This window comes from Elgaria multicarinata, chromosome 8 (genome assembly GCF_023053635.1).
Source record: "Elgaria multicarinata webbii isolate HBS135686 ecotype San Diego chromosome 8, rElgMul1.1.pri, whole genome shotgun sequence".
Lineage (NCBI taxonomy): Eukaryota > Metazoa > Chordata > Lepidosauria > Squamata > Anguidae > Elgaria > Elgaria multicarinata.
In genome coordinates this window covers 112,363,556-112,435,644 of record NC_086178.1, presented here as the reverse complement: position 1 = coordinate 112,435,644, position 72,089 = coordinate 112,363,556, and the positions used below count along the sequence as shown (strand labels likewise).

Below are 72,089 nucleotides of genomic sequence, written 5' to 3'. Positions count from 1 at the left end.
TGACCATATTTTGGAAACCAAAAAGGAGGACAACATGGTCGGCCCCCAAGGGGGGGTGTCCAGCACCAAGGGGGCGTGCCCACCCGAACATAGCCTTGGTCACATGTCTGATTTTACAGCACACATTTAAGACAAATTTGTTCTATATAGCGTCTTAATGTTAAAATCACTGAAATAAAAAACAAGTGAGAGATTCAATGTATCTGAAATTAACTTCACTCACTCCTACTTTTGTAGGTTTTGCTGTACTTTGAAGCTTTTGCTATGCTTTGTGTGATACAGTCTCCCCTTCCCTCAAATATCTTTTCTGACTGTGTCTTCACTCATTGCAAGCTGCTGTTGATGTTAATAGGGTTTGCTACTGGCTGGCCGGATGGCTGGCTTTTTTTAATTTCAATTTTTGAAAAAAGCTTGTGTATAATTGTCACAAGTTTCTCTACTCTAACATTAGGGTGGGTGTTGTGGCAGTTTACCTAAAGACTGGAGATCCCCTTAATGCCAAGGGCTGAAACTGCTCAATATGCAAAACCCCAAAGAGGAGGTTTGACAACCTGAGTTCGAAGGATATGGCTCCAGCAGTTTTAAAACACAATAATTTTAAAACTTTGAACTTTTAAAAAAATCCTTAAAAAACAATGGATGAACAGATCTGATTCAAACCTGGCATGGCTAAATCTCTCCTTAAGAGCTATCATGGTGCCAACTTTCAGCCCTTTATCTTTTAAAAATGTCATTTTTAAAAAATAATTTTAAAACCTCAATTTTTTTAAAAAAATCCTAAAACTCAATGGATAGACAGATCTGTTTCAAACTTGGCATAGCTAAAGTCCTTGTTAAGAGCAATCACAGTGCCAAGTTTCATCTCTTTATCTTTAAAAATAATATATTTTTTTAAAAAAATTAAATCCTCAAATTTTAAAAAATTCCTAAAAATCAATGGATAGACAGATCTGTTTCAAATTTGGTATGGCTAAAGCTCTACCTAAATCCTATCATGGTGCAAAGTTTCATCTCTTTAGCTTTAAAAATGTCGATTTTAAAAATAATAATTTTAAAACCTCAATTTTTAAAAAAATTCTAAAAAATCAATGGATGAACGGATCTGTTTCAAATTTGGTATGACTAAAGCCCTTCCTAAGAGCTACCATTGTGCCAAGTTTCATGTCTTTATCTTAAAAAATGACAGCGTTATAAGCATTTTAGTTAATTCCCATTAGAGCTGCTCTTTGGAAAAATCCGGATTTCCCTCCCCCTCCTGGATTTGTCATCAAAAACCCGGACAAATCCGGGCAAATCCAGTCATATGGTCGCCCTAGCGATGACCTTAGCACTGATACATAGGGAGGGAGTGGGCCGAATAGGTTGGTACAGCCACTGGCATGAGTTGCAGAAACACTAGACTTGGGCCCTGATAATGAGCCCAAACTCAACAACATGGAATCTCCCAAGCCAAAGACCCTGCCCCCCTAAGCCAGGAACCCCAGGGACAGCAATGTCTAAGCTGGATTTCCCCAATGGGCCAACATCTTCACCATCACAGGCCTTGTACTCCTCACTCACCAACAGCAGGCGACACACCTAGTGGGAAAGAGCAGAGAAGTGATGGATGGTAGACATCTAGTAAGACAACTACCTCTTTAAAGTTCTAAAGTCCAGAAGAATGGGGCAGAGCCTGGGAAAGCTGTTCAGGTCCAGGGAGTATAAGTATATAAGGACCTAGTTGGAGCTAGGAACTTGTTGGAACAGGTTGTCTGCTTTCAGTAATTTCTTCATCGTACTGAAAGCCTCTGATTATCCTTATTCTCCAGGCCAGGTTTCCTAACATTGGATGGAACACACACTGCCCCTGCCTGTATAATGACTCCCATTCCCATCAGCCCCAAACTGTTCACTGGATCTGCTTGCTCCCAACACTTCTGTGGGCTCAGTCCCACCAGGAAGATATAAATACTAGAAATCAATAAATAAGTTTAGACATGGGTTTACACTGGAGTGAGAACTAGGGTTTTAAAATGATCAGGACAGTCAGTAAAATATAAGTATCTGCCATGAGGGATTGAAGTTGCACCCAGTGAGCACTTCAGCATTTTTCAGACACAGCCTGTGTGGCCCAAACATATCCCGTCACAATTGCAAGGACCAGAAATTGCTTTAAGGGGGAAAAGGGGTAATATTTTCAAGAATCCATGCTGTGCCAGATTCTGTATTGAATTCTGCATGCACAAAATGAAAGAAGATAAATTGTTGTTTAGGTCTTCTCAGCAATTAATTATACAACAAAAAATAATTCCACACAATATGTACGATACTGCCATCATTTATGCATATTTTTTTAAAAAAATCCTTTTATTTGCAGCAACGGCAGACAAACCAAGAAAGGGCAAGAAAGAAAGGAAAAAAATCATATCTTGAAACATTATCAATATACATCATTAATTCTTCTCTGTCCTCTGGTTCATTTCCTTCTGCTTTTAAACATGCTACAGTCTCTCCCATTCTCAAAAAACCCACTCTTGATCGACTATCTCTGTCTAACTACCGACCTGTCTCTCTGTTGCCTCTTGTCTCAAAGATCCTGGAACGTGTGGTCTACTCTCGTTGTCTTGACTTTCTCTCTAGTAACTCTGCTCTGGATCCCTTTCAATCTGGATTCCGTCCTTTGCATTCCACTGAAACAGCCCTTACCGAGATCACCAATGATCTTCTTACTGCCAAGTCTAAAGGCCATTATTCCGTTCTTATTCTCCTTGATCTAACTGCAGCCTTTGACACGGTTGATCACGATCTTCTCTTAGATTCCCTCCATGACCTTGGACTCTGTGGCTCTGTCTACAACTGGTTCACCTCCTATCTAGAGGGTCGCTCTTTCAGCGTGTCGGCTAACGGCTCCTCGTCCTCCTCTTTTCCCCTTTCAGTAGGGGTTCCGCAAGGCTCGGTGCTTGGCCCGTTGTTGTTTTCTTTATACATGCTGCCCTTGGGTAAGCTTATTCAATCTCATGGCCTCCAATATCACCTGTATGCCGATGATACACAATTATATCTCTCATCTCCGGAACTTTCTCCTGATGTTCACGATCGTATCTCGGCATGCCTTTCTGATATCTCAGCCTGGCTGCTTCATCGTCGTTTGAAACTTAATATGGCAAAACCCGAACTGCTTGTTTTTCCTCCTAAACCTTCCCCTCTCCTCTCATTCTCTCTTACTGTCAACGATGTCACGCTTACTCCGGTCAAGGAAGCTCGTAGTCTTGGCTTTATATTTGATTCCTCGCTCTCCTTTATTCCTCATATCGAGGCAGTAGCTAAATCCTGTCGTTTCTTCCTGTATAATATTGCCAGGATCTGACCATTTTTGTCTGTCTCTTCTGCCAAGACTCTTGTTCACGCACTGGTTATCTCTCGGTTGGACTACTGCAACCTTCTTCTCTCTGGCCTTCCTTCGTCTCACATCAGTCCGCTGGTCTCTGTCCACCACTCTGCCGCTAAGATCATCTTCTTGGCCCGCCGCTCTGACCATGTCACTCCACTTTTGAAATCTCTTCATTGGCTTCCAATTCACTCCAGAATCCAATACAAACTTCTCCTGTTGACCTTCAAAGCTTTTCACGGCCTAGCTCCTGCCTATCTCTCCTCTCTCATCTCACACTATTGCCCCGCTCGTGCTCTCCGCTCCTCTGATGCCATGCTTCTCGCCTGCCCAAGGACCTCTACTTCCCTTACTCGGCTTCGTCCTTTTTCTTCTGCTGCCCCTTACGCCTGGAACGCTCTTCCAGAACACTTGAGAACTACAAACTCAATCACAGCTTTCAAAACTCAGCTAAAAACCTTTCTGTTCCCTATAGCTTTTAAATATTGAGTTTGTTCTGACTCTATACTGTTTAGCTTCAGCCTACCCAGTGCCTGTTTACACTTCCCTGTGCCTGTTTGCATTCTCTTTCCCTCCTTATTGTTTACTACAACTTTATTAGATTGTAAGCCTATGCGGCAGGGTCTTGCTATTTACTGTGTAATCTGTACAGCACCATGTACATTGATGGTGCTATATAAATAAATAAATAATAATAATAATAATAATAATAATAATAATATAGGGAAAAGAAAAAAAGGGGGAGGGAAAGGTGAGGGAGGATTAATATTACCATTTAAGATATATTCATTAATATAAGCTGTCTATATATCTAAATAAGTATCCATATGACTTTGGTGGTTGCAGGAGATACACTCAAATATAGTAAGAGCAGATCTTGAATGACTGGTGGGGGGTGTTTTTCCTTCCCAAGCTTGGAGTATAAGTCTCTTTGCAACTGTAAAGGCTATGAGTATTCACTTTTGCTGCCCATCTGTTAATCTCCATATCACAGTGATGTGTCATCAGTTATGCATAAAGAAGTCCCATTTATTTAAATGAGCAGGGGGATTTTGATGCATAACTAGCACTGTATCCAACCAAGTTATAGAATTAAGCATTCCTTGGAAGCAGTATTTATTAGGAATGTGCTCCGCTTCTAATCGGACCGGCGAATTAGAAGCGGAGCGGGGTGCTTCGCCTCCCCTTAAGGCGGAGGCGAAGAGGATTGGGGGGCTGGCGGAGCGTGGCGAAGAGGATCGAGGTGAAGGCGGATCCTTTGCCTCGATCCGGAGCTCCGCCGGAAAGGTAAGTGGGGTTTACCGGGCCCTGCCGCTGTCGCCCATGCGGCGACAGCGGCAGGGCCCGGTAAACCCCCCCTCCTCTCCCTTACCTGCCTCTGTCCGCGGTCCCTCGGCTTCTTCAATTGAGCCCGCGGTTCAACCAGGAAGTCTAGGCCGCACTTGCGGCCCAGACTTCCTGGTTGAACCGCGGGCTCAATTGAAGAAGCTGACGGACCGCGGACAGAGGCAGGTAAGGCCCCCCTCCCCCTTGGTCCCTTACCGGGCTCTGCTGCCGTCACTGCACGGGCGGCGACGGCGGCAGGGCCCGGTAACCCCCCCTCCCTCCTCTCCCGGCCTTACCTGGCACCACTCCCCTCCACTGCGGAGCTCCGATTCAGAGCCGGATCTCCGCGGCGAAGAGGAGCGGAGTATGGGCGGAGCGGCACGGAGCGGGCCAATCCGAAATTTTCGGATCGGCCCGCGGGGCGGAGCGGGGGGTCCGTGCACACCCCTAGTATTTATTTGGCTGCAGTAACTATGTTGGAGGATTCTTTCATGGCTGTTAAGATATACTGAGCTGTTCTGCAAAGGTATACTTACTGATCTCCTAAGAAAAGATTAGGCCATACTTCATCAGCATGATTACAGGAAGGGCTCCCAGAATTCAAGAGCTGTTCTATGTCTTTAATAGAGGTGGTTTCTGCTGTGGATGTTCCAGAGCCTTCGGGGTCTTTGGAGACTGATACACAGTCTTCAGCCATCATCATTAAAGCAGCAACTCTGCCCTCTGAAACCTGAGAAAGAGAACCAGGTTGGCTTGTTTACTGTGATCCGTGAGCCTGTCCAGCTGTCATTTTGCATTCATTTGTAATGACAGATACTGGAAAACAGCAAAGCATGTAGTCACTTAAACCAAAGGTTGTAAAAGGACTGTGTTAGTAGCACTCCCTAAAGGAAAACAGCTTTTCAGTGATAGCCATTCACTAAGAAAGTCAAAAAGGGATTAAATGGGAAAATAATTTCTAGCAAGAAAATATCTCCTGCTCACATGTCATCTAATCTCTTGAGCAGGTCCTTAATCTCAATCAAGAACCCTTTATTTACATGGACACTGTAGCGTCCATGTAATTAAAGGTGATGCGTAGATTCTGTATTCCACCATTATAAAGCAGTAATTGGGTGGTGGGTCATTCTAACGTTCATAAAATTGAAAATGTTTCACCAATCTTGCTGAAATTTACATGTGCTAGAAAGAAATGTTGGTTTTACATATCCTGAAAATTTCAAGAAGATTGGTGAAAGATTGAGGGAAGGATGGCAGTTTAAATACAAAAGGGAAAAAACCTCTCTGAATCCAAATGACTCTGATAACAACATAGGTTGGCGAGGATATGTGCTCATGCAATTCGGGGAATTGAGACCCTTACCCATCAATCCAGTGGTGGGGTTTTCTTCCTCATTCCTTCTAGTTGGTGGAATGGCTTTTCTTTTTTAAAAATTCCCTTTGGTTGATTTTTAATGAATATTTCTTTGCCCCATTAGAGTGAATACAGAGGCCTGCGTCACCCATAGTGTGACACATGCTCAGTAGCGTCGCTCTCCCCCTCCCTCCTGCCTCAGCTAGATGTATTCTGAAACTAAAATGGCCACCTGGCTCCTCTAGTAGTCATTTCCTTAGTGAAATCATCATTCCTTCTGATGGTTGGGTTTTGCTTTAACCACTAACCAGCCTGGTTTCAGACCCTGCCAGAAGAAAGCTATGGAATTGAATGGGATTGAAATTTAGTTCATAAGCAGCCCGGGCTTCCTGAGAAACAGACTCAGTCTGGTTCTTGCCTCCCTTTTGAGAGAAGATTTATCTTTTCTCTTTTGGAACATGTTTTCATTTGGCTTTTTGAGAGTATTTTGGGCTCTCTTTTCCCAAGGCCAGTTTGCTTTTTTGCTCACCAGTGAAGCTGGGTAGAGATCTCTTTCAGCCTTCCTCTGGATCTATGATCACCTGGTCTTCAGATCTCTCCTTGGAATAGGGAGCTATACATTCCTTTTAATCCCCCTGCACCCATACACACACACTGCTTCCTTCCTTTTTTCGAAGAGTTTGGTCCATACATAAATTTGAAAGCTTCAAACACTTCATTGAATTAGTTTGGGCTGGTGTAAGTTTTTAAGTACAATTTTGAAACCTTTCAAAGTGCTTCTGGGCCGACAACATTGGTTTTGGCCTACTCACACTGTTTTAGCTTTAGAAACAGTTAAACTGTAGTGTGTTTTGCATAGTTTACACATGCAATTTCTTTCTAATCATTGTAGTCTAGACTAGCTCTTGATGTGTTTTTGGAGGCAGGCAAAACCCTTTTTGTTCCGGCAGGCCTTTGGCAAATAATCTGGACCTCTGTCTTTACCTTGGACTTTTAAATAGTTATATATTTTAGAAGTTTTAAATGCTTTAATATTGAAATGTATTTAATTATGGTTTTAACTTTTGTATATTTCTATTTATAGGTATAGCTGTAAAAGTTTTTATTTTGTAAGGCCACCTTGAGGCCCAGCATTTGGCAAAAGGCAGGATACTCCTCCTCCTCCTACAACTACTACTACTACTAATAATAATGTTTCACATTTTACTTCTGTATTTGATGTTCGTTTGCACTTACTTTTCTTTATAAACCATTCATATTTATTTATTTATTACATTTCTATACCGCCCAATAGCCGGAGCTCTCTTAATCTTAAGACTTTTTGAGTGGCATGTTTTCACTGGTTTAACAAGTTAAAAGGGGTATTCACTGTTTCCCTGCTTATGTTACAAAATCTATTTTCAACTTCAAGGCTAACAGAGTTGGGGGGAAATCCTCAATCTCTTTGCAATCAGAGGCACTGAGTAAGGGACCCCTGGAGATAATTTAGACTAACCCCAACAACATAACACTATTCCCCCTTCTGAAGAGGTCTGGATCACAGACTATTAAAGACAAACAAAGTAGCAGACTATAATAACAGTTCTTATGTGGCTATTTGCTTTATGAGGCAGGTGCTCCTATGGGCTACCAAACGGAGGGACTAACAGGCCATAAAATTGCCTGGCTGGGTCTGCCAGAAATCCGGCCTCAATGCTCCTGGAAGGTCCATATTCTACAGCACGTACTCTTAGATGAACTTGATGGAATCCTACCCTCCAACCCCTGGGTTTAATTTACTGGCCTTCTCTGGCTGGGCCTTGCAGGAAACTATTGGAACAGACAAAGCAGACATTCATAGCACACATAGAGTGCTGAGGCTGGCAAATCTAAAAGCAAGTAAGTTGCTTTTCAAGAACCAAGGAAATTCAATGGGTCTTACTTTGAGTAAATATCTAGGGATGGAAATGCAGCCTGTGCAAGAATTCAGCCATACAAATTGGAAACAGACCAGTTCATGCCTTCATTTTAGGATTTTTTAAAAGTTTGACTTTTAAAAACCCTAAAAATCAAGGCATGAACCGATCTATTTCCAAATTGGCATACCTAAAGCCCTATTTAAGAGCTACCATGCTGCCAAGTTTCATCTTTTTATCTTTAGTTTCATTTTTTAAAAAACTTGTATTGCTCAAGATCCTAGACCCCAAAGAGATTTCTGTTGTAACTTTAAAAAATTCCTAAAAATCTAGGCATGAACAGATCTGATTGAAACTTGCCATGGTTTTATCCCTCCTTAAAAACTACCATGCTGCCAAGTTTCATCTCTTTATCTTTAAAAAATGAGGGAGATGGAAGCATTTTGGTTAATTAATTAATTAATTAATTTGAAAAGTGAGTTCAACACATAACACTAGCTTTGATTTTATTTCGGATGTCAACATGGTATAACATCCTGGCTGACTCTGGTTTGGTTGTCAACTATATAATATCTGGTCATCCATTCCACAAAGCCATGAAATTCATTAAACAAAAAAACCTATGGTTTACAAAACAATGTTAAGGCTGTTCAGTTTTCAATCAAGCACCAAAAAGCAGGGAAATTGGGAGTTAAGGCTCACAAGCCTTAATGCCACATCCTCCCTAAGGAGGCAGAAAGTGGGAGAAAGTGTAATGATGGGAGTTGTAGTCTAACACCTTTGGAGGGCACCAGGTTGGGGAAGGGCTGCTCTAAACAAAAAAAAAGAGAGGTAGATGGCCCTAAGTTGTTCGTCATCAGTTTTCCACAACCCCACAGTCACCTCTGCATATCATATTCTCCATCCTGTCCTCATGGTTTATCTACTTTGGGAGAATGAGAATTTCACTTGCACTTTCCACCTCCTTAACTCCCAATTTCCCTGTTTTTTGGTGCTTGGTTGAAAACTGCAGAGCCTTAACATTGTTTTTTTTAACTGTAGTTTTTTTGTTTAATGAATTCTGTTAAGATTGCCATGGACTAACCTTTCCCCTATATGTTTGTTCTCACAAAAAAATTCTAGAGTAAGGAAAATGTCACATTTTTATTCATTTGATTTATTTATAACATTATTTCAGATTGTGAGTCACAGAAAGTAACATTTTATTCCAGAGAGTAGAACTTTAAAGGGGCAGTATCCAGTATCTGGGATACTGGACAATTAAGTCTTAACATATGGACCTAGAGATTCCGATGGCATGATAATAGTAAGCCAGTGAGTGGATTGTGAGGTCACTGGACATCACCCATCCTCTTAGCTGCCTTACTCGTTTTAAGCATCATGTGCTGCAAACACCTCTATATAATGGGTTTCATTTCCCCCCTGTTCCCAGTTCTACTGTTCATCAGTGAATTGATCCAACTGGAAAGGTAAAATGCAGAAACAGTTCCAGGTTTTAGGGCAGGTTGAGGGGGAAAGATTTCAGAAGGGTGCATGGTTTCAGCAAGGTCCAAAGGCGTCGTTCACTTCTGGATACAGTCAAGGTAAAATTGCAAGAAAGAAATGTGTTCTAAGAGTGTCTGTTGCTCTGTGTGTGTGTGTGTGTGTATCCGAATAACTATACCAATGTTATCAATACAAAACTCCCCTTTTAACTGTATTTACTTGCGTGTTTTTAAACAGAGATTTATTTATTTTTGTCTTTAGCATTCAGTTTTTAAAAGAACATTGTGGATTTCATTGGGTAGAATGTAAAGTACCCAAACAAACCTACATATTACATGGGACTTCAGCCTAAAAATCATGAACACAGCAATATAATTAATACATTTTACTCTCTTTATTGTCCTCAAAGAAAATAATCTGTATAAAGAGAAACCATTTGTTGCTCCTCTTTCGAGGAAGGAAATGAAAAGGGACGCCCACTTTCTATTCCCTTCACTAGTTTTGGACCTTGACTTTGCTGCGATGTTGCACTTGTTATCACAGTCTTGTTTACTGTGACAATGCTCATGTAACTCTTTGCCTAATTAATCTTACTCATCAGAAATCATGCTTTTCTAGACAGCAATGAACCATGTTCCAAGGACCTTTCAGAGTTTTAGACCTGGGATACATCTCTAATTTCAACTTGCAAAATGGGGCCTACTTTTAGCTTTGTACCATGTATACTTGCACAATACTTCGATTCTTTTTGTTCACCGTGTATGTCCTTTCCTCCTTCACATGTTTCTCTAGGGCAGGGGAGTCACAGTGCTTTCAAGTCCAAGGGTCAAATTCAATTTGCTGAAGCTCTTGGGGGCCACATTCCAGTGGCAGGAGGGGTCAAAGGCAGGGTGAAAATACCCCAAAATATTAGTGTATTTTAGCTTAAAGCTCTTACTGCCAGTAACTAAGCCTTAGGAGAGGCACTTTTTAGAATGGGGTGGAGGTGGGGGAGGCCGCCCAAAAGCTGGGAAAAGGAGGGAGAAACGAATTCTCAGGATGCTGAACTTTTGATTGTAGATTGTAAAGCCCAACAAGTTTCAGCCTGTACCGTTTCAAGGCCTTCTTCAGGGGTTTGTAGGAAGATGTCTGCAAAGATCTTCTTAACAACAAAATGTCTTTCTCTGATTGTTCTCTGATTGTGAATCTGTTTCTCTGATTCACAATCAGAGGCCTTGAAAAGGTACAGGCCAAAACACGTTGGGCTTTAAAATCTACAATAAAAAGTTCAGCTGAGAATTTGTTTCTCCCTTCTTTTTCACTTCATTGGATGTTCTTCTACCCCTGCTTTTGCCCAAAAGCTGGGAAACCACCAAAGGATTGGCAACAAGGAGAAAGGGGGCATGGCTATTTGGGGAGCTCTGAAGGGCCAGATTGGAAGCCCAGGTGGGCTGGATTTGACCCACAGACCTGATGTTCAACACGTCTGCTCTAGGGCAAGCAGATGTAAAGGAAGACAGGGTATTTAACAGCTGTGTAGAACACTGCTCAAATTAGATGTGGAGCAAGAGGGGCCCCAGCCCCATTTACCTATTCTGTTTGTTTGGTTGGTTGGTTTATGAGTCACCCTATAGCCAATGCTCTCAGTGTGACTTACATAATAAAACCAACTATGAAGCTTTTGGAGGACTATGAAGGACATTTATATGGTTAAAATACAATGGCATGAGGAGGGCTGGTGGATTTCATTAGCCACACACCCGTTCACATCACTCAGGGAATGGTGTAGAAGATGGAAATTTCATGGGTGCAGCCTGTGAAATACAGGGGTGAGAAAAGCTGTAGTGGATGAAATTCCTTCTTCTGTACAATTATTGATACTAAAGGACCTCTTTGTCCTTTTGTTTCATGCTCTCTGTGTCTAAATCCTTCAATCTTCCCTGTAAGGCAAAATAGAGACAATGATTTAGCAGGAACAGGCACTGTCCCTGGTAAATAGGGACAGTTGGAATGTTTGTTGCTTTTGGCAACATGGACAGCTATTAAAATCTGAACAAAAGTTGCTACTACTGCGTAACAGTCAGTGAGACATTTTCTTTATCATTTAGTGAGTCATGTAGTGGCAAAGTTCACAGCTTCATGACTCATTGAAAAAGATAGGAGTGGAAAAAGATAGGAGTGTCGTCAGGAGCTAACCCTTTTCAGCATGTCACTTCTTTGCTGAGGGAACTGCACTGGCTGCCAGTTGGCTACTGGGCCAGGTTTAAGGTATTAGTGTACAAAGCCCTAAACAACTTGGGGCCAGGATTCCTGAGAGAGCACCTTTTCCCTTACCAACCTGCCCACTGACTGACGTCATTAGAGGGCATGCTCCTGGTGGTTCCACATGGACCTATGGAGTCCACCAGGAGAAGAGCCTTTAGTGTGGTGGCCTCTTCTCTTTGGAACTCCCTGCCCCTGGAGGTCAGGCGGATGCCAACACTGTGCTGCTTCTGGTGCCTTCTGAAAACATCTGTTTTCCAGGAAGCATTCCTCAACTGACCAGCCACCATTTTTATTGGTATTCTGTTTTAAATTGAACAATTTTAATATGCTGTTTTAATCTTATCTTTTTACTCTTTTATTCCTATGTTCATGGCTCCGGAATCTATTTTAAAATTACCCCAAGTTAATATTCAAGAAGCTAAGATTAGGAAGAAAAGCAGTGGTATATAAATCTATATAAATAAAAATGTAAATGTTCGTTCGAAACAGACGTTATATCTCCGAAAGTTCTTCACCGATTGCTTTGAAATTTTGACACAACGTTGCATTCGAATACGCGAGCGTTGTTATGTAACTATGTTCTATATGGGGACAAAAGTTTGTCTTAAAATCGAAGAAATAGGCCTCAAAACCAGTCCAGCTGATCATTGTGACATCGCCAACCAGTAGGCCAATCCACTGCCTCTGCCTTCTCTCTTATTTGCATGTTCTCTCACAATTGGCTGAGTGAATATAGATGTCACAACTGTGACAGTTACACGTTCTGAAGAAAGGTAACTGCCAGGAGTTTCCGCTAACCTCCTCACCGTAAAAACATCCTTTTTTAAAAACCAAACAATTTGCTTTACTTCATCCAAATAATGCCTCACAGAAGATCACACTTAGGTCGTCGTACTCGCAGAGCGGAAGCACTGCGACGAGAAATTGCAAATCAGACTCAGGAAGAACGGGCATCAGCAAATGAGAAAAAAAGAAAAAGAATGCCTCAAATATGTGCCAAGGAACCAGGCAAGCAACGTTCAGCCAGACTTGAGGATGCACGATTGCGAGCACGGCAATTGCGTTCTACAGCTTCAGATCTGCTTTGTTCTCAACAGAATGAACGCGACAGGCTGAGAGTGGCTGAAAGACGTCAACGAGAAACAGCACATCAGTGTCAAACACGACTCCGTGGTAAACAATCACATGATTACAATCGCCTTGCATTCCGGTACAACCCAGTTGATGATTATAGTTTGAGGCGGCATGTTCTCATCGGCACTATGACTGAAGTGTGTCCTTATTGCAAGGCTCTTAAATTTAATGGAGAAACAAAAGGAATGTGTTGCGCTGCTGGAAAAATTAAACTGCCTCAACTTGGAGAACCACCAGAGCCATTACAAACTTTGCTTGCCGGATATACCGCAGAATCAAAGCATTTCCTATCTAACATCAGGAAATACAACTCATGCTTCCAAATGACGTCGTTCGGCGCAGAAATCATCACAGCTCCATTTATGCCAACTTTCAAAGTCAAAGGACAAATTTATCATAAAGCCGGCTCCTTCCTTCCGTTTCAAGATAACATAAATTCCTACAAATGTATTTCATTGGTGATGGCAATGATGAATTGAATGCACACTGCGGAATTTATACCGGCATAAAAAGGTCCATTGTTTCAAAACTGCAACAGCTACTTCACGAAAAAAACAATTTAGTACATTTGTTCAAAACAGCAATTGACATGATGCTATCTGATACACACAAGATTGTTATTCATGCTGACAAAACGCCTGCTGGAGAACATGTGCGAAGATTCAATGCTCCAACTATAGACGAAGTGGCAATTGTTATAGTCAGAGATCAATCTTGACAGGACCTTTCAAAGGTGAAGATGTCCTCATTCCTCGCATTCCTATGATTCCAACAGATATGCCATTTCAATTTAAGAGATTGCAATTCCCAATTCGATTAGCATTTGCAACCACCATCAACAAAGCTCAGGGCCAATCTTTAGAATTGTGCAGTTTAGATCTAGACACAGATTGCTTCTCACATGGACAATTATATGTTGCGTGTTCTAGAGCCGGCAAACCAGACAATCTCTATATCTACACAGACAATGGAACAACTAAAAATATTGTATATCCACAAGCATTGTGAAATTAAACATATTAGAAACATCCGCTTTGTCTTTTCTTTCTTTTAAATTTAACCAGACTGAGCCACAGCAACGCGTGGCAGGGTACAGCTAGTATTGTAATAAATAAATAGGTGTACAATTGAAAGATATCATTTCCATACAAGAATTTGAAATAATAGATAGCACCATAGAAGTACATAGTGACCCTTTTACCAACATATCACTCATGTGGGGTGAAAGCTACTTTCCTGTCAAAGTTGATTGAGTTGATGTTAATAGTGTCACATGAAAAGTGCACAGATCTACTGTGCACTTGGCATTATTACTGCATGTGTGATTATTGTTGCATAAACATAAAAACCACATAGTAATTTTTGTGATCATTTGGTTGGCCTAATAAAGGCATTGTACTGATATGCATTTTTGCATTTTTCTTATGGTCATCAAAGCTATCTTCTGGGTTTTTTTGTGGCTTGGAGAATACTTAATTTAGCTTTTCTACAGCAAGATCGTACACTTGAAGAAAAAGATTTTACACCATCGGTAGTTTGAATTTCATCCCCTCCAACTACTAGGTAAAGCTATCCAATTAGGCTTCAAGTGTTTGTTTGTTTTTACCTACTACAGGATCTAAAATTATCTTCAGCTTGGTTAATATAAAGACTGCTTAGTTTCTGTTTGATCCACTAGTGAAAGGGGGCAGTACGCTTTGCTCATGATGGAAACACATCTGAGTAATAGTAGGTGTTTATATATCCGTCATTTTTCCCTTTCTGGTTCCCAGCAACCCTAGGGGCAGATTCACATCCAGCCTGGTAACCATCATATGACCAGCACAGCCTAAGAGCTCCATCACATCTAGGTCGAAATGCATGGCTCCTGTCCCTTCTCTGTTGTTGCTCCAACATTGCTTCCTGAAAACAGGAAGTAATTAGGCTCATTCAGTCCGGTAGGAGAGAGCAGCAACTGGACTTTTTCTGGGTTTTTTTGCTGCGCAACGAAGGCCAAAAGGGGTGGAAGACATGTGACAGGCAGACGTCATGTGAGCAATTTGTGAGTGCCCAGGAACGAGTGTGCAGGAAAACGCTTGTCGGATGGAGCCTTATTTCAATGTCTGCAGACCACTTCTCTTCCATTTCATTGTCAGTTTTTTTCTCCCCACACTGCTTTTCTTAACACCTTGCCTAATGAAAAGATCTAAAGTCTTGAAAACTTGTACATTTTTTATATAGAAATGTTGTAAAATAATAAATAAATTGAGCTAATAAAGGTATTATACCAATATGGATGTGGGCATTTTTCTTACAGTCAACACAGCTACCTTTGTTTTTTATAGTTATAGTTAAAAATCTAATTTTGTGTCAGCCATAGTTTATTTCTCATTTTTGAATGTTAAAGTTGCAAGATAATGTATACTTACCTAGTATCGACTCCTGGAGAACAGTCAACTAAGAGATGATATGATAGCTATCTTCAAATTTGTCTTCTGAAGCTCCAGAGTTGAAAGTTTCAAATTATAAGAAAGGGGATTTTGACAAAACATTAAAAAGCACTTCCTGAGGGCATGAGCTGTGAAGAGTGTGGAACTGTGTCCCTGTGAAGGCAGTGGATTACTGCATCAGCAGTGGGTTGGCCTACATGCCTTCTTTATGAGCAAATGGCACTGAACTCTAGAAAACCTGCATATGATTAATTGGGCTGCTTGTAAGACAGATGGGTGAACCTATGAAGGAGTTAAACACAGGCGGAGTTCGGACGACACGCAAATCAACTGGGTGGGTGGGTAATAGGAACAAAATGGGAAACAAGCGTTGTCGTTTGAACTCAGCCACAATTTCATTAGCAGATGGGTACGTGGGTATGGTCACTGGTACACCTAGGGGTGACCACATTACAACAGTTTTAAAATCTCTTCACTTGCTGACAATTAGTTTCCGAGCGAAGTACCATATTTCGATTCTAAGACACACTTCCCCCCCATATAAACATCTCTAAAAATGGGGTGTGTCTTAGAATTGCAGGTGCATGTATTGTTTCTTAGAATCAAAGCTTTTTTTCTGTTGGTGGTACCGTAATTAGTGTGCGTCTTAGAATCAAAGAAATATGGTATAAAGTGTTGGTTATTACCTTTAAAGCCCTACATGGTTTGGGTCCAGGCTACCTGCGGGATCGCCTTCTCCTGTACAATCTGCCCTGCACACTCAGGTCCTCTGGGAAGAATCCACTTCAGCTAGCAAAAACTAGATTAACAACTGTTACCCAGAGGACCTTTTCTTCCGCTGCTCCCAGACTGTGGAATGGCCTGCCGGAGGAGACTCGTCAATTTAACAGTCTACTAGCATTCCAGAGAACTATAAAGGCTAATCTCTTCCGGCAGGCCTATCCAGTAGAATTTAAGATGTTTTTAGAATGTTTTTTAGGATGTTTTAACAATGTATATTATGTTTTAATTCAGTTTTAAGTATTTTACTATTTACTGTTGTTCCCTGCCTCGATCAAAATGGAGAGGTGGTTATGAAATTATTATTGTTGTTGTTGTTATTATTATTATTATTTCTGAAGTGAAGCCGCCTTATTGCCAACGCATTGTTTTTCTTCCTAATCTTAGCTTCTTGAATATTAACTTGGGGGCAATTTTAAATGCGTAGACTGTTAGCATGCGCAAAGGGTCTTTTCCTCAGATTTCCTTCTCTTTGTCAAAGGGCGTCAAGTCCTTAACTTCTGTGCAGTGGTCATTTATTTTATTTTATTTTATTTATTTACATTTATATACCGCCCCATAGCCGAAGCTCTGTGGGCAGTTTACAAAAGTCAAGATTTGGCCAGGAAGCCAGTTTCTAAAATAAGACATCCCTAAAGTCGCGCCCTCCAAATGTTCTGAACAACAATTCCCATCAACCAGTATGCCCACTATTGTCAGCGATGATATCGGCCAGCATCACCTTGGAGACACAAGGGTGGGCAAGGATCTGATTTATTTCCTGTAAGCACATCTGCACATGAACCCTTAAAGGAAATGTTCCTGAACCCAAGGAACGTGTATCAGTTATGTTAACAGCAATCCTAGTTGCTCTGCACCCACACAACCGCCCAGGCGCCTTCCCACTTGGCAAGAACGTGGCCAAGCTCCCCTGGGCGTGCCGGCGGGCGCGCCTTTCTCTCCTGGCAGCCTGTGGCGAGGAGAAGCCGGCGGCGGCTTGGGCGCAGCGCGCGCAAACTTTACGCGCAGGAAACTGCGCTGAGCTCAAGGGCTGCTGCTTGAGTCCGGACTACTGGCCAGGGCTAACAGGGCAGCCTTGCCACTAGCCCTCCTCCTCCTCGCCCCTTCTCCCCGCGCCCCACCCTAGGAAATTGAGAACACGCAGCGAAGGAGGGAGATGGGCGGGGCTCCGGGCCCCTCTGGAGGCTTTGGGGCGGCGGCGCCCCTCCCGGCCTCCTTTCGCGGAAGCGGTGTGGGGTTTGTGCTCCGCCCCTTCCGTCACGTAGGGAGGGCTGGTTCGGTGGCTGGCTTGCCTGGCTGGGGCGACCTGTCGGCGCTGGCTGCTGCTGCTGCGGCTGCCCGGGTGATGGGGAAGGCTCGCCGGCGCGGGGGACGAAGCCCCATGGCTCGGACTCCCTCTGCCAACACGTAGCGGGGCCCCCGCGCTGTCAGGTGAGGACGGGGGCTTGGCCTGGGGGGCTGCCTGCCCGCCCCTTTGGTCGGTTGTGGGGAGTTAAAGCTTCTCCTCACGTGGGGAGTGGGGGCAAAACCGGGGCTGGCTGGCGTTGGGGAGCATCGCCGAGATGCTGCAGCCGCCCTGACGTCTCCCGAGGCTTCCTACCTTGGGAGTAGCGGTTCCTACCTTGGGAGAAGAGCTGGGGGTGGCGACCTTTGCCCTGCGCATGAACCTCTTAGGGGCACCTGGCTGGGGCTGAGTTCGGACGACACGCTAATCAACTGGGGTGGTGGTGGTTATGGGAACAGAATGGGAAACAACCCTTGATTGTCATCCGAACTCAGCCAAGGTGTAGTTGGAAACAGAGATGTAAGCGAGATGTCTCTCCAGGCTGATGCAGCGGGGCAGCTCATTTAAGGCACAGCTGTAAGGAGACGCAAAAAAAAAAGTGTTCCTTAACAAACAACCATATAATACCAAACAAAAAGTTAAGGATACAATAGAACAATAATGTTTAATGTACAAAAATAATATGAAGGTTAACAATAGTATTGCTTTAAAAGTGCAACCTCATATTGCACAAGAACAAATATCTATCAGACACAATGCGAAGTAAAAAAAGCCAAACGTGTTTCAACACAAGGTCTTCATCAGTGGCCAATGCTAAAATACAATATACAGAAAAGACATGTTATATAGTGTACGAGCAGGAGCAAAAGGACTAAACACAGGTTACTAATTCTTGTTTGGAATTTAGACAAAAGGGTGTGAGTATCAGAGCAGTTAACATACCGTGCTGCTGTATGCTCCCTGGAGACTTAATTGGGCTGACTTTATAATTCCCACAGTTATGTGGTAGAAGATGTCACTCCCATTTGAAAATAATACAGGGCCTCCTAAGGAAAATGATAGAATATTTACACAGTGATACATATGGCAGTCCCATGTTTAATGGAAAATCCATTGTAGGTCTCACTCTAGAGCAGTACATCAAAAAGTTTACTTACAGCCCAGGCGGTTTTAAGAGGCTGTAAGTAAACTGTATTATTTTCAAATGGGAGTGATACCTTCTACCATGTAATTTTGGGAATTATAAAGTCAGCCCAAGTAAATCTCCGGGGTATGTTACATGTAACATACCCTGGTATGTTAACTGCTCTCTCTGATACTCACACCCTTTTGTCTAAATTCCAAACAACAATTAGTAACCTGTGTTTAGTCCTTTTGCCCCTGCTTGTACACTATATAACATGTGTTTTCTGTATGTTATATTTTAGCATTGGCCACTGATGAAGACCTTGTGTTGAAACACGTTTGGCCTTTTTTACTTCACATTGTGTCTGATAGATATTTGTTCTTGTGCAATATGAGGTTGCATTTTTAAAGCAATACTATTGTTAACCTTTATTTTATTTTTGTACATTAAACATTATTGTTCTAGTGTGTGTGTGTGTGTGTGTATATAAAATATCCTTAACTTTTTGTTTGGTATTATACAACTGTAAGGAATACATCTTTAAATACCAGCCATAATAGAATGAAAGGTGTCTCTATAGACTAGACTCTATAGTCTAGGTCTGATGACCAGCTGCTGTGCATCGAGGAGATTGTGGTTGCCAACTTCATGCCCTGTTTATGAGCTGCTTCAGGGGCTGTTGGGAATAGAATGCTCCACCCAGTAGGCCTTTTGATCTTGTCTTTGTTCCTGTGACATACTTTGAAGAAAGCCTAAACCTGTTTCTCCCTCTCTTGCCAGTTTATACCCACCCAATGGGACTCATGTGTGTGAAGTGTACCTGGCAATAGAGTTACAACTTAAAAAAAAATCTGGCCCTGCTTCTGTACCTTTTAATGGAGTCTCCATGTAGAGTGGCAGTCTTTCTGGATACTGGTTTCTGGGAACACAGAGCAGGAAAAGGCCATTATTGAGCTCTGCTTGTGAGTGGCACAGTGATTGCCTGTCACTGGCCATGGGATACTGGATCTTTGATCTGAACCTGTTGTGGTATTTGAGGGTGTGGATGAGGCAGGTCTTCAATGGGGTGTGTCTAATTCCCCTGAGGAAAGCATTATACTCACAATATTTTCTAGATACATAGCTCTTGTGTACATGTTACATTCTTGCATCAAGGATCACTGCCTGAGCTGCTTTCTTCCACTCGACCTCAACCTGCTACGAATGGCGAAAAGCTTGTCTGCCTATTGTATACTGTGCTGGTTTACTCTGCAACAGCCTGTCCTGCACCGGCATTTTGCAGTGGGATGGGTTAAGGCCAAATCACATGCTATGTTAAATTCATAGTTCAGCATTGTGTTACTATCTTTTAAATGGGAAGTAGCTGCTTTTGGGGTAATCGGAATTTGAGCTGCATTGCACAGGGAGGGGAGCTAACACTTTCTTTCCTTGCCATGGTCCTGTTGACAATCTCCCACCTGCTATTTGGCATGGGAGTCAATATTATCTCTTATGCGAATACTGCCATAAGCTTTTAAGAAATTCTAAAATCATTTCATGCTGTGTTCTTAGACTACTGTTTGCAGGGGTGCAAGAGGGCTTTTTTTTTGTTTTTGTTTTAAGAGATGCCAGGAAGGAAGCCAACAAGGGAATCCTGCCATCTGCTTTGGACGGAAGTATTTTTGTGTGTTCAGACAAATTCTAACTAATATGGGTGAAATGGGGTTGTGAAGTAACTGTTTTGGAAGTTGACATATAAAATTTCTGGAAGCTTTGGACATTTTTTGCGGGGGGGGGGGGGAAATGGAAATATAGATTCATAGAGTAGACAAGGCCATCGAGTCCAACCCCCTGCTCATTGCAGGAATCTACCTTAAAGCATACCCGGACAAAAAAAGTATGTAAATACTTTTGTATCCAATCTGACTGTACGTTATTACTTTAAGAACAACCTACCTTTGTGTGGGTGAAATGACTGGCAGAGAGGCTTTAGGATCCTGGCCTCTCCCCCCTCCCTTTCCACGCTTCCCGAGTTCTTCTGAAGCTGGTGATGTGATCTCAGAAGAGCAGCCACTGTAGCACTTTCTACGGGAGGAAGCAGGGAACGGACTGATCTTGAATTCTCCCTCCCGGGGTCATGGCAGTGTCTACAGCCTCAGGAAGGGGGGATCCACCACATGCTTGGCTATATGGGACACTTTCCTAGCGACCATAGTATTGCTCCGTAAGGGTTTCTTGATTTTTGCCAGTTGGGAAAAATAGGCAAAAATAAAATAGGGCACTGAGTCTTATTGAACTTGGTGGCTCTTACTTCTGTCTTTAAATTTTGGTGAAACTTGGTGGAACACTGTTGTCTTTAAATTTTGGATGTAAGAGTTTTGCAGCAGCATAATTGGCTGTGACAATATCTTAAATAATGCTTTCACTCATCATTCTGAAAGAGAAAATATTGCAAAAGAGTGTTGTTTTTCTCAATTTCCTCCCAAAATTCTTTTTTTTTTCCCCTTATGGAAAAGAGGGAATAGAGGCGAAGTCTTTCTCCTCCACCTCCTGAATTGTTCCCCCCACCCCAACCCTCCACATCTGTAACCTGTAAGTTTTTGGTCTGAGGTTTGGGCTAGTAGAAGTCAAAGTGCACGATGGTCACATCCCACCCCTCACATGTGACTTAATGGGTGTCACACATGCTACATCATTTTTTGTTTGTTTTATATTTACTAGTGGTCAGTAAATGTTTCGTAGCAGTACTGGTAGATGCTTTTCAAAGAGCTTTGTTAGTTTCCCAGGCATGTTTACTTTTATGTGCTAGGGCAGTGGTTCCCAAAGTGGGCGGTACTGCCCCCCTGGGGGCGGTGGGATTGCATAGGGGGGGGCGTGAAGAGGCAAGGGGGTGGCAGGGGGCGTGCTAGGTGGTCTTTTCCGAGAAGTGCCTCTCCAGAAGGTCTTAACACCCAGGGACATTTTTATGGGAGAAGATAGTTTGGTCCCAAGCCATATAGGGGAAGAATCCACACATGTATTAATACCATTTAAAAAGAGTCCTTTTAACGGTGAATTGAAATGTTTCAAAAGCACCAAAAAGCTAATGAAGAGACATACCCTGCTTGGTGTGCCGCACCACGCTGGCTGCAAAACAGAGGCATTCGCTCTCTTTTCCCTCCCTCCATCGGCAAGCCTGCTGCGGGTGTTTCAGATTTTGAATAAATATTCAATTAATTTTTACTGTTTTGAATTTTATTGTTATTATCTTTCTTAGTGGGTTGTTGAAAACTGCTATTCTGAATAATGATTTTATAGTGTAGGGTAGGGGGCGCTGGGCATGAGTTTGTGGAACCAAGGGGGCGGTGACCTGAAAAAGTTTGGGAACCATTGTGCTAGGGAATATTCATTTCAAATGGGGGTGGGGGCAATGCAGAAGCCTCTTCTGAGCATAGTATGTGAGTAGGTTCATACCTGAAAAAATGCAGTTCCAAGCTATGTAAGGCTCTAAGTTGAAACCAACACGTTGAATCAGGCTTGGAAATTTAAGGGCATCCAGTGCAAGTGGGCCAGAATCAAATGCCTGAAAAGTCAGCACATATTTTTCATAGAAATATTTCAAAGAAGGTGGCACAAGCTTTGGAACACTTGGTTGATGAATTTCTGTACTTACATTTTGCATTTCAACTAATTCAGAACTGTTGTTTGTTGAGTTAAAGTTTATTCTTTGTGTCATATTTGTTTTCAACATGCTGCATGCCAACTATAGCTAAAATTAAGTGTGTTAGAGGAGAAAGAATTGGGCCAGTACACACCACAATATGATATGGGCCACCCCAAATCATATACCCGCATGTCCCAAAGATTGTCCTCTATACAATCACATTGAACTGCATTCTGATCAACAACCCAAGGCTTATTATGGGGTGCAAAGACCCACTTCATTAGTCTTTTCTACATCTATTGTTGGCTTATCTAGTTGGAGGGGCAGGCAACCTGGTGCTCTCCAGATGTGTTGAACTACAATGACGTCATCCCTGATATTGTCCATGCTGGCTGGGATTAATAGGAGTTGTAGTCCAAAAACCTGGAGGGCATCAGGTTGCCTACCCCTGCTGTAGTGTGTGTCTGTGTGCATGTGTGTTTTGGCTGATCAGCTGATTCAGCATGGGAATTATTCAGTAGGGCTGTAGGGCACTGATTATTAAGGCAGAAATCAGGCTTGGCACTTATTTGTCCTTTCTTTATAGAGTGAGGAAATGCATTGAGGATATAGTACTTTATCACTGTTACATTTTTGTAATGCTTAGTTTATAGTTTGCTACTTCATTTGTGTTTGTATCTAAGACAATTATTTCCCCAATAATTGAAACAAACTTAGATTATTAGAATAGAATAGAATAGAATAGAATAGAATAGAATAGCAGAGTTGGAAGGGGCCTACAAGGCCATCGAGTCCAACCCCCTGCTCAATGCAGGAATCCACCCTAAAGCATCCCTGACAGATGGTTGTCCAGCTGCCTCTTGAATGCCTCTAGTGTGGGAGAGCCCACAACCTCCCTAGGTAGCTGATTCCATTGTCGCACTGCTCTAACAGTCAGGAAGTTTTTCCTGATATCCAGCCGGAATCTGGCTTCCTTTAACTTGAGCCCGTTATTCCGTGTCCTGCACTCTGGGAGGATCGAGAAGAGATCCTGGCCCTCCTCTGTGTGACAACCTTTTAAGTATTTGAAGAGTGCTATCATGTCTCCCCTCAATCTTCTCTTCTCCAGGCTAAACATGCCCAGTTCTTTCAGTCTCTCTTCATAGGGCTTTGTTTCTAGACCTCTGATCATCCTGGTTGCCCTCTTCTGAACACGCTCCAGCTTGTCTGCGTCCTTCTTGAATTGTGGAGCCCAGAACTGGACTTACTACAAGAGCCTTCAGTCCTGTGCTCAATGTGCACTGAATTGTGTATCTTTGTAGTGTTAAATGTTTGACCAGTTTCTGCCTGAAGTAACTGAACAAGTTTCCTTTCCTATTCCTGCCAATGAATCCTAAGCAAAACATATGTAACCCACATGTGGGAAATATCTTTTGGGGTGTGGTGGGTGGGTAGTGGTAATTTTACGAATTTTAAATTGGTAGTGAGTTGCATGAAATGTGCACATATTCTATGACACACATGTATATGCATGTGGACATGCATGTTTTCATACACACACACACACACACACACACAAAACATTTATTGTTATGGGCATCTTATGCACTGGCTTATGCCTTGATCTGTTTCTTAATCCTTTGATTTGCTTGCAGGTTTTTTTACATGTTAATCTTTATAAATCATGGTCCTACATTAAGGTAAAAGCATGAAGATAAGTGTGCTACCCAGAGTTGTCATATCAGGCTCTTCAAGCTGTTGTGAAGAGTTGTTTGAAAGACATATCAGATTGGATATCTCCATAATTAAATATAAAAGAATAGTCTGTGAACAATACTATCTAGCTTACTGAACAAGACACACTTTTAACTGACTTCTAAGATTTTTAATACAGCTTTCATGTTCCCTCTAACCTACCATTGTTTGCTTATATCCATTATATTTAAAAATGTTTCCTGCCTCGTAACACCCACTGTTAATAAAACAGTTAAAAATCCAGGCAAGTAATACATCCAAAACAGCAATCAAGTGCTCAGCCCAACTGACCTTGGCTCTCAAACACTGAATAAGCTCTTGCATCTCTTTCCAAAAGCCTTCAGGGAGGTCCTTTATAGTACAATTTTATGACATCTACTGGAAAATAAATTCCATGAAGTTAGTGGACTGACACTCATGTACATGTGTATAGGATTGCAGCCTTAGTTATTGTTTTCTGGAAGGCATTCTGGTGAGCAATCCTAATCTTTCTTGAGATTAACTTGCCTCCAAACAGTGATGAAATACAGAGCTGAACACCATGTGTAGATATTAATTAGTAGTAGAACATATGGGGAGAGACAATCTCATAGGTATGTAGTAGGTCCCAAGCTACAAAGACCTGTAAAGATTAAAACCAGCACCTTGAGTTGCGTCTGAAACTAACCAGCACAGTTTTCACAGAATTGGACAGCTTTTGGTTATTTTTTTATTTATTAATTACATTTCTATACCGCCCAATAGCCGGAGCTCTCTGGGTGGTTCACAAAAATTTAAAACATTCAAAGTATAAAACAACAGTATAAAACCATAATATAAAATACAATATAAAAGCTCAACCAGATAAAAACAGCAGCAATTCAAAATTACAAATTTAAAACACCAAGTTAAAATGTATTTATAGACTGTTAAAATGCTGGGAGAATAAAAAGGTCTTCACCTGGCGTCTAAAAGCATATAATGTAGGTGCCAAGCGAACCTCCTTAGGGAGCTCATTCCACAGCCGGGGTGCCACAGCAGAGAAGGCCCTCCTCTTGGTAGCCACCTTCCTCACTTCCTTTGGCAGGGGCTCACGGAGAAGGACCCCTGAGGATGACCTTAGGGTCCAGGCAGGTACATACGGGAGGAGGCGTTCCTTCAGATAGCCTGGCCCCAAGCCGTTTAGGGCTTTAAATGTTAATACCAGCACTTTGAATTGGGCCCAGACCTGGATTGGCAGCCAATGAAGCTGGAAAAGGACTGGCGTAATGTGGTCTCGTCAGCCAGTCCCTGTTAGTAAGCGTGCTGCCCTGTTTTGTACCAGTTGAAGTTTCCGGACCGTTTTCAAAGGCAGCCCCACGTATAACGCATTGCGGTAATCCAAACGAGAGGTTATCAGAGCATGGATAACTGTAGCTAAGCTATTATTGAGGGAAGCAATGCAGTATGGTCACACGTCCTGCACTTTACTGCTTACTTGCACTGCCAATTGCTATGTCACCTGAACCTGGTGTGATGGGGGTGGTTCCTTACCCACCCCACAATCCCTACTGCAAGCCATGGGTTGTAGCGTGGGTAAGAAGCCACCCCTGCTGTGTGCCAAGTTTGGGCAACATGGCAACCTGCAATGCAGCGTGGGTAATAAGGAAAATGTCGGTCAGGCGAGGGCGGGGGAAACAACCCATACTGCACTGCTTCCCCCGCTGATCATCCAAACCCTGTCTTAGAGTCATATGCTCCTACACCCTTCCAGAGACAGGTAGCGGTGATGCTGGCTGCAGTTGCTACCTGTACATTCCAGGTGCGCCATCGGGTCTCGGAATGCTCCAGGCTACAAACCTGTTCCAGTGTGCTAATAGCAAATGCCGTTCGCTATCCTACAGCATTTGGCCTCCCCACAGTATCACCTCATCTGGGTTCAACTTCATCTACACAATTCCTTCTACAAAATCTATACACGTTTTGTTCTCTATATATGGTACTGAGATGTAATTCTGGGTTTTTTGGTGGAACCCTATTTATTCATTTATTTATTTATTATTGCATTTATATCCCGCCTTTTTTCCTGCAGGGAACCCAAGGCGGCATACATAATCTTCCTCCCCTCCACTTTATCCTCACAACAACAACCCTATGAGGTAGGTTGGCTGAGAATCTGTGACTGGCCCAAAGTCACCCAGTGGGTTTCCATGGCCGAGTGGGGACTAGAACCCGGATCTCCCGACTCACAGTCTGACACTGTTGCCACTACACCACACTGGCCATGCAACATCATTGCAAGCCAGTTGCCCAGACACCTCCTCTCATCTCGCTGTGTGTCCACCCTTCTCGTCTTGCTTTTGGAGATTTTCTCTTGCCATGTCCACTATCCAGATCCTTTCCCTGCCTGCATTGCATATCCCTGCAGATGGAAAGCTATAGTTTCTTAACGGAGGATTGTTAAATCTGTTAGTGATGAATAGGCTATGCATGTCTTCCTGGGGTACAGTTGCCTCATTACAGTATGTCAGGCATAGGCAATCTGGTGCCAGCCAGCATGGCAAATGGTCAGAATAGTGCATAACAGATACAATTACTTTGAGAATAATTAGGTTATAATATTGGACCCCTCTGTGCAACATCTACAGCAGGAGGAGGCAATCTAGTGCTCTCCAGATATTTTGACTACAGTTTCCATAATTTCTGACGATTTGGGGTGTTGATTATTATTTCCATCGCAGACGTTGGTTATTTCCATAGTTCTGTTTTCTTCTGTCTTTAGTTATACATATGTGTAACTATGTGCATGCCAAATATGTATATTAGCGAATCGTCTATTCGTTCTTTGCTGTAGTCTGTTAGACTGTCTGGTAGAACTTGATTTGCATGCTGATTGTTGTTCAACAGGATGGCAGGAATTCCAGGAAAAGTTTTGGAACAAAGCATCCATGTAGCCTGGGTTTGCATTACAAGTATGCACTCACCACAGGATTTAGTTTGGATCCCAGTTCAGGAAAAAAGCTCAATTTGGCCAGGACTGATTCGGAAGCCAAATGCTTCCACTGATGTCCAATGACAAATCCTGAATTGGAAATCCAGGTATTTGTATGTCGCATTGACTATTATTGGAAAAAAACACAAATGACTGTAACTTTTTTCCTTTTGTCATAATTGGATGAACTGTGTAGGCTTAATAGCTCCTTATGTGGGGATTATGCCTGCCAAATAGGTGCAGGGATTTTTGTGCTTCCTGCCTTTAAGGTTTTTTGTGTTTTTTTTTAAAAGGGAGCTGCCAATAACTTTTTTATTTCTTGGCAGAGTTGGATGAAATTTGCAGGGATAGTTGTGCCTTCTGAAGGAATCAAGCCTGTCAAGTTTGAGATGTGTGGGGAGGGGTTGGCCAAGAGCAGCCTTTATTTTTTCTGAGTTTCCTCCATGGATTTTTTTGGCAATTTGTATGCAAATAGTATATGTCGTAGAGGTGTCTCCAGGCAATAAACTTGCAAAAGTTCTGATAGACTAGGGGAAGGAAAGAAAGGAACCTCTCGTGCAAGCACTTGAGTCATTGCTGACTCCTAGAGGGACGCCTGCTTTCGCTGATGTTTTCTTGGCAGGCCTTATAGCGGGGTGATTTGCCATTGCCTTCCCCAGTCGCGGTTACCTTTTCCCCAGCTAACCGGCTACTCATTTTACCAACCTCGGAAGGCTGAGTCAACCTGAGCCGGCTGCCTGAGAACCAGCTTCCACTGGGATCGAACTCAGGCCATGGGGAGAGTTTTGGCTGCAGTAATTGCCGCTTTCCACTCTGCGTCACACGAGGCTCTTTTCCACACGACGCCCCACTAGGGAGTTAGAATAAATGAAAACCACTTTAAAGCTTTTTTGTTTTCTACTTCGTTGGTACCAAAATCACAGAGACCTGGTTTGCATGATCACCGTAGCCCATCATAGCTTATTAGCCACAGTAGAACTGATCCACTGTAGTGGGTGTAGTGCCTGTGGGTGCCAAGTTGCCAGTCCAAGCCCCCACGGTTATGGCTTCCCATGTCATCCAAATCTAGTGAGGGTGTCTTGTTGACGGGTGGGTAACAAACCACCCAACAACCCTATAACAGGCCATGGTTTCTGGGTGGTTTCTTAACCACCCCAACAAGCCAACCTCACAGAGTTCAGGTGATATGAGAAGCCATTTCTGGCAAAGGTAATTATGCAAATCAACCAGCATGTGATTGGAACATACAGGGTGGTTAACAAGCCACAGTAGCTTGTTAACCACCCTATGATCATGCAAACCAAGTCAGAGAGTGCAATAAGACAGAGATTTGGAGCATACAGAGACAGAAGGACTTGAATATCCAACACTTTCCAATCAGTCACTCTCCCAGGTCCCAGAAGACTTCACCAAAACTCTTTTAACATTCCTGCTCTTGGGAGAGAGAGAGCTAGCAAACAGCACTTAACAGTGGATCAGTTCTGCAATATATTACTTCAGCATCCCTCCCCGACAGCTCTGAGATTGGAGAGCCTTGGTAAAACCACTGGCTCAGTTCACACAACACTTTTCTCTATGCAGTGTGAAAACTCCACTCAACGTTGGAGTTTTTAGGAGGTACTCACTACACAACATGTTCCAACTCCACCGTTGTGTGAATGTGGGCTCCCTTGGAGTAGAGTAAAACTCAACGCAGTGATTGATTGACAGTTCCTCTGCCCTCTCTCTTCCCCCAGTGCTTCCGATGATATCCCATCAGTTATTGCTGTGAAAAAACAATCTCGTCAGTTCTCCTAGTGAAGCACTTTCTCCTTTGGCCACTCTAGCCAGGGAACTCTCTAGCCAGTTCGGAAACTCCACTCAGTGCAGCAGGAAACTCTACTGAGCCCTCCAGACAACACTTAATGCAACAGGAACTCTACTCGTCGTAGCGTGAATATTCAGGGGTGGAGTTTTCCCTCCAGACAACACATTTCTCAACTGTGGTGTAACAACTCCACTGTGGAGTTCTAAAACCACTGTTGAGAAATGTGTTGTCTGAACTGAGCCACTGTGATTAGAAGCTAGAGTTGCCAATCTTAAAATTATAGCATCTCTTCTCTCAGCCCTGGTGTTATCCTTAAATAGCGAGCTTGTTGAGAAATGTGTCAGTTTTTGGAGACACACTGTCCTGAATCGCTAACAAATCGTCGCATGTTCAAATTTGGATTTAGTCCACTTTGGAGGAGCCATGCTTCAATTCGGACTTCTCCTGAATCAGCTTGATTTTGTTCTGAATCAGACCCCTAATTTCCATTGTCAACCAGTTCTTGATGGGGTTACACTCCCCCTGAAAGACTGTGTTCGCAGCTTGGGGTGCTTCTGGATCCATCGCTCCAAATGACAGCCCAGATAGATGCGACGGCCAGGAGTGCCTACTATCAGCTTGAGCTGATACGCCAGCAGCATCCTTTCCTAGAGTTGGAAGACCGCAGGCAAGAAAAACAGTAGTGCACGTGCTGGGAACTTCGAGGCTCAACTTCTACAGTGCACTCTGCAGTGCCCTCTCCTGTGTGCCTAGTAACGAAAATTCAACTAGTTCAAAATATGGCAGCCAGGCTGGTCACCAGTACACCTAGGGGTGGCCATATTACACCAATTTTATAATCACTTCACTGACTGCCAATTAGTTTCCGGGGAAAGTATAAAGAGTTGGGTATTACCTTTAAAGCCCTACATGGTTTGGGTCCAGGCTACCTGCGGGATCACCTTCTCCCACACAATCCGCCGCACACACTCAGGTCCTCTGGGAAGAATTTACTTCAGTCAGTGAAAACTAGGCTGACAACCATTACCCAGAGGACCTTCTCTTCTGCTGCTCCCAGACTGTGGAATTATTATTATTATTATTATTATTATTATTTTAAAAATCCCAAATAGAAGAGGAACCTCCCACTCATCCCTCACAGGAATCCAACTATTGTCACTTATGACTCAATGTTTTCCCCATATTGTGCTGTCATAAAATCAATTTTGGAACCTTTCCCAGGTCTGGGCTTCTGAGTGTCTATGGCATATTTGGTACCCTTATAATTAGCAGCCTTTCTGTCAAATGTGACAGTTGCCAGATACTGACCAAACGTGAGAGATTCTGTCTCCTGTACTGAAATTCTAAGAAGAGTTTTTCTTTCTTACAAATCAAGACTGGACAGAATTCCTTTTTGGAACAGTTTGCAATTATCTCTGTTTCTGTGCTGCAAGACCTTAGCTCCTGTCTGAGGGACTGTGGATCAGATATCTTTAAGAAGCTAAAACTCAAAATGGTTAAAGTAATAAACATTTGCATCCTGTGCTCATTTAGCGCGCATGTAATTTTTTGGCTCCTCTTTTTCTTCCTGTGCTGCTCTTTTGCTTCGTCTAAAGATTATTGTTGGTAAAGTGGACAAATTGATTGCTTGAAATGAGGATAAATGGATTGCTTAAAGTGGCAGGCTAGGACGCTTAATCACTAGGAAATTTACGTGGCTAGGCACTATGGCCTGCTATTTCACATAGCAAATTTGAGTGAGAAACTATTTCTTGTGGTGTCTGTCCAGATATTTAAAGGAGAGTTGGTACCGCTTTAATGAGGCTTACCTGTGCAGAACCCAGAAATGGAGCCTTATTGTAATGTACCTGCTTACAATGCAGGCCTTAGGCAAATTATGTGAAGTCAATTTTTTAAATGTTCATTTTCTGTAGAACAGTAAGAAATCTTGTTTAAATTTATCTTGTTAAAGTTTTGTTAAAATCCTTTTAACAAAATTAAAATTTTTAAATTAACAAAATTGAAATTTTGTTAAAAATGTTAACAAGAAATCTTGTTAAAATTTATTTAACTTCTAAATCTGCTTTGAGTATGTGTTCATGTAGAAAAGTGGGGCATAAATTTAAAGCTAATCCCTGGTGTAGAGCTACTGGCAAAAAAAATTGTCTGGAAGTTAACTGAGAAAGCATTATCTCTTCTTTCATTTCACCCTCCTATTTCTTTATCATTTGGAACTCACTGTGGACTTACTCCCAAGTACAAGACTGCCATAGATGACCTTTGATGTATTGGTGAATGCTTCATCAGCACTGCTTGTATCTTACATCATGTGTAGTTTGAAGGATGTTACTCCTTTTTCCTGCAGTGCAAAGTAAAGACTCTGTCTTACAGCTCTTTTAGAGGCATTCTAGCTGAACACTTTGGGTGCAGCAGCATGTACTGGATTAATTCTTCAAACAACTGATTTCTAAATTTATCAAAGGTCTGGAGAGTAATCTTCTGGTGAGTATGTATTCTGCTTTTCTCTGATCCTTTTGTGTGTGTATCTACTGAAGAAAAGATTGGATTTTCCCCCCAGTGAATTTCCTGTCTGTGTGACCAGGCAAGAAAATGTTGAAACACTATTTGCAGTTTCAAAAGGCAGATGTTTGGTAAAGTGATTTTTGAAACGACTAGATTTCTGTTCTTGGTTTGCTTTCAGAATTTTTTTCAGTTGAAAAGGAAGGTGTAACGTTTATACTTCACTTTTCCATAATTTAGGTTTTCATAATGGCTTACACTGATAGATCTTCCACCCTTTCCTGTGCCTGGTGTCTACTAGTTGTCTTGGTCTCCGTGGTGAGACAAAGAGTAAGCACTCCCAGGAAACACCTACTTTCTGCCAGACCAAATGCAAATAACAATATTGAGTTCAGGAGCAAATAACAATGTTCAGTTCAGGAGGTCAGGGCTGTTCCACAAAGTTCCACACAGTTGGCTTGATGGCATTTGGAATCCTTGCATATTTCTGAATGCAGACCTTGCTTGTTAAGTCCCTTGTAACTAAAAATGAATACTGCGGCCACCAGGTTCAGCAGCATACTTGCTTCCTTTGCTTATATTTTAGCCTTGTGTACTCAAGATGGCATACCTTTGAGAATATGCTAAGGCTGGTGGGAGAACCGAAGTGTACTGGAAGGTCCCTGCCCTTGGGAGGATGAGGGGGGCGGTATGAGCATCTCTCTCCTCTGTTGGTAGTGCAGAGCCATGGGGTAGAGGTTGTTTGGGTGGGAATGGCTTAAAAAGGGGGTTAGGTAAATTCCTGGAGGAGAAGGCTATCAATGGCTACTAGTCCTGCTAGCTATATGCTACATCCAGTAGCAGAGGCAGTATGCCTACGAACACCAGTTACTGGGGAACATGGGTGGGAGGGTGCTGTTGCACTCATGTCCTGTTTGTGGGTTTCTGGTCAACAGCTGATTGGCCACTATGTGAGCAGAAAGCTGGGCTAGATGAACCCTTGGTCTGAACCCCATGCATGCTCTGATCCCCATGGCTCATCTTACATTCTTTTGAGTCTGTTTGGGAAGCCAGAACAGTAGGCGCAACAGAAGGTCAGTTTGACCAATAGTTCCCATGCCCAGAAGGAACCCCCAGGTAGAGATCTTATCCCTCTCTCATTGTGGGGAAGCTGGGTGAAGACTCTCTGTGTTTTTAATGTACTTGCCTCATGTGGTCCACTTTTCAGTGAAGTCAAGTATTGGAATGAGCTGGGTTTAACAACTGAGTGGCGTATCAACCATTTGCTTATGACAAGTAAAAAATTAGGAACCTAGAAAGCTGCCTTATGCCAAGTCAGACTGTTGGTCCAACTAGCCTAGCTGTGGGTCACCAGGGTTTCAGACAGGAATTTTTCCAGCCCTACCAAGAGATGCCATGTCTTGAACCTGGGGCCTTCCACATGCAAACCACGTGCTCTGCCACTGAGCTAGGGTCTCTCCTGAGACTCCCAGACAAGGAAAGATTCTTTAAATTAAATTGACAAAAGATGTATTTCTATACTTCTTTGTAAAGCTGCAGAAAATTGGCATTTGGCTACAATAGCAATATCATTTTTTGATAGGGTAACCTGCCTTGTGGACTGTGGGACGCTGTGGCCGTCATATATCTTGACTTCAGCAAAGCTTTTGACAAAGTACCACATGACATTCTGATTAACAAACTAGCTAAAAGTGGGCTAGATGGAACAACTATTAGGTGGATCCACAGCTGGCTACAGAATCGGACTCAAAGAGTACTTATCAATGGAACCTTCTCAAACTGGGGAGAGGCAACGAGTGGGGTGCCGCAGGGCTCAGTCCTGGGCCCAGTGCTCTCCAGAATTTTTATTAATGATTTGACCGAGGAGGTGCAGGGAACGCTGATCAAATTTGCAGATGACACAAAAGTGGGTGGGATAGCTAATACCCTGGAAGACAGAAACAAACTTCAAAGTGATCTTGATAGGCTGGAGTGCTGGGCTGAAAACAACAGAATGAAATTTAATAGGGATAAATGCCAAGTTCTACATTTAGGGAATAGAAACCAAATGCACAGTTACAAGATGGGGGACACTTGGCTTAGCAATACTACAAACGAGAAGGAACTTGGAATTGTTGTAGATCACAAGCTGAATATGAGCCAACAGTGCGATATGGCTGCAAGAAAGGCAAATGCTATTTTGGGCTGCATTAATAGAAGTATAGCTTCCAAATCACGTGAGGTACTGGTTCCTCTCTATTCGGCCCTGGTTAGGCCTCATCTAGAGTATTGCGTCCAGTTCTGGGCTCCACAATTCAAGAAGGACGCAGACAAGCTGGAGCGTGTTCAGAAGAGGGCAACCAGTATGATCAGAGGTCTAGAAACAAAGCCCTATGAAGAGAGACTGAAAGAACTGGGCATGTTTAGCCTGGAGAAGAGAAGATTGAGGGGAGACATGATAGCACTCTTCAAATACTTGAAAGGTTGTCACACAGAGGAGGGCCAGGATCTCTTCTCGATCCTCCCAGAGTGCAGGACATGGAATAACGGGCTCAAGTTAAAGGAAGCCAGATTCCGGCTGGACATCAGGAAAAACTTCCTAACTGTTAGAGCAGTGTGACGGTGGAATCAGTTACCACGGAGGTTGTGGGCTCTCCCACACTAAAGGCATTCAAGAGGCAGCTGGACAACCATCTGTCAGGGATGCTTTAGGGTGGATTCCTGCATTGAGCAGGGGGTTGGACTCGATGGCCTTGTAGGCCCCTTCCAACTCTGCTATTTTATGATTCTATGAAATTTTGGGTTTCTGCCAAGTATGCAGAGATTTTCTTGTGTGGTGTTAGTTCTGCATAAGGATTGGCATGGACCATTTGGCATTGCTATTACAGGGTATGATAACATCTTTTTTTTAATGTTCTAGAGCCTTTTAGATAATGGTGGTGGTTTAAATAAAACATGTACACATTTTAATATCTTTTAATCACAAAGATGAAGGCGTCTTATGTTTATTTATTATTTATTTATTTAAAACATTTATATCCCGCCCTATGTCATTAAGAACTCAGGGTGGCATACAGATAAAAGCATACAATATAAAACAGTAAATATACACAGCTAAAAACAAATTAAACCATGAACTAAGTTAAAACAATATATAATTTAAAAGCAGTAAAACAGTTAAAACAATGTTTTAACTGTTGAATTTTTTGAGCCAGTTCATCCACTTTACACGTATATAGAAAAAGTGAATTGAAGCGACATTATTATTATTATTATTATTATTATTATTATTATTATTATTATTTATTGCATTTTTATACCATCCAATAGCCGAAGCTTCCTGGGCATTTCACAAAAACTAAAACAATTCAAAGTATAAAACAAACAGTATAAAAACATGATATAAAATACACATTAAAACGGATTAAAACATACCATACATGATTAAAACATCCTAAAAACATTCTAAAATTCCACTGGGTAGGCCTGCCAGAATAGATCAGTCTTTATTGCTTTTTTAAATTCTAAAAGACTGTCAAGTTGACGAATCTCCGGCAGGCCATTCCACAGTCTGGGAGCAGCGAAAGAAAAGGTCCTCTGGGTAACAGTTGTTAATCTAGTTTTTGCTAGCTGAAGTGGATTCTTCCCAGAGGACCTGAGTGTGTGGGGCGGATTGTACGGGAGAAGGCGATCCCGCAGGTAGCCTGGACCCAAACCATGTAGGGCTTTAAAGGTAATAACCAACACTTTGGAATGCTAGTTTGCCAATATGGGGCAGAGAGGTACAGGGGAGAGGATTTTTTTTCTTGGGTGGTTGGTTTGATTTTCTTTTCTTTTTAGGGCTGTTAAATAGATGGCCAAATATGGAATGTATGGTCATGTGCTGTTCTGTCCGTCTATGGAGGGCGGTTCATGTATTTGTTTGCTATAGCTCTAATATCTAACTATCATGCAGTTGTACGTGTAGGACATGTATCACTCTCCTAAGTATAGTGGCCTTGATCCAATGAAGTGATAGTACTGCAGAAGGCTCCTTTCACCTGTTTCTAATACGGTTAGTCCTTCCTAGGTAGACAGTACTGGTCACCGTTTGGGCAGAAGGAAAGCAAAAGGTCCTAGTCTGGTGTTCGTTTACTTCACGTATGTGAGGTAGTGTGTGTCAGTAGTATACCAGGCATTAATGCATACACTAAGTGATGTTACATATGCACTACTTCGGAATTGAGGTCATTGTTGATTCTTCTTGGTGGTCTCCGGGCATCACACATATCGGGTTTGTGCCTTTGCAGAGTCTTCATTTCTGGAAACTTCTATAGATGAGGGGTTTTAAGCGGGAACCCTTCCCCACCACCACCTACGGCGCATGTTCTAAAGTTTTCCCACCTATTCCCTCAGTTGTCTTTGTCTGCCATTTTGACAACCTCATTTGGGAGTTTCTTGCATAATTCTGACAGAAAATTTTTAATCAAGGTATCTTCTTCCTTCTTCCTTCCTTCCTTCCTTCCTTCCTTGTTATTTCTCTTCTATTTGTTTTATTTACTTTGCTTTGGTTTTTGCAATCTCTCAATCGCCCAAAGGTGTGCGTGGCTCTCAGGGCCCCTTTCAGAAAGCATACAAAGATTCAAGACAAATCATAGAATCATAGAATCATAGAATAGCAGAGTTGGAAGGGGCCTACAAGGCCATCGAGTCCAACCCCCTGCTCAATGCAGGAATCCACCCTAAAGCATCCCTGACAGATGGTTGTCCAGCTGCCTCTTGAATGCCTCTAGTGTGGGAGAGCCCACAACCTCCCTAGGTAGCTGATTCCACAGCGCATTTAACTATGCGCTGTGTGAAGAAGTACTTCCTTCCATAAAAGGAAGTACTTCTTCACACAGCGCATAGTTAAATTATGGGATTAACTACCACCAAATGTAGTGATGGCCACCAATTTGGGTGGCTTTAAAAGAAAGGGGGTTGGATAAATTCCTGGAGGCGAAGGCGATCAATGGCTACTAGCCCTGATTCATATGTGCTGTACCACTTGCTGGGGAACATGAATGGGAGGGTACTGTTGCACCTTGTCCTGGTTTGTTGGTCCCTAGTTGACAGCTTGTTTGCCGCTGTGTGAATAGAGTATTGGTCTAGATGGACTCTTTGTCTGACCCAACATGGCTGTTCTTATGTGGTAATAAATTGCCACCATCGGAGAACCACTCCCTTTGTCTCCTCTGTTCAGGAGAGGGCACGTCATGGAGTCCTGACAGTTTTGTCAGGCCTTCTCCTAGCAAACATGATGTATCTGAATGGACAGACATAAAGCCATTCTGTGTAGCAGACCTCTCCAAGCAGTGGATCAGCTAATGTAGTAGCTTCAGTCAGTTCTTCCCAATACTAATACGGGAAAAGGATCCCGTGAAACAGCTATGTTAGGGGTGAGCAGTCAGCCAGATCAGCCTTCTACACTGGGCAGATCTCTCACGCTTTCATAAGCAAAAAAAAGTTGACAAAAAAGGCTAAGGCTGCAAAGCACTCCACGCCATCCTCTGCAGATGATAAAAAGAAAAAGAGGAGAAAGTCTGTTAATAGATCTGAGACACGGGAAGGAGGGATAGCCCAAGGCAGCCCCGAAACCCAACTCCTCACCAGTTGCCTCCAAGGCTGATAAGCCAATAGCAGTAAGCTCCTCAGGATCGGAACCCCCCCCCCCAATGCCAAGGGTTATTCTTCCACCAGTACCATTATTGCAACCACTGGGTCTTACAGCAAGACAGGTAATGACATTTGAGTACAGACAGCTTACTTCAATATCAGAAGGGAAAGTTCAAGATATGCCACCAATTCCTGCAAAACCTGAAGACACAGTCACTAGGAGAGATCACCTACGGGACTGTCCTGATTCTATGTTCTCTGCACCTTCTGTGAGAGACTATTACCCACGTGAGAGGTCCAGGGAGAGATCCTGCTCACCTTTAAATTGGGACAGACGCTCTGAGTGGGGACAACCTTATTATAGGCTCAGATATTGGGATATAGATTCCTAGAGTCCTTACTATTGTGACAGGCACTGGCACGGATCTCCATTGATTCATCGTTTACTTTGCTCTTCAGCAACGATCTCAAGCCACCAGTTGATCTAGATCCTGGTGTCTGACAACCACCTCCTATATGCTTGGACCCTGCATTGAATCTGAAGCAGGTTCCAACACAGGTACAGGAGCAGCTCCAATCAGTGCAGCAGTTAGAGCCATTACCTGTGTCAGTCGTTGAAGATTTTGCAACAGCCTATCCAAGATCCACTTCCTCAATTATCAGTCAATACCCAAGTGAGACCACAAGAGTCACCATTGCTAAGGACAGACGACTGCTGTTCTGATTCAACATCAACATCAATTCCTTTGTCTGATGCAGACATAGCTTCACAGGATGCTATTTCGCTATCTGAAGACCTTGGTCAGTTTGCAGACCAAGTATGAAAGATGGCACAAGCGCTGGGTATTACAGTCCAATAATCTGCATCTTGCTGTATAACATCCTGTCTTCTTAGCTCTCTGGGCGGTTCAGATTCAAATTTGATATCGATACCAAGGATGGATTTCCTCGATTCTGAGGTCACAATGTCAGTTTCATGGAACTGAGGAAACAGGCGGGAACCTGTTAGGACATGCACAGCATTCAAGTCAGGAAGGGAAGGGTTCCTGCCTAAAATGTCTTAGCTGTAGAAATTTCCCGAAACGAGACTCCATGCAGGCACAGAACCCATATCTGCAAATGCACAGATGACCACTTGAAAAATTAGTTACAGGTAAGAAACCTGTCTTTATTCTGCTGCATTGGAAGATGATCCTGTATTTCAGCTCTGCCATACTCCTTGCGAAGGTTAACTAGTCTTTTTCCCATAGTAGTAAGCCACTGTTAAAATGAGCCATAATTATCCTTGTAAAGGAAAAGCTGTTTCCAGTTATTGTATATTAATGATTAGATGTTATGGGCTTTAAAAGTTATTCTGTACAAAAAGTGCATTACCTCACCATTAAATAATGAACTATTAAGTCATCCAATTTCTTTGTTTTTATTTTTGTAATGAATTTTAATCATTGTCTTAATGAATTTTGTGTGCCCTGTGAATGAAGGTTGGTATTTAAATAATTTAAATAAATAAATAATGAGGTTCCCTGTCTTCAGCATTTTGTGCTGATGGTAATAGCGCCCTGCCTTTGTAAACCTGTTTCCACGTGTTGATAGACTTTTCTGGATTTTAGAAATGTTAGCAATTCTAAGAAGAGTAACCAGGTGATATAATAACCAATTTTGTTATTTCATCAAAAAGTAGTGTTTTAGTCTCCAAGTACATTTTAAATGGTTTCCTAGAAGAATGGTAATTTGATGCTCACTGGATCTTATTGTATTCTTACTCTTTAAAAAATCTGTTTTTTTTTTTTTTTTAGCAGGTAGAGAAAATGGAAGGCAACAGCCAACTTTGCATTCAACGTTGGTCTACGAGGCACGTAGCCAAATGGTTGAAGGAAGAAGGCTTTTGTGAGTATGTGGACGTTTTGTGTGATAAACACAGACTGGATGGGATGACACTATTGACCCTGACTGAATATGACTTGAGATCTCCACCTCTGGAAATCAAGATTCTAGGTGATATCAAAAGGCTCATGTTGTCAATACGGAAATTACAAAAGCATCATATTGAAGCTTTGGAAGAGCTCGGTTATAACAGTGACAGTCCCATTGGTTCACTGTCACCTGGGATCGGCTCTCTGCAAGGAACAAACTGGTTTTGTAACGGTGAAGTGCAACGGGATTGTGATGACTGCGAGCCTGTTGCTGACTTGAATGCTGAGCAGTATCAGTATGCAAATGGGAAAAACAAGCATTCTATGCGAAGACTGAACCCAGAGTACTGGAAGACGGCTTTGAGTTGTATATATGTTTTCATTGTGTTTGGCTTCACATCATTTGTCATGGTCATTGTGCATGAGCGAGTCCCCGACATGCAGACATATCCACCGCTGCCAGACATATTTCTAGACAGGTAAGTGCAACTACAACCTACATAGGAAAAAGTGTTAGCTCAGAATTATTCACCTGTTGATATCAGACTAGAGAGAATTTGATTTAACCCCAATTATTATTTTTTAATGAAAAGCACCTGCTGGAATCAGCCTAACTATCTTCAACCCGCCTTGGGGGAATTATTAATATTCGTTTTCTAGACCGTTTCTCACCTCTTTGTAAAAATAGCCAAGGCCATCAAAAGGAGAAATGTGTATCACAACATCTGCATTGCTGCTCCTCTCCCTAGAGTCAAAGGTGCATGGTAGATTTGACACCAGTTCTTCCAGCAATTAGGTATGTGCACTAAGTATCGCAAAGAGAGATTGAGGGTTAAGAAATTGAGTTAAAATTAGAATAGTTAAAACTGTAAACATTTTTTAGAGTTAAGATAGCAAAGTGACCTTCTTGAGTTTAATAAAAAATGTAAAAAACAGACAAAAAACAATGACCCTTGGAATGATTTTGAGTTGCATACTCCCACCCTACGCTGACTTGTGGCTCTATCCTCAAGGGCTGATTTCAAGCCTTAAACTTCCATAAGCATGAAAATTATTGGAAGTGAATTGGTTACATATGAGTCAGAAGTGCTGACAAAATTCTTGATTCCATGTATCTGTGAATGAAAAGGCTGTTGCATTGTCAACTTTATTCAGTCATGTTTTTGCTGTAAACTCCTGTGTCTATGAAAATATAACATCTGACCTGACTCATTGTCACCAAAGCCCTGCCGGAACAAAGATGTTCTTGTTGTTGTTGTTGTTATTATTATTATTATTAATTGCATTTTTATACTGCCCAATAGCCGAATCTCCCTGGGCGGTTCACAAAAACTAAAACAATTCAAAGTGTAAAACAAACAGTATAAAAACATGATATAAAATACACACTAAAACGAATTAAAACATACCATACATGATTAAAACATCCTAGAAACATCCTAAAAACATTCTAAAATTCCACTGGGTAGGCCTTCCGGAATCGATCAGTCTTTATTACTTTTTTAAATTCTAAAAGACTGTCAAGTTGACGAATCTCCTCCGGCAGGCCATTCCACAGTCTGGGAGCAGCGGAAGAAAAGGTCCTCTGGGTAACAGTTGTTAATCTAGTTTTTGCTAGCTGAAGTGGATTCTTCCCAGAAGACCTGAGTGTACGGGGCGGATTGTATGGGAGACGGTGATCCTGCAGATAGCCTGGACCCAAACTATGTAGGGCTTTAAAGGTAATAACCAACACTTTGTACTTTTTGCCTGCTTCCGAAAGCCCATCAAGGAGGGAGCCAGTCTAGCTTCCCCAGGAAGAGAGTCCCAAAGCACTGCTATTTACTGTTTTACTCTGTACAGCACCATGTACATTGATGGTGCTATATAAATAAATAAATAATAATAATAATAATAATAATAATAATAATAATGGAGCAGCCACCAAGAAGGCCCTCTCCCATGTTCCCACCAGGCATGCCTGTGAAGATGGTGGGACTGAAAGAAGGGCCTCCCCTGAACATCTCAGAGGATGGACAGGCTCATAAAGGAGAATACAGTCTTTCAGATAACCTGGGCCCGGGCCATATAGGGCTTTATAGGACATAACCAGCACTTTGAATTGTGCCCAGAAACAGACTGGAAGCCAGTGGAGCTGTTTTAACAGGGGAGTTAAATGCTATCATTAAGGCACTGGGAGGGATTTGGAGATGAGAGTTCCAAAAGAGTGTAAGCAGCCAGACAAGGCCAGAAGATTACAATAGTTGTCTCAGTGATTGGCCTTTGTCTTATTACCCTTTTAGTAATTCAGCAGTATGTGACTTTGGTTAAAGACTCAAGCCATTGTATTTTTGTGATAATGTTACAGTGTCTGCATTCTATTTCCAGGAGCATGGGTTGCTGACAGTGATTGCGAAACACTTTGAAAGCAAGGCTAAAATGTTAATACACAGACTTTGTAGGCCAACAAAAGCCCCTGTGATCATAATTTGCTAATAGTAGATGGGGTAACAAGAGGGCAATAACTAAATAGATCAGATGAGCCATTATCAGAGATTAGGCTATCAGTAGCTCAGAGTCTTTCGCTCTTAAATGTATTACTTGACTGGCTCTTCTTTGAAATGTTCGTACTTGTGCATGGAGGACATTTCTAGAGATACGTTAGCTGTTCTGTCTTGACATTTAAAAATGCCTAAGCCTTCTTTGGAATTAATATGTCGATCAGTCCTAATCATTGTAATTGTGGACAAGTAGTGAACACCCTGGCCTTATTCTGATTTGGAGAGAAACTTCAATTTCATCTACCCAATATCTCTTTAGTTCCATTTAGCTAGACATTTGTGTGCTGCTTCCTTGCTTACAGAGCAAGTTCCATGAATGATTTATTTTTAGAGAGCTACCTGCCCTTTGTAAGTTATCCAAATGTTGTTGGCAAACATGCCTTAAGAAACTGGACAGCTCTTGCATCTTTTCTGACTTAATTTTGATGCGTACTATTGTCACCCTCGAAGTATCAGGTTCCCAGTCTAAGGTCTGTCATAAATTCAGCTTTGTTACTGGAGGCCTAGATGCTACCATATTTCTTCGATTCTAAGACGCACACTAATTTCAGTACCACCAACAGAAAAAAAAAGCTTTGATTCTAAGAAATAATAAATGCACCTGCAATTCTAAGACACACCCCGTTTTTAGAGATGTTTATATGGAAAAAAAGCGTGTCTTAGAATCAAAGAAATACGGTATATGTATGTAGCACAGAGCACCTTTAAGCAACTGAAGCCTAGCGTGCCAGCTGCAGCCTCTCCTAGGCAGTGCTCCGGTAACCTGTGCTCTGGTAACCTCTTGCTGAGGGTGGGGTTTTGAACATGAAGGACAAGAATGGAACAGGCTAGTTTGCCTATCGCGAGAGCCTTGGTTGTTTGTGTTTTTTAACCCTGTTTTTTGGGGAACAAGCAAGTGCATTGGTGCTCCATCTCTAGCTTCTTGGAGAAAGACAAGCCGGAGCTTCTGGTTCACATGTCACAGCAAACAATAGAGGGAAAGAATGTACCTGGGTTGTTTAACCATTTCTGCTTGTAGCGACAGCTATTATGCTGTTTGCACCAGCACACCGCTTCTTTTACAACAACCCAGGGTTGTTCTAAAACCCTGGATTGTTGTGATGTGCAAACTGAGCCATTATATAGAAACCACACTGCAAAAAACCCAGTTATGATAGTGGTAGGAACGAAGTGGACTTGGCATGGGTGGGGTGGGGTAATGTTACAAGAAAGCATTGAGGATCAAAGACCAGTGATTTGATACCATGAAAAGCATCCCTTTGCCCCAATAAAGCAGTCAGTACTAAGTTATCAAAAACGGGAAAAAGTAGAAGGCATAGTGTTAAAGGGTAGATAGCATAGGTATGTGCTCCATAGAAATTATTAAGACTGGATTTTTGTTATTTGGCATAAAATAATAGCAGTGAATTGAAAGCTATTTAACATTTACTGCTGCTCTCCCAATGTATTGAAGAGATTCGGGTACAAAAGTAGAAATTGGAAGTGTTAGAAATTACGTGCAGACTCTGCTCTTTTCATAGATATTTAATATGGTTTATTATTGTATGAAAATGGCAATTATTTGAGAATTAAATATGGAGGAATGTCACTTTACTGTCGCTTGGGGCAAAATTGCCCCTGTAATCTATAAAACAGGAATGGGGCAGTTTGATTTTAATAGCAAAAGAGGCGTATGAGTGAGAAGAGTGCTGATCCTTTCCCAATCGCCATTTTCTCAGCTGAGCTTACTTCCTGTATCAAAACATAGTAGCGAGTTAAACATCTGTACAGATTGAGGTAAGCTGTGGAGTGAATATCCATTTTTGCTCTTGTTAAAAAGTAGGGCTGCTTCTGTTTCAATAGAATTGGAAGCAGATCTGGGTTTAAAACACAGATCTCCTGCTGTCAAGACTAGTTTGTAGACATTATTAAGAAGTTGCACCTGAAAAGTCAGCCCCCAATTGAACATATATTCTTGAACAAACTGAAATGTCTTTTTTACTATGTATAAAACCTTCCTTCACGCAAGGCACCCACTTTCACCTTATACTCTGTCCAGAGATGTATCAGTCGCACAGTAGTTATTATAACTTAAGTCTGATTTTATGTTACACCTTCATACTGCTCTTCTTAATTCTGCATCTTTAATATTTTCCAGTTGTATTATTTGGGTTAACCTTTACCATTATTAATGTTTTTATGTCCTACGAGGCCTCCCAGGTTAAATGTGATCAAGCATTGTGGTTTAATAAGGACTGAACAGACATTAAAAACAGAGTAAATGGTGCAGTTAGATGATGGTGCAAATTAGATGATTCTACTTGATGTTCAGGCAGTTATAGATCTCAAAAGGGATTGCAAATCTTTTTAATATTTAGATTAGAATCAGTTTCTGAAAAGTCAACAGCATCTGATTTTTAGTCCTCATTTTTATCTCCATGGACTTCAGATGACTGAAGGTTTTCACAGACTTTCACAAACTTTTGCGTGTTAGGTTTTTTTATTTGGTTTGTGTATTTCCAAATAAAGACCAGGTTTTTTCCCCACATGTTGCAAAAGACAAAAAAAGAAACCGCTGTACTGGTTGTTCCCAACGTGTTTCAACGTGGATATTTATCAAGGAAACTAGAGAATGTGAAATTTGCCACCCTGGTCAGTTCTGGAATCCTTATGGTTAGAACCTCTTCCCAAATGGATGGCATTTGGTTCTTGATATTATATATATATATATATATATATATATATATATATATATATATATATATATTAAAAACCCTCTTACAATTTTGGATGCTAGAGAGGTGTGGCATATAGTATCACGTCAATTACAGTTCATGCTCTCACACATAATTGACTTTATGGGGAAATCCAGATTTAAGAATTGGCAAGAAAGCATTCTTGTGGAGGACATGGACGGATAAGATGTTTTTTGTTTTGTTTTGGATCAATTAATAGGCCCAGATGATGAGGGGGTGGTTTTTTTTTTTGTTTTGGTCATTTTCTGAATATAATTTGCCTACTACAGCTGAATGGCAATACTTGCAGTTGCACCAGTTGCTAGAATCTAGGGTTGGTCAGGCTGCTTTCACAGCTTCAGAGCCTCTGTTATTGTTAGAAACACTTAATAGCAGCTGAACCAACACGTCGACTCAAGCATTTAGTAGTAGTAAATAAATATGATACCCATGGTTTAAGACAGGATTGGAATAGAGAATTGGAGTGTCCTATTTTACTTAATAGGTGGATTGTTGCTCTAGTGTCTGTATCTGAAGCTTCTATGGATCTTAGGCTACATCTTATTCAGGGGAAAAAAACTTGTTTTGGGTTTATTGGACTCCACAACGCCTTTTCAATAAGGGTCTGTCTAACTTGCATAACTGTTGGAGATTAAAGCTTCTTTAATTCATATGTTTTGGCAACACCCCATAGTTGCCCCCTTTTGGAAGGAGGTCATAATAAGGATGAACTTTATACTGAAACAATCTTTAATATTATTTATATTTATTTTAGCATTTTTATCCCCCCTTTAGCCAAAAAGGCTCTCAAAGCTGCTTACAAAAATATTTCTTAAGACAGTCGCCGCCCGTTACTAATCATGAAAGAGGATTTAACCAACCCCTCCACATGCTTACAGAATTTTAAAGGCTTTTCAGGATGATTCCTTCTCTCTTTCTTCATCCAATGAAGACTAAAATATATTCAGTCTTTTGAGGTATATATAGGATGTCTGTTAATCACCTGATCTTGGATAAACTCAATGAGGCTTAATTGTTTACTTTTTCTCAGTCTTATTAGTGAGTCTTAGTTGGAAGCCCTGCTAAGACTCACTATCCTCAATGGTAGGACTGCTGTCAAGACTCCAAGAGTCTCCATTATTCCAAGAGTTTAAAAGTGCAGACATGCATAAGTATATTGTACAGCCTATTCCGAGAGAGAGAGAGAGAGAGGTAGTCAGAGTTATCATTTAATCCTGAAAAGGTTATGGTACCAATTATTTTAAATGTTTGGTTTTTTGAATACATGCTATTTCTCATATCTTGAACACCTTTTATAGAACATATGCATGAAGAATTTTAACATCACTTTTAGGATAGTTTAGTAAATGTTTTAACCAGTTAATTTATGATAGTTTTGGAAATACGTGTGTTAAATGTTTTGATGTATATTTTATACATAATTTACCACGTTTTTAATATTTCACATTTTCTAGTTCCCTTGATAAATACCCACGTCAAAAGCATTGGGAACAACCAGTACAGCGGTCTCTTGTTTGTCTTTGGCTTCCTGCTTTACAGCTATTTTTCCGATCCTTATTGCTGTTGTTGCACTTCTGGCTCCCTAGATTGCCATGGTTAAGTACCAACATGGGTTTGAAACCAATCTGTCTAACATTACTAGCTATATAATTACTACATACATGAATGCTTTAGTTATATTTAGGTTTTTTTTAATTAAAGATGCTAGTTAAATCAATTTACTTTGTCTGGGATTGCAGAAGTCAAAGATCTTGGTTTTTACATGGTTCAGATCATGCTATTTTCTATTTTTAGTGTTCCTAGGATACCATGGGCTTTTGCCATGACAGAAGTGTGTGGAGTCATTCTCTGCTATATCTGGTTGCTTGTTCTCCTCCTTCACAAACACAGGTATAGTTCTTCAACTGTCTTTTATTTGGGAAGAGCAGACAATCTCGTCTACTATTCCCAAGACTGTGTGTGTATCTATCATCCACTATTATTCCAGAGAAACAGTGAAGAGAAATTGATTCACCATTAGGGGGGAATACTAAAGTCTGCCCCACACAACTAAGCAGCATAGCAGCTTGAAACAGACTCTGTGGAGAGTACTCCACATGTGAGGTGCTTGTGTGCAACTGTTTGCCAAGTGCTGAGGTGTGGGGAAACTCTGGCAGACCTGTGTGGTGAGCTTATTTCATGTGACCCCAATGCATTTCTGCCAGATTTGTATTGGTGTGAGGAAAGGTGGCCATTGGCACATGTATCTGAACTGCTGCTGCACACAGATTCAGTCTCAAGAGGCCTTTGTGCTGCTTGAGGCTTGTCAGCAGTCTAGCATAGTCTTATTTTAGTGCCTGCTAACAGTTAGAGCTCTGTGGAGATGTGACTTTAACCATAAGGTATGTAATTGATAGGAGATTCTACTAACCTGGGTTCACCAGATGAAATGTGCATGTTGGCCATCAACATTGCACACAATACCTGTAGACAGAGGTTCACAATTTTTGCCTGCCCTTGATTAGCCAAGCCAAGTTATGGACACCTTGTCCATGACCTGGTACTGTACCTACAAGTGAGCTCAAGAATAATCCCTTGCTCCTTTCCAAGTTTGGACCTGGATTGTGACAAGGACTTGTTTTGACTCCATGCTTCCAAGGGATCAGTTCTGTTTTACAATCCTGGTTTGTAGGGAGTGCATAAGCCACAGTCTCTTGGTTCAGATGTCACTGCAAACTGACATCTGGACCATTTGGAATGTCATGTATTTCAACTCAAGGTATAAGTGAAGCCTTAAAAGGTGTGGCAGACTTTTCTTACGTGTTTTAAATTAGACTGATCTCACTGAGATTATGTAGTGCAATTAAAATGTGTGATTCATTGATTCAAATCTTTCGTCCCAGTTACCCAAATATGCCCAAAAATCTGGTTTCAAAAAGTTGCCATGCCAAACAGGTTTGTGCTTTCCAAGTGCATCTCTACAAGGTGGATATAATGCAATGGGAAACTACTTGTACAGTACAAAACAAATGGTTTGATACTAAGATAAGTTGACTAAGGGTGGCCCTGTAAGGAAAGCGTCCTTTTTTGTGTGTGGGATGGGCGCCTTCCTATACAATGTGGGATGGGTTATGGAGGCTCCTAGAAGGAGGAAACTTGCCTTCCGTGAACTTCATTTATCTTAGGATCATACCTCAATAATCAAAATAACTCTTGCTGCTTTGCTGCTTTTTCCCAGATCTATCCTTTTACGACGGTTATGCAGTCTTATGGGTACTGTGTTCTTATTGCGTTGTATTACAATGTTCGTGACCTCACTATCTGTGCCAGGTCAACATTTGCAATGTTCTGGAAAGGTAAGGCAACACCTCCCTTCTCCCCCCGCGCCCCCCCCCCCCCGCTACATCTTCTTTCCTCTGCTACAATATGGAACAGGATTGCACTTTTGACACGCAGCTTAGGGCCATAGAAGGCATTCATTTACCTGGTTAGACTATTTGTCTGTCTAGCCTGATATTGAGTCTGGCAGCAAGTTTCCAAGGTCTTGAGCAGAGGTCTTTAACATCATCTTTTAACTTACCCCTAACATATCATTCCCTGAATATGTCAGAGATTGAACTCGGTATCTCCTGGATACAAAGCATGTATTCTGCCTCTGTTCCCTCACCCACCCAAATTCAACCCTACTATTCGAAGGCAGAAGGTTGAACTTCGTATTTTGTAGACTGATATAAGGGTCCAGAAGCTATCTTTCCCTTTAGAAGGGGTGGGCAACACGAGTTCTCTGAGATACGTTTAATATATCCATATCCAGACACTGCCCATGGTGAAAAATTCTGCCACTGTGATATTAATGTGTGACAAAGCGTGAGTGGAATTACTTGATGTTGATGAAAATACCATAAAGCCCACAACACAGTTTTAGATAGTAGCTCACTCTGTTTCATGGACTCCGGAGCATGAATTGATCACAAGCTACTGTACCTATTTCAGTCTTGAATTAATAGTGCTTTAAATGGTATTCCTCAGAAGTTCATAATGATAAAACCTCTCTTCAGCCATGAACTCACTAGGTACTTAGCAAGCTGCTAAATTTTACCCTTTCATATACAGTATAGCGGGGGGGGGGGGGACGGGGCGACACACCTCAGGCCCGGGGGTCAAATTTGGCCTTCCTATAGTCCCAATCCAGCCCTCTGGAGTTTTAAAGTTTTAATACTTTAAAATGCTACATATATGTTAAATACTTACAAAGCAATATATTGTTCAAGCGTGATTACAATATCAAGGGCTGTGTAAGTATGTAGGTCTTGTCCAATTTGATTATATTTATGCACAATCACAGATGTATGTATGTGTATACAGAGTGTATTTAGGACCTGATAGGTTATATATTCAGTAGTAAAATCTGGAAAATATTTTTAGGTTGAATATATCTTGTGGATGCCAATGCTTGGAGTGTTCCCTGTGGGAATAGGACGAATCCTGTAGAACTGATGTCTGTTATACATTTAAGCATTAGATCCAACTGTACAAAACATACCGAAACAAAACACAAGCTATATTTACATTATTTATGGAAAGAGGGGGCAAAAAGAGTGATTTTTTAAAAAGTTGGTAGATCTTCTTAAGTATTCTTTTTCTTTCTTTCATGTTTTCTGCAATCTATACTTTTTTTAATTTACCACAAAACAAGGACAAAAAACAGATACATAAGGAAAAGGAAAGAGAAACAATATACACTATACGATTTACAACACAACACAGACATCTACTAAAATAAACAGTTACATAAGGCTATAAATCATTTAAGCGATCATCAAGCTGGACGGCAAACATCAAGTATCTCCAGTTTACCAAAAACGAATTTCATCACAGCAAGCTAGTATATATATCATAGGCAAAATTACAAATTATATATAAAACCCACAAACAAATAAGTCATCCTTTTGCAGCTCTTGTATATAGTCAATAAAAGGTTTCCAGTCCATTACATGTGAGTCTATTGTTCTTTCATTTTCTAACGCTGTTAATTTCGCCATCTCCGCCAATTCCAACACCTTAAGTAGACATTCTTCCGTTGTTGGTACTTGCATTTTCTTCCAATATTGGGCATATAGTAGTCTTGCTGCTGTCACCTTATGTTGAACTAACAGCCTTTTGCTTTTAAATGATCATCCATGAGTCCACGCAAAAACATTTCTGGTTTCATTTCTATATTTGTCTTTAAATTTTTTTACATTAATGCATGTATTTTAACCCAGTAAGTTTTTGCTCTTTTACAAGACCACCACATGTGATAAAACCATACCTTATTGTTCTTCACATTTCCAACAGCCCCCCCACCAGACAACCACTGTACATTTTTGCTAACTTTGACTTCTTAAGTATTTTTAATGTGTTCATTTAATGCTTTGTTCTAGTTGTATGGCAATGTATGGGCAAAACTTCAGCGAGCCTTTGCCATTTGGAGTGGGTTTGGCATGACGCTAACAGGAGTGCATACCTGCGGAGACTACATGTTCAGCGGCCATACTGTTGTCTTGACTATGCTAAACTTCTTTGTCACTGAATGTAAGTACAGCACTGAAAGGGCATATAATTGTCGTTCTCCCAAATCATAGAATAGTAGAGCTGGAAGGGGCCTACAAGGCCATCGAGTCCAACCCCCTGCTCAATGCAGGAATCCACCCTAAAGCATCCCTGACAGATCCCTGATAGTCCAGCTGCCTATTGAATGACTCTAGTGTGGGAGAGTCCACAACCTCCCTAGATAACTGATTCCATTGTCGTACTGCTCTAACAGTCAGGAAGTTTTTCCTGATGTCCAGCTGGAATCTGGCTTCCTTTAACTTGAACCCGTTATTCCGTGTCCTGCACTCTGGGAGGATCGAGAAGAGATCCTGGCCCTCCTCTGTGTGACCACCTTTTAAGTATTTGAAGAGTGCTATCATGTCTCCCCTCAATCTTCTCTTCTCTAGGCTAAACATGCCCAGTTCTTTCAGTCTCTCTTCATAGGGCTTTGTTTCTAGACCTCTGATCATCCTGGTTGCCCTCTTCTGAACACGCTCCAGCTTGTCTGCGTCCTTCTTGAATTGTGGAGCCCAGAACTGGACGCAATACTCTAGATGAGGCCTAACCAGGGCCGATGAGGGCTAATAAACTGAAACTTAATCCAGACAAGACGGAGGTACTGTTAGCGGGTGGTTCATCTGTACGGCGAGGTGATGTTTGCCCTGTCCTAGACGGGGTTGCACTCCCCCTAAAGGATCGGGTCCGTAGTTTGGGAGGGCTCGTGGATCCAGAACTGTCACTTGAGGCACAGGTGAACTCAGTGGCAAAGAGCACCTTTTATCAGCTTAGGCTGATATACCAGCTGCGCCCTTATCTGGATGGAGATAGCCTAGCTACAGTTAACCATGCTCTGATAACCTCTCGCTTGGATTACTGCAATGCGTTATACGTGGGGCTGCCTTTGAAAACAGTCCGGAATCTTCAACTGGTACAAAACAGGGCAGCACGGTTACTAACAGGGATTGGCTGACGAGACCACATTACGCCAGTCCTTTTCCAGCTTCATTGGCTGCCAGTCCAGGTCCGGGCCCGATTCAAAGTGCTGGTATTAACATTTAAAACCCTAAACGGCTTGGGGCTAGGCTATCTGAAGGAACGCCTCCTCCCATATATACCTGCCCGGACCCTAAGGTCATCCTCAGGGGTCCTTCTCCGCGAGCCCCTGCCAAAGGAAGTGAGGCAGGTGGCTACCAGGAGGAGCAGGGCCTTCTCTGCTGTGGCATCCCGGCTGTGGAATGAGCTCCCTAAGGAGGTTCGCTTGGCACCTACATTATATGCTTTTAGATGCCAGGTGAAGACCTTTTTATTCTCCCAGCATTTTAACAGTCTATAAATAAATTTTAACTTGGTGTTTTAAATTTGTAATTTTGCATTGCTGCTGTTTTTATCTGGTTGAGCTTTTATATTGTATTTTATATTATGGTTTTATACTGTTGTTTTATACTTTGAATGTTTTAAATTTTTGTGAACCACCCAGAGAGCTCCGGCTATTGGGCGGTATAGAAATGTAATAAACAAATAAATAAATAAATAAAACCAGTACCTCACGCGATTTGGAAACTATACTTCTATTAATGCAGCCCCAAATAGCATTTGCCTAGTGAATCTAATGTCACTACTTCCATTCCTCTTTTTACATCTTGCTTTACTGCAATATTTTCTGCTAAGAAGAGTAAAGGTTTCCGTGAGAAAAAAACAGGTTTCAATAGAAAAAAACTGGAAACTAGTAGAGGTTAACTCTATTATTATGGAAAGCAGAATTAAACAAGACCTATTGAATACTGAATGTTCAAAAAACTTGTCATTCATGTTTTAAAAGTTGCAAGCAATAGGAGCAAAGGTCAATATTTTAGTCTCAGACCAAACTTCTTGATCAGGGCATTGATGCCATGTGAAATTAATATTTTATTGGTGTGAAGAACAATATGAATATTATAAATATCATTTACTCATGTATGGTGCCTAGTTAATGCTGGTGCTCTAGAAAATAAACCATGTCAAAAGTAAGACACCGGCCATGCTATCAGGCTTACAGTTTAAGACATGCAAGGGGAGAGAAATGGTGGGTAAATGTATAGGAGGGAGATCATTTTGAGAATGCAATAAAGAGCAGGCAAGTTATTATTGAATCCAATGTGATCCATGTTGGCCTTCCTTTTGCTGATGTTTTCGATGAGAAAAATGGTAGTAACCTCTAGACAGAGTTTGATCCTCTGGTACAAGGGTGTGGAGCCTGTGGCCTTCCAGATGTTTCTGGAATACATCTTCCCTGACAGTTTGCTGGGGCTGATGTGCCTTGGAGTCAAATAACATCCGGAGGGCCATGCATTCCCCAACCCTAGGGAGACTAGGTTTGTTTTTCCCTTACCCTCTGGTGCCGTGTAATAACTAACAGTTGTAGCAGAATATAGCAAATGTCCTAGTTGGCTATCTGTCCGAAATATGCCTTTGTCATAACATTATGAAACATCAGAAATGATGATTGTTTGAATACTCTGTCCTCCTCTTTAGATACACCAAGAAGCTGGAACTTCTTGCACACTTTGTCCTGGGTGCTGAATCTCTTTGGAATCTTCTTCATTTTGGCTGCACATGAACATTACTCCATTGATGTCTTCATTGCCTTCTATATCACCACAAGACTATTTTTGTACTATCACACACTGGCTAATACAAGAGCCTATCAACAAAGCAGGAGGGCCAGGATTTGGTTCCCCATGTTCTCTTTTTTTGAATGCAATGTAAATGGTACAGTTCCAAATGAGTATTGCTGGCCCTTCTCAAAACCAACGATAATGAAAAGATTAATTGGCTAAACAGTTTTAATTCACGTCTGTGTGAAGTATTTGTGACTAACTTTCTTCAAGAACGGCTGGATGAAAACAGTTTCTTTTTACCTTTGTGACCTTCCTTGGCCTTGTTTGTTCTCTCTCAGCCACAAGGCTAAGAGATGCACCAGTCACCCTTCCTTAAATATGTAGGCAAAGTTGTAAGGAAGTTCTGCATAAAAGTGGTAAAGTTATAATTTGCTCATTTGGAAGGCTTCAAATTGTCCTTTGCTGACTTTGGATCTAGATGACATCAAGTATTACCTAGTTAGTTATTGTGTCTCCAACAAATACTAACACAAGTGTCATACTTCTAAAATAAATGTCAAATGGGAATAAGGTGTGTGTGAGGACGGAAACAGTCACCTGATGAAAACAGCCTGAAAGCCTTTAGTATGAGAAATACATGCTGTGTGTGATGGCACGAGAGGGACAGAGTAACAAAATAACAACCATGAATAGGGCTTAATTGACTTTAGAATAAAGGATATCAAGCTGTTCTACCATCCACAGGGTTTTCCTTGTTTACATTTAAATAAATGGTAAGAAATAAATATTTTATCTCTTGAAGTGAGGTTGTTCTAGTTTTCGTGCCACAACTCTTTCAACATAGTATTAAACACTTAAATCTGTGCATGCTTTTAAAATGCTGTTCTTAGAAAAATAATACCATTAAATTCGGTCAATAGGAGGCAATGTCTCATTGAACAAAAGAAAGATGTGACGTTTTTATTTTTTTATTATTTTGTTGAAGCAACTGGCAAGGCATTGGACAATAGTTTTTTTGGAAATATTGTTAATAATAATCTGTGTTCTCCCCTTTCACTACAATAATCTGATGCATCTCATTCTGCTCCCTGTAGCATGGGCAGATACTGATATTTTAATTGGCTGACTGAGAAACTTCTGACAGTGTTTTCAATAAACGCTTTATCCTGGTTTTTCTTACAAGTCAAAAACTTGTGGTAAGTATCACTTTCACTTTCTTTAGAGACTGTTCTTGCGATTGTTAAAAGAATAATGAATAGAACTGGAGCTTAAAGTATTAGGAGCTGTGCAAGCAGAGCACACAGCACTTGGCAGCCATGCAAACCCCATATTTTTTCCTGGTGAAATCTAGCTTTTATAGAAGTTACTCAGGTTTGCACTTAATCATTTGTTTAATTAAAATTTGTATTTGAAATGCTTAGAAAGGACAATTTGGTTTAAAATCATAATGGTTATGAGCACATTGACTCAAGAGTAAGTTCACATTGCATTATTTCAAAACAATTAATGTAAATGTTTACAAATCCAGCACAACCTGTTCAAGTTTCGGAGGAACTTTCCATTTATGTATTTATTTCCCTGCCCACACAAGTGGCCATTAAAACTGTGAATGTTTTCAGCCTAGTAATCTCAAAGTCTCATGGACCATTTAAAATTATAAACTTGGCATTAAAATTTGTAGGCTGTAGACAATACACTCCCAGATATAAAAAGCCCATGCAATACGTGAATTTCCTGTAATTCAGAATAGTAAATTACCCATCTTGTGTGATGAAAACCATTTAGATAATTATACTGAATTTGTATGTGGAAATTAGATGACTCAGTGTTGCCACTGGCACCCAGTTAATACCCCCTTTTGCCTCTCACTGGTAACTAAACTAAACCAGCCCCATAAAGCAGATACTTCTTTTATAGTTGATAGTTACTAATAGATTCTAAAGAGAAGCAAAGGGTGTCCACTTTATTGCCTTCGCTTCCAGAATGGGACAGGCAGTGTAAGCATTTTGTTCTGGTTCTGTGTTAAACATTACTACACATAGATTAATAATAATTGCTGCAGAAATGCACTGGCCATTGCATCAAAAAGTATTCAAGAAATGTTTCCAAAAATGTGCAGAACTAGAAACAAGTGTAGTTAAAAGTGCAAATCTGCACATTTAGAAGTATTTGCAGACTAGAACTTTGTACATATTCTAGCTATATTTAACAATACCACAGTAACACTGTGTACACATTGAAATGACCACTTCAGTATCTTTATGTGCCACTTTAAAGGGAAAATATTCTTATATCAGAGCATGCCTTATTCTACACAAATCGCAGTATATTGCAAGTCAACACTCTGTAACTGAATACGTGTTGTAAATCTACTCCTTTATGCGTTAGCTCTTGTTGTACAGGACAGCTAGTATGCACTGATTGGTTTCCGAAGAAATTGGGCAAGAGGTAGTCTGCCAGTATACACAAATGCACTGTGGTTTCTTTGTCACTAAGACAGAAGCAACCTCTCAGTCTTCTACCAACTGCAATGACAGCCTTTTACTTTGGTAAATACTGACATACACATTTTGTTGCATTTTGAACGAGATAATGTTTCTTTCAGGACAACACATGAGTGGCATATAAGAGGAAAGGTACAAAATCTCTCCTTCCGCAGCCTCACAACTTCATGTTTACTGGATCTTTGCTTTCCAACCCTTTCAAAACACATAATGTTGGTGGTTTAAAATAAAAATTCAATAAAATACAATTGGGAATTCAAGACAGAGGCAACCTTAAGTTTACAATTCCTTTTGTAAAGGAAAAAAAGACTACACCTTTCAAAATGTATTGAGACGTTTACAGTTCAGATCTACGTTACATTGTAAGCAGTATTAGATTGTCAGTTCAAATGGAAGCAGTGACTCCAATCCAGTAATAGTGCAATAACTGTACTGGAAGCAGTGTAACCGAATATACAGTGACGTAGTTCATAGACAATGGCAGCAAATTGTAGGTTAATTCATTCACAATTTGCTGAGGTTGCATGCAGCCACTATTTTGAATTTGCAACCTTTGATCAGCCTGAGTGGAGGTTATTTTGTGATGTGTAAACCTGGACACTATGGGTAATTGTGGGTTACACAACCCACAGTTAACCTACAATCAGTTCTTAGGTTAACTGTGGGTTGTTAACCCGTAGTGTCCAGGTTTGCACATCATGAAATATCCTCAAATTGGAGGTTGTGTATTAAGAACGGAGGCAGCATATATCAGGCATGCAACCAAGAAATTTGTGATGGAAGGAAAAAAAGAATAGAGAGAAGATTAATTAAAAAATCCTGGCTCTTCAGGTTGTAATGCATTACTTAAGAATTATATTTAGTTTGAAATATGTATTTTTTTTCTTTCAGATAAAAAAAAAATCCTAATAGTCCTATGGACTACATTTGCACTTTGAATTCTAATAAAAGCTAGCCACTATATGGATTATTGTACTTTAAATAGTTAATATATTCTTTGGCTTGTCATCCTAAGTTTAATTACACATTTGTTCATTCTGAGAGAATGAACTCTCCCAAACTTTTCCTGTTGTAGAGTGTCCCAAAATAGGGCATTCACATATGAAAACTTCTGGCTTGAACACTTCATTTTTTTACTTTTAAAAAGTATGTATTACACTGTCATTTATTTCTGGGTCTTCCAGGTCTTTGTTTGAAATATGTTAGTTGGGATGGAGAAGTGTTACTAAAGCAGACGTCTGGAGTTGAAAATATGACCAATCCCAAACAGTAACCAGTGTACTTCTGGTACTTCTGGATAATAAACTTCATTTTGCTTTACTCATGTACTTTACCCTGAGTTTGCTATTTTGTGGTTAGGGTCATGTGGGATATTTCTACCTGGTTTTGGCATTGAACACTGCCGTACATTAAACTTGTGAGTTGGTAAAATATGTTCAGGAACTACCAAATAACACTATGAATTATAATTTGATAAATGCATTTGATTTTTGGATTATTGCCCTGATACTTAATTGAGAAATAGATAACTTACCCATTGCTCAAAATCTATGGTATGCAAAGGCTTCTTTTTAATTAGCAGGATTTGATGTGTCAATTATACACACTCCAGCTATTTATTTGGAGTAACCCCACTAACAGTACTCACTGAAATTGTGAGACTAATAATTTAATAAAGGAAGGTGCATGGTATAGCTACAAGGCTATCCTCCATGTGTTGAATTGTGTAACATTTCAATGCTGTAAGGACATTGTAATGATAGTGAGATGGGTATAATCTTAATTACTACATATTCTTTCAGTAGGAAACTGGGAGAATTTGCACTCCTAGACAAATTGGTTCTGGTCTGCTAAACCTAGACTGAATCTAGAATAGATCCCCAAGTCCAACTCTGTCTGAGGATGTCCCTAGGCAACTTTAAACCCCTCTGTGTATACCCAGACTGGCATGGGGATCACTGCCACCATAGTGCAGGCCTCTATGTATTCCCAGAGTCTAACCTGGCCTGAGGAAATCGCATTTAAAGACAAATAAGTGTTTAGTTCTACAACCCAATTCCTTCAATCATATGTTAAATGCAATTTTTGCATTTTGTAACCAGGGAGAGAAAAGAACAGTGGTTGCTTCTAAAGTGGTTAACGGTGCTTAGCACAGACCTTTTCCCTTTGATCTCTCCTCTGCCTCTAGAGAATATTGTGTTATTTGAAGGCTTGAATGCTCCTACTGTGGAAAAGTTTGAAGCACAGTTGTTGTGTAAATAAAGATGGATTTTGCTCAAATTTGAACCCAGATTTAATTTATAGTGTTTTGTATGTGTTGTGTTAAAGTATTGAAGCATTAAATCTAAGATAAATTAAAAAAAAAGATGACTAATCCTGTGTCAGACATATTTTTACCTAAATATTAATCTAGTGAAGACCAATCCTATTCTACAGGTCAGTACTCTAAGCCTAGCCATTTCAGGTTCTGAAATAGCCATTTCAGAACTACAAGAGAACAATTTGGGTGCTGTGACTTAATTTTTCAAAGGCTTCTGTGAGTCAAAAGTACCCACCTACAGAGTAGGCTGCCTTTATTTATTTATTTATTTATTAATTACATTTTTATACCGCCCAATAGCCGAAGCTCTCTGCTGCCTCTGCAGGTTTTGCTGCTCTGACCTTTCCTATCAGCCTCTGCTACTTGTCTGCACTGGGTATGATTGAATCATTCGGTTTCTTTTGCTGAGAGACACAACAGTGCTACCTGCCCTCAGGAGGGGTCTACTGCTAGTGGCATATTAACGCTAGTGACCAGATCCTACTACTAATAACCTATAGTTAAGACTCCCTAAATTTGCATTAAATGATTTTTGACATGCAGGGTTTGGGACTAAACCTCCAAGTACCTCATAGTTTTAAAAGTTGCTTTTGTCTTCCACTTTGTACGTGTTGATTATGCATTGAACATCCAGAGAACCTCCAGTCCCAGAATTGCCTGTGGTTGGCAGTTTTAAAATTGCTCACTGGCCAATATATGTGTTCTATTTGCTAGACTACATAGATATTAACAGATGTCACTCTCATGAATTGCTAATTCTATAAAATGTAGCAAGAGCATTTTGTCTCAACCCAATTACAATACTGGCTAAGGAGCCAAAACCAATACCATTAATTAGATTTAGGTTGTCAACAAATGATCAAGACTACAGTTGGGCATGTGCAAAATGCATGTGAAGTACAAATACTCCTTGATTTTAAGCTGAGAACTGATCATGTTTGCAAGCAGACTTGTATGTTTTGCAGCAGATTTAAACCAAAGCATGCATCCAAGATCTACCCAAGCACCCTTTGACTGCATTACAAAAATCAACCTTGACAACTGTTCTACTATCAACTGAATTCACATGGGCAGCTGATGCACTCATCAATATAACATGGTTCTTCTTTTGAAAGCAATATTGAAATATGTCTGTTGGGGTGGGGAAGAATATACTGGGCAGGATCTTTACACTCGTGCTACTCCTGATTTGCCTCTCTTTAAGTCAGGATAGACAACCGGGCGGCCTGCAGATGCTTTGGACTACAACTCCCATAAGCTAGAGTGACCATATGAAAAGGAGGACAGGGCTCTTGTATTTTTAACAGTTGTATTGAAAAGGGAATTTCAGCAGGTGTCCTTTGTATATATGGAGAACCTGGTGAAATTTCTTCTTCATCACAACAGTTAAAGCTGCAGGTGCCCTGCCCTCTTTTAAATCTGTTCACTCTAGTATAGCTCCTGCACCTTTAACTGTTCTGATGAAGAGGGAATTTCACCGGGGCCAGATCTACACTATTGCTTTAAAGCACTTTATAACAGTTTTATAGCACTTTAAAGCAGTTAAAGCGCTTTATAACTGTTATAAAGCGCTTTAAAGCAGTAGTGTAGATCTGGCCGACAGCTGCTGAAATTCCCCTTTCTATGCAACTGTTAAAGATACAGGAGTCCTGTCCTCCTTTCCATACGGTCACCCTACCATAAGCTCCTCAGCATGGCCAGTGGTTGGGGATTATGAGAGCTGGAAGTTCAAAACGTTTGGAGGGCACTAGGTTGCCTGCTCCAGCTTTTAGGGTAGGAATTAGTCTGTTTTAGCTGCAAACCTAAGTACCATGGGGAATAAGTTCCATTAAACTCAACGGGACTTACTGCTGAGTAACCATGCATAGGATTGCTCTGTTGTATTTCATTTTGATGTATCTACTAGAAACCAAAGGCCACAGTTGTGGCCAACTGCTATCATTCCCTTTATTCTTATTGACCAATTTCATCTTTTTCCACTCCTTTCTCTGGCTGGCTCTACTATCCTGTGGAGAATGTTCTTACTTCTACTTTCCTAGTCTCCTCTGCTTCCTCAAATGCCTCTTCTTCCAGTTGCAGCTACTTCTCAGCCTGCTGTTTTGTGCTCCCTTCACCCTCTCCTCATTAGGCACCATTTTGTGACTAAGCTTCTCTTTGTCATCATGTGAACTAATTACTATGTGAAGTTTCAGCACCAACAGTGCTTGTCCACAGGGGGACCAGATGGGTAACAACCCTGCACAACTAAAGTACACTGTAAACATTTTTACATTTTACAGTGGCTGCAATCAAGCTGAGTTGATTTCACTAGGGTTAAGCACGCCGAACTCTGACAGATTATAACCAGTAAATCTAAAATTATATGTAGTATGCAAGCCCCTTAGACAAAATGATGTGGCATAAGCTTTGGTGACGTAGAGCTTAGAGTGGTAGTTTCATGGAGCAGCATGTGTGTATTTCAGTCAGTCAGTGTAGAGGGTGGGTGGGGAGAATGTAAGCAGATGTTTATGTGTCCACATTTATCCTACAGGAAGCCTGTATGTGTTTAAGGTTCCACAATATTCTTTGTTTCTGCTTTAACAGACTAACACAGCTACTCTTCTGGGATGCAGTAAGTGCATATATGCTACCTTAATTCTAGACCCATCCATAATTCTGCAAACAGAAAACTCTTACATCACCTCCAAAAATGTTCACTGCCACAAATGTTTCAAAGCTGGGGTGTAATCAACAGGCACTCCCCCCTCAATGGGCCCTCTTGTTCGAACTGTAGCATATTTAAGAAGGATGGTCCCAGCTGCCTAGGAAGCAAGAAGACAAACATACAAGGAGCAACTGAATGCTACCTGGCTGCAGCTTCTGTCTTTTCTTTCCAAGCAGAATCATTCATAAAGCTGGGCAACGAAATTTTGTCTTACACCTGCATTGACATGTATGTCAGTGACAACAGAGAGTGATGAAGCCAAATACAAATAAAACCATAGAAAGTACACAGAAAATGCATTACCATATTCCAAAAACAAATCAATACTAAAACCCAAAGTGTTTGGGGCAGTGTAGCCCTTTGCAGGGGCATATCTTGGGGGGAACTGAAAATATAAAGGGCCTGTTCAGGCAACATGCTAAACCATGGTTAGGCTGCTAACCCTTTTCACCAGCTTCTGGGAGACAAAGTGTCCAGTAACTAGGGGCCTGAGAAAAGAGGAGGTTTATTTATTTATTTTATTTATTACATTTTTATACCGCCCAATAGCCAAAGCTCTCTGGGCGGTTCACAAAAAATAAAATGCTCCAGCTCAGCCATTTGGTAGCAAGCATGCTAGAGACAAATGTTAATAGAAAAACAACTCAGTTCAATGAGCTCCTTTGTACTTTATCATGTGTGTCTTCAGCCATATCACCCGGAGGCATGGGGCAGGGTGTTATCAAGAGGCAGCTGGACAAGCATCTGTCAGGGATGCTTTAGGGTGGATTCCTGCATTGAGCAGGGGGTTGGACTCGATGGCCTTGTACGCCCCTTCCAACTCTGCTATTCTATGATTCTATGCTGATGACACCCAAGTATATTTCTCTGTGCCTTCAACAACAGCGTCGGCTAAGGATAGTGTGTCTCCTCTGAATGAATACTTGGAGGCGGTAATGGGCTGGATGAGGAAAAAGAAACTGAAGCTGAGTCCAGACAAGACTGAGATGTTTGCTGTCAAGGGTCCTGACCTGGGTTTGGAGGTGTGTCAACCTGTTCTGGATGGGGCTACACTCCCCTTGAAAGACTGCGTTCACAGCTTGTGGTTGTCCCTGGATCCATTGCTCCAAATGACAGCCCAGATAGATGTGACAGCCAGGAGTGCCAACTATCAGCTTCGGCTGTTATGCCAGCTGCGCATTTTCTTAGAAGAACTAAGGATGGTAGTGCACGCGCTGGTAACTTCGAGGCTTGACTTCTGCAATGCACTCTACATAGGGCTACCTTTGTACCTAGTTCGGAAACTTCAACTCGTTCAAAATATGGCAGCCAGGTTGGTCACAGGTACATCTAGGGATGAGCATATTATCCCAACATTAAAAACACTCCACTGGCTGCCAATTAGTTTCTGGGCGAAGTACAAAGTGTTGGTCATTACCTTTAAAACCCTACATGATTTGGGTCCAGGTTACCTGAGGGATCGCCTTCTCCTGTACAATCCACCCAGCACACTCAGGTCGTCTGGGGAGAACTTACTTCAGTCAGCCAAAACTAGGCTGGCAACTGTTACCCAGAGGACCTTTTCTTTTGTCACGCCCAGATTGTGAAACAGCCTGCTGGAGGGGATTTGTAAAATTAACTCTCTCTCTCTCTGAATTTAAGACAGCTTTAAAGACTAGCCTTTTCCGGCAGGCCTACGCAGATAAATTTGAAACCTAATAATGTGTTGATTGTTATTTTGAAACCTAACAATGATTGTTATTTTGTATTGGTTTTATGTGCTCTTTTAATTAATTTTTGTGAACCGCCCAGAGAGCTTCAGCTATTGGGCGGTATAAAAATGTAATAAATAAATAAAATAAATAAATAATTTAATTAATTAATTAATTAATACATAAATCAATTTTATGTATTTGATTTATATTGTATTGTTGTACTAAAGTTGTTCCCCACCTCAATCCAAAGGGAGAGGTGGGGAGGAAACATATAAATAAAATTATTATTATTGTTGTTATTTATTTATTTATTAAATGTATATACCACCCCATAGCCAATCCTCTCTGGATGGTTTACAAAAGTTAAAAAACAGTGGACATTAAGAAGTATACAAAATTTAAACCATCAAAAAATATAAAAACAGTATACAGTATCCATTTTTAAACAACAACAATTCTAGGGTCCATTAAAAAACAAACAAATTTAGCATATGTTGTTAAATGCTGTTAAATGCCTGGGAGAAGAGAAAGGTCTTGACCTGGTGCTGAAAAGGTAACAATGTTGGCACCAGGCAAGCTTCATCCGGGAGATCATTCCATAATTGGGGGGCCACCACTGAAAAGGCCCTCTCCCTTGTTGCCATCAACTTTCCTTGGAGTAGGCACTCAGAGGAGAACCTTAGATGTTGAGCGCAGTGTACGGGTAGGTTCATGTCGGGAGAGGTGTTCCGTCAGGTACTGTGGTCCCAAACCATGTAAGGCTTTATAGGTTAAAACCAGCACCTTGAATTGGGCTCGGAAACATATAGGCAGCCAATGCAAGTGGGCCAGAATTGGTGTTATATGTTTGAACCTTCTGGTTCCAGTTATCAATCTGGCCACTGTATTTTGCACAAGCTGCAGCTTCTGAACCGTCTTCAAAGGCTGCCCCACATAGAGGGCATTGCAGTAATCTAATTTGGAGATTACCAGAGCATGGATAACTGAAGCTAGGTTATCCCTGTCCAGATAGGGGCATAGCTGGGCCACCAAACGGAGTTGGTGGAAGGCACTCCGTGCCACCGAGGCCACCTGAGCCTCAAGTGACAGAGATGGTTCTAGGAGAACCCCCAAGCTACGAACCTGCTCCTTCAGGGGGAGTGCAACCCCATCCAGAACCGGTTGAACACCCACCAACTGGCCAGAAGACCCAGCAGCAGCATCTCAGTCTTGTCTGGATTGAGTTTCAGTTTATTAGCCCTCATCCAGTCCATTGTCGCAGCCAGGCACCGGTTCAGCACATCCACAGCCTCACCTGATGAAGATGAAAAGGAGAAGTAGAGCTGCGTGTCATCAGCATACTGATGACAACGCACTCCAAAACTCCGGATGACTGCACCCAATGGCTTCATGTACATGTTAAACAGCATGGGGGACAAGACTGACCCCCGCGGAACCCCATACTGGAGAATCCACAGGGCCGAGCAATGTCCCCCAAGCACCACCTTCTGGAGCCCACAAGCCAAGTAGGAGTGGAACCACTGCAATGCAATACCTCCCACTCCCAAATCAGCCAGATGTTCCATGGTCGATGGTATCGAAAGCCACTGAGAGATCAAGGAGAATCAACAGAGTCTCACTTCCCCTGTCTTTCTCCCGACATACATGTTGTTGTTGTTATTATTAGGGTTACTGCTAATCCTGTTCCATGTCACAGTCATTCTGTTGCTACACACGAGGGGGAAACATTTATGTACTTGCATATGTATGTATGTGTGTGTACATGCATAGGGCAGGGGGATTATACCAGCCTTTTGTTTGGTCTGATACAGCAGGGTGGTTCTTGAGTTCCATGAACTTCACTAATCATTTAAAAAAAAACCACACACAATCTAAATTAATGACCACAATCACATCTTGTAGTGGTGAAGCCTATAAGCTTATGAAAAGTATTTTTGTTGTTGTTGTTGTTGGTCTGTCCTGAGCCTTACCACAGTTTTATCGGTGACTCCAAACTATGGGAGCAGAAGCAAACATTCTTTCTCGCTCTCCCCACACCATTCATAATGTCCTGTTCCCCTTAGTTGTTGTTTTTTATATAAGGAGTGAATGAAAGCTTTGTGTTTTTCAAAGGCTGTCCCAACCAGGTTGCCGTGATCATCGCCATATTCGGGACTGGCTGTAGGCTAGAGATCCAGGTGGGTTTCAATAAAGCAGCTGACAATGATACTTTGCCTCTTGGGTTTGCAGCGCAGCGCCTGCAGGCACACACAAAAAAAGCCCCTTTGAGGAATTTCAGCTGCATCTGCAAAGCTCTCCACTCCCAGCGCTCTTCAGAAGTTAGGGTGCCTGTTTCTCCTTTCCATTTCTTAGACTGACCATATGAAAAGGAGGACAGTTGCATTGAAAAGGGAATTTCAGCAGGTGTCATTTGTATATATGGAGAACCTGGTGAAATTTCCTCTTCATCACAACAGTTAAAGCTGCAGGTGCCCTGCCCTCTTTTAAATCTGGCCACTCTAGTATAGCTCCTGCAGCTTTAACTGTTGTGATGAAGAGGGAATTTCACCAGGTTCTCCATATATGCAATTGACACCTGATGAAATTCCCTTTCCTATGCAACTGTTGAAGATACAGGAGCCTGGTCCTCCTTTCCATATGGTCACCCTAACACCACCTAACATCTGCCATTTGAGGTGACTGCCTCACTCTATCTCAAGGCCAGCCTTGAGAAGCAAAGTAATACTAATACATAACATTTGTATTGTGTTACTAGCACTTGTGTTGAAAATGCTATTGAGGGTATTCTTAGTGGCAAGCCCAGGTTGGCTACTGTGTGTTGGCCACCAGATCATAAGGAAAACGCGTCACAGTTGTGCAGCAGCTGAGAAAGTGTTTCTACATAGTGTGCCCATTCACAATTTGTACTTGCCACATGGGTCAGTATTATGAAGGCCCTTATCCCTGTCTGTAAAAGAAAGGAGTCCAACTGGGTGCAGGAAATAATTTTTAATATACCATTAAATGAATTCCAGTGTCTTTATTGCAGGCAGATATTTCTGCCTGAGCATGGTGTACATGGCTCGTTCAGAGTAAAGGGAGGTTTTCATTCACAAAATTATCTTCCCTGATAAAGCTATTTCACCTTGAATAATTTTGAGACTTCTTCAGCATCACCTTCTTCATTTGCAATTACAGAATTCACTAATAGTCATAGAAGAGGATATGGTATTTTATAAAGTAATCCTATACATTTCTAAATTTTCTATTCAGAAGTAAGTCCTACTGAATTCAATAGGGGTTACTCTAGGGTGACCCTATGAAAAAGAGGGCAGGGCTTCTGTATCGTTAACAGTTGTATAGAAAAGGGAATTTCAGCAGGTGTCATTTGTATGCATGCAGCACCTGGTGAAATTCCCTTTTTATCAGAACAGTTAAAACTTCAGGAGCTATACTAGAGTGACCAGATACAAAAGAGGGCAGGGCTCCTGCAGCTTTAACTGTGGCCATCCAGGTACCAGAGCTGCTCCTGTCCTCTTCCTGGTGGAAGGCGACCAGTCACCTTCCACCAGGGACTGCCTCTGGAGTGACGTCAAATGGCGGAAGAAATAAACTGACGTGCTCCAATTTAAAATGTTGGGGGTAAATCCCTGACGTTTTCAATCTGCAGATTCGTGGGAAAGCCCCATAGTGACTGCAAAGTGGTGCCTGCATCGTATAACTGATGCAGCGCAGATCCGCAGCCACCGCGGGGCTTTCCCCATATGTAGACAGCCCCTGGGTAACTGGAGAGTTCTCTCCATTAGAAGGTCCTGTCCACCCAACTCTGCCTCAATCCTAAGGAGGCCTCCATTACTGAGGTTTTACCAGACTCCAGAACTGAGCCTGTTTGTGAACTTGCTCTTTGTAGGGTTGTCACCTTTTCTCTGGCAAACGCTGAACCTACTGGATTTCTGTCCATTTTGTAACTATTAAAGATGCAGGGCCTCTGCCAGTAACGATCCTGTATCTTTAAGAGCTGCACAAAAAGGAGAATTTCAGGTGTGGCTTTTACCATCAGAATGCTGCTAGGATAGAAGGTCACTAGTGGACTTCTCTCTCACTGAAAATATTTACATTCCAGTCAAAAATGGATTTATTGGAGGTAAGCCCCATTGATTTTGATTTTAATTACTTCTAAGTAAGTATGCTTCTGACTGTAGCCTCAGTGTGTAAGTCCCACTGAGTTCAATAGAACACTATCAGGTACATATGCATAGGACTGGAGTCTGTAAGATACAGGAGCTCTCTCAGGGTTTGGCAATTCTAAAGAGGGAGCTATAACTTTGCAAACCAATTTATATTTTGATTTATACATGAGCTGGCTGAATTTCTGCATGCTTACTCTTAATTAGGTCCTAAGTTCAACAGGATTTACTTCCAAGTAAATGGTTTAGGATTGCAATAGTTGATTATGTGAGTTTAAAACCCTGTCCCTCCCACTGGTTTATTAGTTTCAGGAGACAGCTGGTTGTTATTTAACCTCCTTCCATTTACAACTGTTCCCTAAATTCCTTTTTAAGACAGAGGATTTAGAGCACGTCTTCCTCAGTAGAAAGAGGCAATAAAAAAGCCCTTTACGCGAGTACTAAAGTCTATCACTTTGGTAAATTCAGAGGCTTCAATCAAGTCAGACTATGTCGAAGGAACTAAAACACTGCAACATTTCACTTTATGTCAGGAAAACCTGCCTTCCTTTGTGTTATAGGGGGGACAGATGGAAATACTGATAGGAAAGCAAAAGAAGAAAAAGAGAGGACATAAACGATCAAGTAAAGACAAACATATATGTGAGTACAATCTGGACCCCAATAATAACAAGGGGATCACTCTTAATGGGGCATGGGTGATGAGGGTTAGGCTTTTTTTGGTGGGGGCTAAGGGCTGATCTTTTTACTACTTTAGCACTACAGACGTTGGAGGTAGCACGAGAACATTCTTGGCTTCTACACACCCTTACTCTCCTAGGGCTTGTCTATACGCTGTATATACTCCATTGTGGCTGTGCAGTTGCGTTCCATTGTTTATATGATGCAGCCACCAATTTGCAGCCACATCATATTTCCCACAAAGCTGCACATTTTCTATGTCCTGAGAACTACCAACTCAATCACAGCTTTTAAAACTCAGCTAAAAACTTTTCTTTTCCCTATAGCTTTTAAATACTGAGTTTGTTCTGACTCTATACTGTTAGCTTCACCCTACCCGGTGCCTGTTTACACTTCCCTGTGCCTGTTTGCATTCTCTTTCCCTCCCTATTGTTTACTACAACTTTATTAGATTGTAAGCCTATGCGACAGGGTCTTGCTATTTACTGTGTATAATCTGTACAGCACCATGTACATTGATGGTGCTATATAAATAAATAATAATAATAATACCATGGGTTTTTACTTTGCTCCGATATCACACTTTTGTTTGTGTGCGTGTCAGCGGTGGCTTCAATTTTGGTTAAGAGAGTGGGTCTAGTTTGGGGGCAGAGCCCAGTGCAGGCTAAGCGTGAAAATGCAGGCAAGGGATAGATTAATAATGGCCGCAATGTCGACATTAAAGTCCGGTTCTCAAATGAAAATAAGGACAGTTAGTATGTCTAACACATAAATTCAATGAACTGTAGTCGTGCAGCTGCAGGCTTTCAAAGCGACGATGTTGTGTGGAGTTGTCAGAAAACAAAACAAAAAATGCTTTTGGAGGTTTTCAGTCACTCGATATTTGCTGTGCATTACCACTGTGTGTCAACAGCGCTGCAAATTTTCTTAGCTGGACAGCCCACGGTCACTCCTGCCATGTAATGCTATCGTTGCCGCTTCTCAGCAAGTGACGTTGCAGGGTTTTGAGGCAACCAGGAGCAAACGTGGTGCCATATAGATGCCCCCTTACTTTAAAGGCGCCTATCTGAGAAGTGCCTCCCCCCCCCCCCCCCCGTATCTCACAACTGGCCATATAAATCCTTCTTCCTGTACCTCTTATAATTCGGACATGAACAAGTCTAATTAGGAATTGTATAAACATGTCCCCCACACTCCCAAACAGTTTGGAAGCAGTATGCAGGGCAGCTGGGTAATCTGCATAAGTAAGGTGGCAATCTTTCTATTTAACTCAATGGGACTTGCTTCTGCATAGACAGGTATAAGATTCGACTGTAAAGGTGCTGTTTCAAAGGAGGAAGAGGAACAGGATTCTAAGGTCTGCTATATATCCAAGATTGTGAAAAACAAAAACAAAACCCAGTGTATTTTCAGAATGTTTATTATTATTTGGATCGCTCTCTCTCGGTTTTTTACCTCATAAGTATGGGAATGTTATCAGTGCTTCTTTCAGAGCAACAGGATTTGGTATGTGTACCTGGTGCAAACAGTGTTGCCATAAATACTAGCCATGCCCCCACCTACCCCCAGTGCCTGTTAGGACCATTATTTGGCTTAGATTCTCATCTTTCAGTTAAAAAGAAAACATCAAATTTCTAACCCTCGTAGAACCAGAGATACGTGGCCAAATGTGGACAATTTGCTCAATTGTTTTATGAAAAGTAGCATATACTACCACCTTTTGGTGTTTTTAGCTAATGACCTGGTTCAGAGGATCGGCAGAAAAAACAACATGATATGGGTTGTTTCTCCCATGTGTGCCTTTCACGTGACCAGCATGTACCTAACTTATCTGCAATGTGTTATGGGTTGCCGTAGTCCGAAACCGGCGTGCGACGTGGCAGGGGTGGCTTCTAACCCACTCCAAAACCCATGGCTTGTTGTAAGGGTTGTGGGTTGGATTAGAAGCTATCTTCACTGCATTGTGCACTAGGTTTGGGTGACATGGCAACCCACAACACTGTGCAAGTAATTAGGTAAGTGCTGCTTGTAGGAGTGGCATGTGCAGGGGAGGGGAAATAAACCACACTGCATTGTTTACCCTGCTGATCATGTGAACTCAGCTACTGAGGGAATCCACAACAGTGACAGACATTTAGGGGAGCAGTGTTAGCCACAGAGATAAAAAGTTCAGAGTGATCCATTGTGTAGAGAAGGGGCTTCCTAGCTCATGCTGAATAAATTTTGGGTTCATAGAATAGTAGAATTGAAAAGGGCCTATAATGCCATCGAGTCCAACCCCCACTCAATGCAGGAATCCACCTTAAAGCATACCTGACAGATGGCTGTCCAGCTGCCTCTTGAATGCCTCTAGCGTGGGAGAGCCCATGACCTCCCTAGGTAATTGTCAGGACTCTAACAGTTAGGACGTTTTTCCTGATGTCCAGCCGGAATCTGGCTTCCTGTAACATGAGCCCATTATTCTGTGTCCTGCACTGTGGAAGGATCCAGAAGAGATCCTGGCCCTCCTCTGTGTGTGACAACCTTTCAAGTATTTGAAGAGTGCTATCATGTCTCCCCTCAGTCTTCTCTCCTCCGACCTAAACATGCCCAGTTCTTTCAGCCTCACCTCATAGGGCTTTGTTTCCAGACCCCTGATCTTTCCTGGACAAATGATTACTGCCCACAGAAAACAACTGAGAATTCCAAACTTTTAGTTTAGCTGTAATTGGGCAGTAATGTATCCACCCTAAGTCAAAATCTAGCAGCAAATACAGGAATCCATGTTCTTTGGTCTTATTTCATGCAAAAATAAATAAATTATATTCAAATTATAGGGAGGTGGTGGTACTGTCACAGAGAGTGTGGGTTACATAAGTCCTGCAAATTACCCATTGTAGTTTTACCCATATTGGCACATGTTTTTGTTTGTTTTGTTTTAGTGGCAGAATATGGAATTTATTATTATTATTATTATTATTATTATTATTATTATTATTATTATTATTATTATATTTATTTTCATCCCTCCTTTTGCCCAATACTGGGCCTCAGCAAGGCCAGCAGCAAGGGAGTGTGGGTGGTGAATTGATTTCCCCCCTGGGGGGGGGGAATAGAGGGGTTCTTGTGAGTGGTTGGATTTTGATTGCACAGCAGCCTGATATAAGTCTTCGTCACCTCCCTGCAAGTGTCTCAGCTCTTCTGCCTCTATTTCTCCTAAAACAACCATCCCGAAACAACCATGTGTAGCTTGAACCTCAGGGTTGTTAAACAGTCCTTTAAAATGCTGCAGTAGAAGTTACTACCACCACAATTCCAGCTCATTTGGTTACTTTCTGCCAATGGCTGGTTTGATTTTCCAGCCCAAAACACCCTCCACAAAATACACCTCAGGGCACAACAAATGCCACTAGTTCAATGGCACTCTCTCAGGCTCTCTTGCAACCCAAATCAGGTTCTCAATTGCATGCCGAAACCTCACGCAACATTGGCCTACATGCAGCTGCTTACCCAGGTATTGTGCATTTGCCCCACCAAAGCATCACATGACCATACCAAGTTAATCCTCAAGCTGAGTAGTGTCTCACGCTTTCCTTTTCCTTTATATATGCTGCTTATCTCTTTTATTTGTGCTACAAATGCTAGCGATGCAAATTGTATTATTTATTTTCATTTTATTTTATATAGCCAAAGTTCTAAGGGAAAAATACATAAAGAAAACAAATACAATAAAAACAATATTAAGTATAGAAACTATATATTGTCTCAAAGCCTGTGTCCATAGGCTTGATTCACACAGATCTCTAACCTGCCTTCCTGTGGGCAAAAGTGAATGATGCTTACTAATGGTCCACTTCTCTTTCACTGCTACCCAATATTCCTGCATCAGGAAAGGCCCTCTAAATATGCAGTCTAGTCTTTTGGCAAGGCTCTTTAACGTTGGAGTTAAAAGTAGCTAAGCTTCTTTGCTGTTGTCCATGTTGATTGTTCTCCATAGAGGGCAAGGAGAGACACCCCCCACACCCTTTGAGAGTCTCCAAATTAGAGCTTTTCTGCATGAAGCTGTTAATTGGCTGCATCTACTTTCAGTTTTGTTGCAGAGTTGAAATGCAAGGGTTACACAAAGAGCGTTTCCTTTCCTGCTTTTCCATTACATAACCTCTAGGTGGCACTGTGGTACAGCAGAATAGCACAAATAGACAAGTGAAAAAAATGTTTTCTTTCACTTTCACAATTAAATACCACAATTCCATGCTCTCTCGGAAAGTGCTCTTTAGATACAAAAGCAAAACTGGATGGTTACATCATCATCAAAAACACACATGAACAACTGTGAGTAGGAAATAACAAGCGCACAATAAAAGCCTCGTGTAGAAAAGCCCTTAATTTATTATTTCACACACCCAAGATAAACTTATGGTGGTCAACTACATTCTTTCCCCGTCCCCTCCTATCCCAGATCTCTCTCTTTCCTCACCTTAAAATATACTGTGCTTTTAAAAAGGGCTAGTGGAAACTTTGCATAAAATTTAGTGACTTTTGTTTTGTTATAATGGTATTTATTATTAGAATCAGAGAAAAAAGTACTGCCTAAAAGTATTTATTCTGACCAAAAAAGGCACCAAACTTCATACAGAGAGGAATATAGTAAGGAATTTCCGTGTATAAGAAAAGGAAAGACAGATTATGAAGGATAATGCAGCCTTTGCCAGTAAGTTGAGGGTAACTGTATTAAACTTAACAGTGCAATCCTATACCTGTTTAATCAGAAGAAAAATCCACTATATGTGAGTGAAGCTTGCTGTTGGGAAAGTGCATAGGATCGCAGCCTTACCATATAAAATTGCCTTAGAGAGCAATCCTATTCCCCCTAGGCAGTATCTGAGCCCTGCCCTCTGACCAGATACAAAAGAGGGCAGGGCTCCTGCAGCTTTAACTGTTGGGATGAAGACGGAATTTCACCAGCTGCTGCATGCATAGAAATGACACCTGCTGAAATTCCCTTCCCTATACAACTGTTAAATATACAGGAGCCCTGCCCTCCTTTCCATATGCTCACCCTAGCTATAGGTAACTTTACTAACGTCCATTAGTCCCTTATTACCCTACACAGCAACTTCTGTTTTCAGAGTGGATATTGCTCCCAAAGCAACATATTTCTTCATTACAACTTGCCTTTGTTTTAAGCATATTTTGCTTTGCTGCCTCCAACAACCATTTGTTCCTCTTGTACACATTTGAAATAGATGGCTGGGTGCTCTGAAGTTGTGTATATGGACACACAATTCTATCTTTACACACAAAATAAAGGCAAATTGCCCATAATAATTTGTCTATATTGTTATGGCCAGAGTTCCAGAAAAGAGGACATGCTTAAAATTTATTAATCTGATGAGCCCTTAGGCCCATCAGCACTTCATCCATGACAAGTTGTTGAGAGGATTAATATAAAACAATTGAAATGCAAATTGTCAAGCCATGTGCATTGAGTAGACCAAGAGCCCTGTAGCATAGAGGCTAAGAGTGTGTGAACAGTCAGCTTCTCAGAAATCTCCCAGTTCACATCTTGCCTCAGCCATGAACTCAGCAGGTAGCTTTTAGCCTCACATCTGCAGTATGGCGGTGAGGCCTGTGCCGTGACACAGGTTCTTTACAACAGGCCTGTCCACGGACACTCCCTGCTCAAGCTAAGCGCCACCACGTTATGAGCCTGAGGTGAGGGACAAACACCACCTTTCCACAAACTTTGTGGAGGAAGGGGTTAAACAGGAATAATTTCAGGAATAAAATAATGCGCTGTGAATTATATGTGCTGCTGGTGAGTTAATGTCAGAACGGGTGTTATATGTATATAACTGCAGATGATAAATGCCAAGGAGACACTGGGATTTTTGTGGTAGTATAAAGAAGTCAATCTGTAAACACCTTGAAATCCATGCAGTGATTACTAGAAGCCAACATGGATAGGGCCGGTGCCAGACTATTTTGCGCCCTAGGCAAGGTGAGCTACTTTCACCACCACCACCACCCAAAAAATGCCAACTTTGATTTTT

At 41.5% G+C, this 72,089-nt stretch overlaps 2 protein-coding genes across 2 annotated transcripts in view; one reads left to right on the top strand and one right to left on the bottom strand.

Moving 5' to 3' along the window:
* DUSP13A (dual specificity phosphatase 13A) overlaps window positions 1–5,483 on the bottom strand; it is a 9,924-nt gene extending 4,441 nt beyond the window's left edge. Inside the window, 1 exon segment of the mRNA XM_063131681.1 lies at window positions 5,230–5,483. Within this exon segment, the coding sequence (XP_062987751.1) occupies window positions 5,230–5,483 (254 nt within the window).
* An 11,853-nt stretch (window positions 5,484–17,336) lies between these two features.
* Window positions 17,337–53,058, top strand: SAMD8 (sterile alpha motif domain containing 8). The gene is made up of 6 exons (XM_063133188.1): window positions 17,337–17,445; window positions 38,447–39,042; window positions 45,633–45,728; window positions 47,056–47,173; window positions 49,241–49,391; window positions 51,903–53,058. The coding sequence occupies exons 2-6, from the start codon at window positions 38,459–38,461 to the stop codon at window positions 52,205–52,207; spliced, it is 1,254 nt and encodes a 417-aa protein (XP_062989258.1). The 5' UTR covers window positions 17,337–17,445; window positions 38,447–38,458; the 3' UTR covers window positions 52,208–53,058.
* Window positions 53,059–72,089: the final 19,031 nt, after the last annotated feature.

Bases quoted from the DNA above. Each gene is read 5' to 3' on its own strand.
- SAMD8 (XM_063133188.1), top strand. From the start codon at position 38,459: ATGGAAGGCAACAGCCAACTTTGCATTCAACGTTGGTCTACGAGGCAC. The intron at 45,729-47,055 runs GTATAGTTCTTC...GCTTTTTCCCAG, and splicing joins CTCCTCCTTCACAAACACAG to ATCTATCCTTTTACGACGGT. The intron at 49,392-51,902 runs GTAAGTACAGCA...CCTCCTCTTTAG, and splicing joins AAACTTCTTTGTCACTGAAT to ATACACCAAGAAGCTGGAAC.